Genomic DNA, 60,948 nt, shown 5'->3' with positions numbered 1-60,948 from the left:
TCTTTTTTGCGCCACCTGTAGTAACTGAGTCTTGAATCTTCAATCCTCTTAACATACTACAAGATATACTGTTAATGTAATATTTGCTATACACTATATCGACTTTAACTACTCTGACAACTAGACTATGCAATAAGCAGTAGGCTATAAATCAAACATACCTTATATCCTCCTCATCTTCTCATATCACGTGGAAGAACCTGTGTTAGCTAGAAAGTTCCATTTGTGGGGCTACCATGCAAATACAGTAGTTATTCATGTCCCAGGTGCTTTTCACCTGTGCGCTTTAACCTGTAGTGAGTTTAATATATTGTTAGTGGTCCCACGGATTTAAAATAAAATGTAGTTTTTAAAGTTTCGTCACTATTAAAAGTGCATTATACTAAGCGCCTCGAACAGGCGGAGGAAATGCAGGTGAACAGGTTAGCGCAATTACTTTTAGCTAGCGTAGTATTATTTGTGAGTTTGTATAATTCTTCTATGTCCTAAATTAATATTTCAGATTCATAAAATGTTGATAAATTTAACACATTAACCAAGAAATCCTCTTTGCAGGCAGTGCAAGGTTTATAGTAGGCAATTGAAAGAAACGGAAGTCTGAGATGGTATAAACCACATCTGGCAGCATGATGTCTGAAAATAAAATGTGTGAATGGTCGAAGTAGCTGCAAAAAACTAGTTCCTTTTCGTTTATGACTTGAACAAGTGTTTTCAATCAGAAATGTATGCCACTGGGTTTTTAAAAAAAAATAGGGTGGCACAGGAGGCTCCAGGAAATCCAGATATTTAATCAGAAATAAAGTTATAATAGAAAAAAATTACTTTCAGATTCATGCGCAGGGGTTCTGCACAAGACTTTAAATATAACTCTGTGGTGAACAGTTGTTTTGCAGTGGAAAAAAGCATTCAGACTTTTTACTTTAGTAAAAATTACAACCTTAGTTGGTAGCCTAACAGTACTCAATTTGTATAATCAAACATTAAAATACCTGAAGTACATATTTAGTATAGGTACTACCTCAAATAGTACCTGTACTAATTATGTAGAATGGCAATTTTATTATACATATTATCATAATTATTCATTCATGTATATGTCTCTTTAATAATTTTAAGTACTTATATGTTGCTGAGTAGCTTGCGCTAATAAAATGCAATTTATTTGCAACACAAGAAAAACCTAAAGCCTTCAAATAAATGGTGTTGAGTACATTGTATCCAAAATATAGTGGTGCAAAAGCACTACACATACATAACATAAAATACAAATACATTAAACCTGTGCTCAGAGATTTAATGTCAAAGTGTAAAATGAGTTTGATGTCCCTGTATTCATTACTGTTTTAAAAACAAATCGGGTACAGATCCACGTGTATCTGTGCCTGATGTTGCAACTGGTACAGAGTAAAACCTTAAAGCAACTAAACTTAATTGATATGCATTTGTGCAGACAGTTTACAGTAAGGGGATATGGGCGGCACTGCTCTACTGCACTGCAGTGTCCACTTATGCTCATTTTCTTGCTGCACGAGAAGAGGGAGTGAGGTCTTTACAGAAGACATGAAGGGTTGATATATGCTGGCCTTCGTAGCTCCACAACCTTGTTTTATTAATTTTTAGAGTATCTGTGGATTTTCAGATTCATGCAGCAAATAACTGGGATCTTATGTAATCCAGAAAAAGTAAAATTCATCACGTTGTCGAAAAAGTACTGTCGTGGTCAGGCTTACGGGGCGTCGGGGTCACAGAAAGTAAGCAGAAGGTTCAGTCAATAAAAAAACAACAACACAACAACATTCTGTATATGATCATATAAATTTTCTTGGTCATATTGACTTGGTTGTCTCCAGACAAATCCCATAGGCCATGGCTTACAGCAAGATTAAATGAGTCATGTGGGCAGATAAATGTTAACACAGAAGAAAATGATATGACATTTTACAGGAATCAAACCTATAACAAGCTACCCACCTGAGCACCAAAAAACGATGAAGATCAGTTCTCCCCTGTCTGATTGTCAACATTTCTTTTGTGCTTTTTGTTTGTTTTTTTCACCAGAGGGTCATAGCTACAAGTTAAATAGTTATTTTTGACCCACGGCAATATAGTTTTTCTGATACACAAGTCTTTCTCAACTAATTCTGGTCACAGTGTGTGAGAAGGCAGCAGAACACAAAGTCGTCACCCCCCTCCCCTCTCTGCCAAAGAGGGGCCCGCAGACACAGTTTAATGAGGCACCCTCTCGTGACATAAAACCTGATTCATCGGCAACCATCAACAAGTCAAACAGCCGTCTACATTCCTCGCAGCACCTCTACATTTTGGGTTAACAAGTATATCACTGAGGATAATGCAGCAAAGTCCCGCCCAAACTGTAACACATTTTTCTGTAATCTCCACACAAACTGTACATTCCCGTTCCTGAGCAGTGTGTTTGAATACATTTGCCTTCATTTATGCACTTCTTTTTTGTTTTGTTTTTTTTGTTTTTTTGCATGATGTCTTTTGATGGAAGCCACTTTTTGTTCAGCAGTTCAAGATAAGAGAGCCAAAGAGCATATCCTTCAATCTTGCATTAGCATTTCCCTCCAGTTGAAACTGTGATTGGGCCCGTGTGTCAGAGGCAGGATCGGTGGGTCGACCAGCTGCCACACCCCAGTCTCTCCCATTTCTTCGCAACTGCAAAATCCCAAGTAAGGAATCTGCACAAAGAAGACACAGATGTGCATGTTGTCAAAAAACACAAAGCATTGAGAAAGGGAGAGGTTACAAAGGAAATGAAAGGAGCGCTGAAACTAAAATGCTACACTGACCTTTCGGACAACTTGGACAAAGTCCTTGGAGTTTTGGGGGTTGAGGCCTTGTATCTGGCGAGTGCAGGCCTCCAGGGAGGAAGCATGGGCCACAAACAGGACCGTGTTTCCTGTGTGAAAGAGGTAGAGAACATAGAGTCACATTCCTCAGATACCATAAGCTTTCTGTCCCAAACTAAGCCATTGATGATGTTTGGTTTCTTGGATACGCGTGTTTTATGAGCTAAAAAGTCTAGCTAAAAAGTTTAAAAGTACAACATTGAAAACTACAGTTTTATCCACATAAAGTGGCTGTTTTAGCCTGTGAATGTTGGCAACATTTAATGCTTACTAAGCAATTACTTAAAAATCCTGGATACATGTTAATTATTATACTTTACCCAAGTTTTTGCACTCAGTCAGGATCTCTCGGGTCACCTGGAAGCTCCTGCTGATGTAGGTGTCATAGGACTCTGAAACTGTCAATTTACTTATGGGAATATGAGGTCTAGGAGAAAACGAAATAGATACAAGAGGTGAAGTAGATTGTAGGATCAGAGAAAATAGCACAACCTCCATAGTGTTAGTGTTGCTGTGTACCTATATGTTGTGTCCACACTCAGGTTAGCAGCAGCCAGCTCAGCTGGAGGGATCCAGGCAGGTAAACATGTACCTGAAACCCACTTGGTCCATTCAAACAGTCCTGGCTCCACACGGATTTTTGTCTTTCCGTCCTGCTGTAGACCTGGCAGAGAGTTGAACTGAGACTTACTCTTTTTGAAGTAAAATGTAAAGGAAATGTATAAATATGTGCAAACGAGGTAACCTTTAAAAAGGATTTGCCTTTTTAAAGCAGACATACTGATGTGTCTACATACTACGAAGGTCCTGTTACACTTTATAAACTAGACCTAGAAAAGTCTCACTGTGATAAGACCTGAACTAAAGATTTATGACTCAAAGCTAACATTGAAAATATCACATAGTAGAAAGAAGCTGAGTAGGTGCTGGTGTCAGTACACTGACGTCTGTGAAGATGAGTTCCTACCTTGAAGAATGTGCTGAGCAGTCTGAATGCATCGAAGAGAAGGAGAGCAGTAAACAAAGTCTATTGTTGTATTGCTTTCTAACAGGGCTTCCCCTGAGATAGGACAAAATACAGTGTGATTCCACAGGCGAGCATGTCATGTAGTATGGGAAATAAAAAAATTTCAGTCTTAAAAAGCTCAATTCTTCAGAATCTGGGCTAACTTTGCACTGGTAAATGAAATAAAAGTAAAATATACCAACCAACAAGACGGGCCTGTGTGGCGCCAAATACAGTAATTGGGCAATCCTTATCAAAGTCCCGGTGCCCTCCACTTCGAGCTGGGAGACTGGTTGGCATGTTGAGATTAGAGCGAATGTATCTGCCTGGACATCACAAATAAAATATAATAAATCAAGTCAAACGTGTTTAATGCCATACTAATGTGTAAAAAACATGGTCATCCCCCTAGTAAACCCTTACCTTTGGAGTCAAAGCACTGAGTGACCCAGTGTTTGCCAAACACCACATCCATCCTCTCCCCATGGCGACACACAAACAGCCTCATCTTGGACAGGGAGGGCTGACTAGCTGGTCTTGACACCTACGATTAGAATTGTTTGAAACTGTGAGTCATTAAAGACAACATGCACTAATCTGGAGCCTCTGCTAGGAGCCCACGCAGTAATTATTGTCATTAACAAACTCTTTACTGGGATTGTTACAGGACAACAGTGAGGTTCGTGATGTTTTTTTGTTTTGTTTTTTGTACTTTAACATGGGCTGTACCTGCATAGGAAGACAGAGGCCTGGAAGGCTGGGAGGATCCACAAGACTGTCAAGTAGACTGTCATTTTGCTGTCCATCAAATAATAGCCCACCAACAGTGCTGCCAGAGTTCGATGGAGAGGCACAGTTAAGAAAGGAGTAAGACCTAGAAAATGAAACAAAAAACAAAACACAAATGACTTAAATTGTTAATAGAGTTTTAAAAAGGGCACAGTTACCCACATTGCTGATGTGTATGTTGAATACCCTGCTTCCCCTACTTACCCATGGACGACCCATGTATCAGACTCATCGGCACGGTTGACGTAGTTCTCAGGGAGGAGGCCGGACAGCCCCGTACTCAGCGAACTGCCATACAGCCAGCCTTCGCTAGCGGTGCTCTGCTCCATCGGAGACATGAAAATAAAGTCTCCTTGCAACAGCTCCAGCTCATCATCGTTCTGAGGCATGTACGGGTACATGACTTGCAGTGTCTGCGGGGGGCCAGATGATTAAGAGCCATTAAGACGGCAGCAATTTCAAGTGCCAGAGCTACAAATGAGGAGCGGAAACATGCTTGTTACTTGGTACTAAATGAGAGTCTACCTCGTGATTAGCAAACCGAATATCCCTGGAGAAGAGCACGGCCAGCCAGTCACACCCTGCAGACACGTCGACATTTTTGGCTAACTTCTCCAAAGCCGGAAGGCTACTGGCTTGAAAGTGGTAAGCCAAAGTGACATGAAGCTGTTTCTTATGGGGCTCAACATGAACATCTGGATTAAGGATAACAAAGAACAACATATACACACCAGTCATCCACAACAATAAAAGCACTGGCAGGTAAAGTAATTAACACTACAGATCGTGTCACAGTGGTATATTTTTTTGGGAAAACCTGGATCTTGGCGTTCAGCATCTCTCCAAAGCCTATAAGTGCCCCCAATTCAGCCCAACCATATTAAGCCTAACTCTAATATGTGCCTTTTCCATGCAAAAGTTAAGGGTTTCTTGGGATGCACCAGCTGAAAATATAGAAAATACTAGTACCACTTCTGACCTTTAACCTTGACGATAGCATACAGCCTACCTTTCATGTTACTATAAGCTAGCCTGGCTCTGTACCATGGTACAGTTCCATGGTTATAGTTTTTCGTCAATGGCTACATGATGGACTCTCTTAGCCAGGCAAAGGAACTTCCAGGATATGGTATCAACTAGCGAACCAAGCCCCAAATAATAATACATTAAGCAGTGCTGCTCAAATAATTCTAATACATGGGATAAGCAAGAGAGAATTGTATTGATCCTTTCATAAAACTCAGAAAGCAATTAGGCATCCAAATGTCTGTCTACTCCTTTGAACTGAATCATTGCTGCAGAGAGCCTGGGAGCATTAGCATCCAACACTGCGTCTGCAAGACAGCGTTCATGTATAACCTCTTAACCACAGGGAAAAAGAGGACTTGAACCTGCTTTTGATGCGGCCTCACTGGCAAAGTCAGCAGCAAAACCCTTCAGAACTTCTGCCATCTGTTCCTCCACGAAGAGACCAATGAAGGTTGAGGAGACGTAGAGCTCCAGGGGGAGGGGCATAGGTATGCGACCTTTCCACTTGGCCATGGTGGTCTGGAGAGCATCGGACAGAGCCTCCACCTTCGCATCAGTACACTGAGCGTAAAGGAGATAACAACACAGGAAACTCAGTGATATACTGAACACTCTGTCATTGCTAGTGATATGTATACAAAAAACAATCTGCACATGGGCAAATATAGAGTTTAGTGCAAACATCTGTTTAGGTCCTTTTTCATTACACAGTACTATCAATAGAAAACTTTGGCAACTAGAAGAACAAAGAAGGCCTGTCAAAATAGCTCTCAAGTTTACGCAGACACGCCCTTAAACTAGTTTAAATCCCATCTCTTGGCTCTCAGTCACACTCATGTAAAATCCCACCCATTTCCAGTTATTGCCAGTGCTCCCCAGGGATCTGTTCTGGGTCCTCTCCTATTCATTACTTATTTACTTCCACTGAAAAGTTTAATCAACTTTTTAATATAAGCTTCTACTGTTATCCTGATGACATCCAGCTCTACCTGTCTACCAAACCTAACACCACTCTCCCACTTGTGATTGGCTCCAGGAAATCAACCCCTGCTTTGCTTGCAACTCTGAGTTTCTCCTGACTGGCCCCAGTGGTGTTCTTCTCACAGTCCCTTTGACTACCATGATGTTTACAGTAGAGTTTTCAGTTGCTCAGCTCCGCGCCTTGACATCTGTGGCACTCACCACTTTCAAATCCTGTCTCACAATGCATGTCTATGCATGCAAGGCTTTGAACTGGGAGAAATTGGGCTGAAATTCTACACATAGACGTAATGCTTTAACAAAGAGGAACTTGGGTCATAAGTTAGCTAACAACTGAGGGACAGATTTTAAATTTGAAGACCACAAAGAGGTTACATGAGGTTAACCAATCCAGCAAACACAAATCTAACATGTTGCATTTGCAAGCACTTCTTTCGCCTCTAAATTGTTCACTGCGTTCTCTGCAGCAGGCTTCACACGGAAATGTGACAGCATATATTAAATGTTTACTGTACATGTGCAGAAACTGAAAACAACTTCCTCTGGGTGAGCACGAATAATTTAAACACACAGACACACACACACACACACGGGAAGTTGAGACTGACCATGAAGAACTGGCAGAGGGTAATGTGGGGAAAGATGTTGTGTGCCTTGTTCTTGCCGCAAGACAGGCGGGACTGCTTCCAGAAGTGCGTGAGCTGCTGGAGCAGTGGCCCACTGGGTCGCAGATATAACACATACTCTCTGGGTAGAGGATCATCCAGGAAGGGGTCATCGACATGGGAGAAGAGCCTGGAGTGACCAAGAGGACGTCAAGTGGAAAGAGGGGGAAAAAAAAAAAACTGTGATAATGGAAGATAAAAAGGAAGGAGCAGCTAATGTCCAGCAGAGGGCAGCGATGGTTGTAAGTGCAATCTGACGTGACAATAAAATGTTATATTAAGTCAGTATATTTTTGCCATGTCAAGAATATCCATTTGATTTCCTGTTAAGCAATAACAAAAGGGAGAGTAAAGTTGAGTGTGCGCATGTGTTGCTCTCACCAGTCACAAGCCGCCTGGACGTTTTTCCCTCCTGTCGAAACCAGAGCTTTTAGGCTGCAAAACAGGAAGAGAAAGGGAGAGGGGGAGATCAAAGCACAGCCACACAAATCAATACTTTCTCTTCCGGACTGTATTTATTAGGAAGAGACTGCTGCGCCTCCGTGTGACCGTGAGCAAAGAACAAACATCCAGAGAGACCAGTAAAAAGACAGCAAGCACACAATAATTCTTTCATTATTCATACCAGAGGTTCATGAAACAGACTCTGACTTGAAGCAGCTAGCTTCTTTGCTAAGACCTAAGAATGCATTAGGACAGTCTGGTTCTACCATCAGTTAGGTGTGGCCACCTACTGGGAGATGCTTCTCCCTGTGTTAGTGTTAACTGAGGTCGAACATGAAGTCGAGCACACTCGATTACGGTAACAACACATTCAAATCACTCGTCTCATTGCTTAAAAATGTAGGCCAACCAAACCCCAGCTTCACGATACCAACATCTGCTATAAATGACAGATAAAATAACACCTTTTTTGTATTAATATGATATAAAATGAACGGTTCCTACCACAAGATTTATCTGTGTCATTTTATACTCTAATTTCTTTCTTTTTTTCCTGAAACAGAGAGCTGATTGAATGATTACTCTGGAGTGTTCAAAATCTAATTAGCATCTTTTTATAAAAGCTCTGTTATTGCAGGCTGCCTCTGAAGGGATGTGCTGATTCAAGGAGGTTTCTTCAGCTCTTAGAGGACTAACACAGATTATATCTGCAAGAGACGGTAATTTAGAAGGTTCAGAGCACACAGGCACTGCAAATCATTGGTGCACTGTAGCACAAACTTTGCTGTTTTGTCGAATATATCTTATGCTTGGTATTACATCCTGTAAGAGCTGGATTCCTGATAAACGAGTAAAGAAAGATAGTAGACAGTTTCATTTTTAAACAACAGGGAATTCATGTTAAGTAACTGCACTTTGCTTTGTAGCATTTAAGCTTTAAAGCTCAGCTACAAGCCACCCAACTCCATCTCCTTTGAGCTTTGTGGCGTGCTTGAAAATAAAGCAGAGCTCTGAGTCTGTTTAGCTCTCATTCATTGCATCAGATAACCCTAAAAGCAAAACCTTCATAATAATGTCACATTTTTCTAAATGATATGTCTATTCTCACATAAGAGAGCTTTGCTTGTTGGTACTCTTAATGGCAGTTCTAATGAGCCATAAAAGCGAACAAGGGGTTGTGTTCTGCACCATTGTATGGTCACCATTTGACTGAATTTATAGCGTGATACGGACAGAGTTCATTGTGCCGCCCTGATGTTCGAACTCAATGAGCTATTTTTAAATTTGTCCCAGTGAGAGGGTCCTAGATACGGCGAAATCCCCCCAACCCTGGGGCAGCGCGCACTGAAAGAGCACAGCGTGCGCGATGAGAGCGCCAAGCCTACAGGATCATAACAGATGGCTCACGCAGATCTACATAAAGACTTGAGTTATATATCAGCTACAGTGAGAGTCAAAAAATTTGGTTAGTCTATTATTTATACTATTTCAGCACTACACCACCACTGTAAGGAGGAGGTTTAAGAAAGAGAGTCAGTTGTCCTTTTCAAAAGATTCCACCTGGTTCTGTGTGGAGGAGGAAAAGAAGGGGATTTTCTCTCAGAAGGCATGATGGGATTACATGCAGATGTGACTGAGACGTCACAAAATCCAATCCAGGCTGGAACATTGGATTCTTGCTTCTTATCTCCTTGGTATTTTATGAGAGTGAACCCTTGCGATATTAAATAATAGTAATGCTCTTAGTGCGGAGTCAGAGAGCAAACTGATGCAACGGCACTTGAATTTAATCTGCCTTTTTTTTAAAGATTTTCATAGGAGAAGAACCCCTGATCCATGTATAAACAATAACACAACATCAAGCAGGATGGTGTTGCCATTTTTATTCATCTATGTGGCACAGATTTTTAGAAAGGGCAATGTTTTAAACAAAAGATTTTTTTGTATGTGTGTATTTTGAAAATGTAACGCACAAGATTGGAGTTTAAGCTTCAGCTTTTCGTGGATCAGTCCACGTGAAAAGGACATCATTACCGACTCCGGCAACACTTCAAAGTAAAAACATAAAAAGCAAACGATGCTGACACGTTTGATCAAATCATACGTTTCAGCTAACAGCCGATTCAGAAATATGTCTGTCTGAAACTTGTCGATTTTTCCTCCTTTATTAAATCCACAAATAAAATTCTTGAGATTTCCGAATGTCTTTTGTGAGAGTGTCCTTGACTGAAGTAGGTAACAGTAACCGAGCAGGTTTTTTCATGCCTGGAGAAACAGAGGAGCCTCTTCCTGTGAGGAAGCTGTGCTAAATACCACCAGGCTTGTTTCGTTGCAGCATGTTTCACTGTGGTTTGTGCTGTGTGTTTTTTGCTACCATTTTTCTTCATGATTGTACTTGATGGCTCACTTTGGAAATGTTATACAGGTGGCCAGAGTGTTCACACTCAAACCTCTAGTGTGACTCCTCTGAGGAAACTTGTTAAAACTTGTAAGTGTAATGTTCTCACGATGAGCTCTTCCATGCATAGTTCCCTTAGAAAAGAATATCTTTTTATTAAAATACTGATTAAGCAAGAAATCACATGCATGTGATCTATTCCTTTGCCAGAAGTTTAATAAAGAAGGTAATTTTTCCACAATTTTTAAAGCTCATATTGGAATATTATAATCAAGTGCTACACATTTTGAAAATGAAATATCCTTATACTAAATTATAAATGTAGCAATACTTTTTTCAAATCCCCACTTTCGAATTCGGTGCCTTCTTTATTAAACTTTCCCACATTTCTAATAGTTTTTGAAAAAGAAATGAGGTGATTTAAGTATGCGTTGTTCTTGGCATTTCTTGCAGTCATTTCCAAGATGCGTCGAGGCCGTTTTCAGAAATATCTTCAACTTTTTTAAAGCCGTACTTTCATGGTCTGATTTTGACTGACATGCGGGACCACAAGGAAGTCGTAGTCCACCAACAGACATGCTTAAAGGTGTCATGTATACTTTTGCCACCGCAAATTCCTACATGCACGCTTGCATTTCATAATCCAACCTCAGACGAGCCCTTGCCTACTTTACAGAGTGGTTATGACTGATAACAAGAACTAGCGTCACACAACCCATGTAGATCATATCAGTGTACATATTTGGATGCAGTCATGGTAAAAAGAAAGTACATTTCGAAGGTTTTCTAATAAGGACAAACACCTCATACTGGTTGTCAAGCACAGCGGTGGAGGTGTGATGATTTCGGCTTGTTTTGCAGTAAAAGGACCTGAGCACCTCGCAGCCATTGAGTTACCATGAAGTCGTCTGTATGGCAAAATGTTATAGAGTCAGCTGAACTAAAGTGACGCTGGAAAGAAGAGTGGGTCAAACATCCTCCACAACAATGTGAGAGACTGAGAAAGTCATACAGTTTTGGTGATGAAGGCGAATCTACAAGTTAAGTTAAGACCTAGTGAGGACGAGATGTAAAGTCTTGACACACAGAATATTGTCTATTTCTTTCCATCAAAAATATCGATGCACCTTCACCACTTCAGAGTAGAATGATAAATAAAGACAACACTGCCATAAATACAGAGAACAAAATAGTTCGACTAGTTATTCCAGCCTTCACTTACTAAAAATGTTAAATGCCAAAAAAGAGAAAGACTTTTTGGCTATAGCGGTCGATGCGTTTTCTTTTACCATGAATTAATTCCATGTTTCAAATGTTTTTTCCGTGTCGTGCCAGAGTATATATTTGTTAGTGAACTCACTCTGGATTAGGTTTCCGTCACGCAGAAGTATAACAGAAAGAGACCATTATTGAATGGAGCTTTAACTTAATTTGCACATGCACCACGGCTGCACGCAATACAGAAAACAGCTTTTCATGGCAGCCACACATGGCAACTGTGTTTAGTTCCTGTTTCCACATTTAAGCCCATTTCAGATAAAGCGTTGTGTTGCATGTTTTCGGTTTTTCACACGTAATATACAGCGGACTGTTTATTACAGTTGAACTGGATATTTTCCCATGCAGGTTAGTTACATAAATTTCCAAAGAAGTAGCAAACCACAAATGAAGAACAGAAGTTAAAAAAAGAAGCATATCAACACATCTTAGGACACACACAAATGTGTTAAATGCTCCCAGGGGCCCCTCCTGACTTCGCTCAATAGGCAAATCAACATTTCCTGTTTACTAGCCACACATTTTTTGCAACTTATTATAGCCACAGGGCTGATAGGACTGATGCTGCTGAAAAAAAACTGCAGCCCGAGGAAAGCCCCCATCAGGAGAGGAAAGGGGCTCCCCTTCGGCCAATCTAGCAGACTATGCAAATAGATGGTAAGCCCACGCCAGACATGAGGCCTGAACTTTGTGGTTTAGAGGTCTGAATGAAGCCAATAGCTGATTCATCATTATAGTTCACGATACATTGCCTCCAAGTATCCTTATATACAACAAGGCTAATGCGTTCATGCCAACAAAGCAATAACGCTTACAGACTTAACATTTCCATTATGTAGATTTAATGTATATGTTGAAAGAGATGCTTTATGGCATTTTGTTTCCTGAGAGTTAGATGAGAAAACTGATGCAACTCTGATGTCTGTGCATTAAAGCACTTATGTCTCGAATTCAGCTCACTCAGAAGACAAGTTTGGTCCACGAGTCAGGTAGCTGTTTATGCTTACTGACTTAGTGACACTAAGCCAGCTACCTGTGGTATGATTATAAAAGGGTCCTTGCAAAATGTTCTATCAAGAGACCCATCTCTGACCCTCAAAAGTTTGAAAATCCCACTATTAAACTAGCCACATCTTTGAGGTCAATTTGGTATGCGCAAAAAGTGGAAGCAGCGCAAAGTTGTAGCACACTAATGTTTAGACATTTGCCTGCTAACACCTCTATAGCTAATTTGTTTTATCTTGTCTGTTTAATCTACTAGTAGATGCCCGTGCGTCAGTGTTGTTTGGCCTATTTGTTCTGTTTAAAATGGCTTGAAATGAAAACAATATGATGCTTTTATAAGGTGCTGTAGGTGCATAATTGCAAAAACTAGATATTTTAACCCATTGCTAGCTGGTTGCTAGGCAACATGATGACATTATAACATGACATAATGATATATTGGTAGCTAATTGGTTCTCAGCATAATATATTGTGTAGAAGCCAGGTTATATATGATAAACGATATTTCAAGTTTTAACGTTGCTTTCTTTAGTTTTACGGCGTCTCAGCTTGTGAGTGTTTGTAGACAGCTTGGCATCTTCCTTGCAAACTAGAGGCGACTGCAGCAATCTGCTAGGAACCGCTAGTGTGAATGTATCTGCCCGGCACCGTGGAATCCAACTGGCATTTGTCATGAAATGCCAGGATTGGCAGGTCCACTGGCACCCTGTGCTTTTCAAAGATGAGAGCAGGTTCACCCTGAGCACATGTACAGGATCTGGAAAAGCCATGTAGAAAATTATACTGCCTCTAACATCACATGACTGGTTTGGTGGTGGGTCACAGACCTCTACAGGCTAGGCAACGGCACCGTGGCAGCCATTAGGTTTTGAATTGCAGCAATTAAATTTCAGCAAAAATAATAATAGATTGCATTTATACAGCGCTTTTCGAGACCCTCAAAGCGCTTTACAATTCCACTATTCATTCACTCTCACATTCACACACTGGTGGAGGCAAGCTACAGTTGTAGCCACAGCTGCCCTGGGGCAGACTGACAGAAGCAAGGCTGCCATATCGCGCCATCGGCCCCTCTGGCCCTCACCAGTAGGAAGTAGGTCAAGGACCAAGGACACAACGACCAAGCCAGACAGAACCGGCAACCTTCCGGTTACAAGATGAGCTTCCCAACCCCCTGAACCACGGTCGCCCCTAACCTGCCTAACCTCACTTTTTTTTTTCAGGGTGTCTTTGAATTCAGTCCAATGTAAGTTGATCATTTTCATTTCCATCAAACAATGTTTTCCTAAAACATTACCTAGTTCATATCAGTATAGATATCCAGCATGGTTACTTTCCCACTGAGATCTGATGTGTTTTCAAAGTTTTCCTTTAGTTTTTTTGAGCAGTTTATTAAAATACCAGCTCTGATTTTTACTAATCTTGCCCCTTACAAATACCCTCAATATTTAAGTAATTAAAAAGACAAAAACAAAAACTAAAAATATTGAAAACAAAACAAAAACTAGCTTTTTCAAATAATAAAAACTAAAGTGCAATAAGGAAACTAAGTGAAACTGAACTGAATTAAAACAAAAACTCAAAACTGAAAAAAAATTAACAAAAGAATTTAGAGAATATATAACTATATATACTTTGATCTCTTGGTGTTGTACATTCAGAGCTTTCTTTAGAGCTATCAAAGCAACATTTCAGTAGCACCCCTCTAACAAACAAGCAGTGTATGGCCCGTGTCACGGGCCACTACTCTTCATTATTTCCACACAATCGACACATCAAATCCACAAGATCAGATGGAGAAAGTCAGAGATTGACACCAGTTAATGAACTGTGAGCCGTTTGTGTTGCCAAAGTTAATGTTTAGTCGCTCACTGTGTTCGCCGAGCTTTGCTGTTTGAGCAATTGATTAGAAACGCTTCTGTCAAAAACTAAAACAAAGTGTGCTGTTTTAGCATGTTATTTTTAGTGCCCCATGACGTCAGTGAAATGAGGCAAAGTGCACAGGGCGAATGTTTCACTAAGAATATGTGAGGCTCGGTGCCAAAATTGTGACGCATAACACAGCATTCATCAAAAGTCCGCGGATGTGTCATGCAAAGCAAAGCAAAACAGCAAATGTTCAAGAGTTGCAGCTGACACGCACATGGATGCTTTCTGAAAACTAAAATCAGGATCTTTATTCTGGGGTTTTTTTGGTTTAATTACACCTGAAAATTTTGTTTCCAGGCCTCAAAGGTCAGATTAAAATTGGCCTGTCGACAGGTTAACGAATAAAAGCTTAATCTAAATAGAGTTTTTAATTGTTCACATTTTCTAAAGTTTTGCATTTGTCTACTGAGAAAAAAAATACAGCAACTCAAGAGGTATAAAAGGCTTTTACAATGCAGAAGAGACGTGCAAATCCCCTGCGTCAGCCACCCTTCAACCCTCAAACGAGCACACTCTAAAGGTCACAAGCCACTTCCGGAAACGGGCGACTTCCTCTTGGCCGTCTGCAATGCAAGCTCAGAGTTTGTTACTGCAAGCAGCCACTAACATGTCTGATGTACACGTGAGCTACATTAAGATTTCCTCAATTAAACTGAAAAGGTTCCTCACTGATGCCTTTGGTGCGTGTTACACGGGAGTAAAGTTCATGCATGTAGCTGCTATGGTTGGGAGTTATGAAACTGATGCAGGCAAGAGAACATTGTCCCACACCGACTTCCTCTTAAACAAACAAAAGCCTTTACAGACAGAAAGAACAGAAACAAAGACAGAAACGACAAATTTACCACATATTATGCTATCTGAGCATAGATACGTTAGAGCGCAGCAACCACAGTGCCAGCGCCCTCTTCACTTTAGACGCACTGTGGGAAACCAACAGACATGGCAATGCCTGAAGATAATTGCACGTGTTAAGGGATCCAAAACAGAGGCTTTTGGTCAGCATTTGTCAGGGTTTTATACTGGAGCTCAGAAGGGCTGCATCCTTTTCCACAATCAACACCAGATTTAGGGCAAATAAACAAATGAAGGGCACATTTATGGCATTTATTAAGCTAAACTGCCAGATATTAGATGGACCAGCCTTTCAAAAGCAGCAATTTTCTTAGAACTTGTGTTTAGTTATGATGTTATATTTTCTAATACGCTACAGACTGAGCACTTATTAAAACCCAACTGCCTGATCACCCGATAATAATATATATTTTTATTTCAGATTTTGGATTTTAGGTGCAAATATTTATTGGCTCCCGTGTTTTGGTTTAGAGTGCGACAATCCTGGATGCACGAGAGTTTTGGGATGAAGCACAGACCTTCTGACTGAGAAGTGGTCATTCTGCATAATGCATTACAAAAGCCCTTCACCACTTCTAGTTTGTCTACATCCTGTTAGCATGAAAGTAAAAGTGAGTAAAAGGGTGTCTAAATATTTTATTTACTCTTTTAATTCCCAGCTTTGCTCTTTGTTCCTGCGGTTCTTGTTCTGGTGCATTGTGGTCATCAGCTTCACGCTTCAGTTGCTCCAAACTGCCACAATAAACACTGAGGTAAGGCATTTTAATGAATTAGTATGCTGGCTCACATCCTAATTTGTTTCTATTTCAGTCACATTTTTTTTCTTACAGCTGCTTCAAGGCAGGTCTGTGCTTCATGCATGGCTGACATGAAGAAGCCGCAGACACGCCGTCTGTTTCTCGTAGTTTCTCTTAACATAGTTCATCATTTGTTTAAAGCAAGAGCTTAATTCCTCTCTTGACTTTCTCAAGAGCTGTAAAACTGCGCCTAAATCTGCCATCAGCACAGGTACCTACAGTCAGCCCACAAGCTGCCGTTACCGTAGTTATGTCAAACTTAGCCTCAGGTAATACACTGCTCTGACATTACACACTCATTGATAATTGGAGGTCAGAGAAAAGTCAGGATCCAAGTCAGGACAAAGGAAGAAAGACAGAGAAAGGGCCTTACTGATAAGGTAGAGCAGGCCGGAGAATACTGGGGGTATAAACTCATGGCGAAAGTTAATATTTAACTACAGTGGCAGTGATGCAAGCAAATGCTTTATCAAGGAATTTCACAGAACATATTGTTTACAAAATACCTGTCATTATACAGACCATGTCTGGAAGTGACTAGAAGCTTGGATATAACATCACAACAAAAGATCACCAAAAGTGCAGCAGATGGCTCGGTCTAGCTTCAAAAACAAAACGGTAGTTCTAGTCCGATACTCGCAGTTGCTTCATATTTTTGGACACAAATTTCTGTTTCATGTGCAGAATTTGTTTACCCTTAAGGTGTTGACGTAATAAACAAAGATATTGCACTGAAGCATAAAACATTTACAGCTATTTTTACACGCAGTTCCTCCCCCGGCCCTATAACGTAAAAAGACTCATTTTGAGATCTTGTTGAGGACCCTTTGCACGATGTCTGGAGTCTGTGGACCTCACCAAAGATTCTTTCTTTGTCATGCTTTGCAGGCCTTTACTGCAGCTGTGTGTAGCTGTTGTTTATTTGTACTTCTGCCTTCATTTTTGCATTCAGTATGTGGAATGCATACTCGACTGGCCAAGTCAGTCAAGTGATCGGCTTGGCCATTTTCGGCTCTGTAATGGCCTTTCTGTTCTTGAGGCTGATGAATGTTTTGCACCTTGAAATCTCTACGTTTTTCTCTCTTGAAGTCTTCTCTTTACGGTGGGATTATTGACAATGAGCCTACATAGTGGATAGTTTCAGCACTTTTCTTTACCATAGAAAAGATGCTGTGATCATCCACCAGCTGTCTTCAGTAGAGGTCGAGCCCCTTTACGTTGCTCACTATGGCATAGATTTTATTTAAAATAAAATTATATTTGCCATTATTATTTTCTAGAAAAGAAAAACTACCCATAGTCATATAACTCTACTTAACTATGATCTTAATCTAAAGCTAAAATACCAAATATTTGGTCAAGTATCCAAATAAAATGAGCTTAACTCTAAATCGTGTCCTCAGTTTTTTATTATGGCAAGTCTGTGTTGTCAGGAGCTCAGTTTCCAAACCGTCTTCCAACCATCTGACAGCATCATCGCACAGAGAGAGAGAGACCACTGTCCATCCCTGTCCTATCTGATTACACAAGTCAGTTCCTGGATGACTCAGCAGACCCCTCGCTGCCCAATTACAACAGAAAGCCCAATACTCCGTGTTCGTGTATGCGTGTGTGTACATGATTCATGCTCCCTACTCCCTGAAAAAAAAAAAAAAGAACTCTAGCACAATGAAGCCGTTGTTCGCTCGAGCCATGACTGATAACTGATTTTCCTATTAGTACCTCTCCCTCTCACAATACCAACTGGGAGAGAAGCTGACAACAAAACCTAATAACCAGATGTTTATTTTTGATATTTTACAGCGACGTGTCTGGCGTGGTCGTCAGAGTAGATTCTGACCGTTTGAAACACATCTGCAGAACAAAGATAACTTTTAAGTGAATCGAACTACAGCCCCCAAATGTCTTAATCGTGGATTTCTCAGTTTCCGACACGAATCGGAGTATTTCGTTTAGAGAGGGTTACTGCAAAGCTGTCTGTGGTACAAAGACAACACTGGGACGTATTGCATTATCGCTTGATAAAGCAGACGCGACAAGCGTGTCCGAAAGCAGTTGCCTGTTTACACATCGATCAGATACAGAGCGACATTATCGCCTCATCTTTTACGTCTTTAATGTTCCACTTAGAGAAAAAAAAAAAAAGCTTTGTGTGCAGTTATTTTAAGACTAGAAAATGGTTAGTAAAAACTGTGCATATTTGATTCCCTAAAAATAAGATGGGATATGGAACCGCAAGCAGTCACACATGTAATTAGGCTCCAAAAATATAACAATGTCATGTTATATTTAGGTATCACTAGTCATATAAGTAAAAAAGGAGCCTCACACAACATGAGGCTTTCTAGGGGGAGTGTGCACAAAACACCTTTTATGTTTGTTTTCTAATATCATAAATAGGCCAGAGAGGCCAGACAGCCTTGAAGGCAGTGACTCCTAATAATCCTGCTCCATTATGAATGTAATAGCCTCAATCAAATCAAAGTGTATCAGTCTGTCATCAATAATAGAAGCAAGGCCGGGCATACAGGTTGCTCTGTCTGCATCGGTTCATTGTGCAGAACTAGTGAGAGCTTCAGCCTGGAGCGATCAAAGCCGGGATGACCTTAGCCAGTTTTGCAAATGATAAAAAGGTTTAATTTTGGAGACGCTGCATCTTAAACAAAAGCGAAAGACTGTTCAACACTTTCGGCCTACTTGCAAAACTCTGACAACGGTCACTGCTAAATTCTGACTCCTCGTTCTAAATGGGCAGACAGTTTTATATCTGTACGATCCAGACGGCAAAACAAGCATCAGAGCTTGACGTTAATCGCAGCACTCTCAGGTAATTCACTTTTGTCTGCCGTGGCGGTAATTTAAGCTTTCTTTTGATACCTGGGGAGAGGCTGAACGTACAGAAAGGCTTTTGTGTGAGAAGATGAGGCTGCTGAAATATATGTAATGTGGGAGTCAACGGCAGAGCGCGCAATGAGAGACACTATGATTACAGATTAAGTGATTAGGTGGAGTTTGCGCAGCGAGAGGAGGCTGAGATGTAAAAACGGAGCTCTGTGCAGAACTTAAAATTTGACACCTCCTCAATATGTCGGGTTACACAAACCACATCATGTTTGATAAAACGCTTCTTTGCCCACAGGCTCACACGACAGGAGTGAAATAAAAGGCTCAGCAACAGAAATGTTCATAACTTTACACACTAACAAAGCTGTGCATCCATTTTTTTACTACTCTTCTTTCCTGGTTTCAATAAACGCATCCTTCTGTTGGTTGACCTCGTTTTTTATAAGAAATATTTGTTATTTATATGATTTTTTTTGGGAGTGGGGGGTGCAATAGTAGCAAGCAGACCACACATTGTCATTTTCCAGTATAATTACATAATCAACAGACTACAGTCACAAGCCAGTACTGCTTGTTTCCTGGCAACTTCTTTGCTCAGGGATGAATGAAAAGAAGTATTGAGAGGCACATCCAGGAGAGGCCCAGGGAGTCAGCTTCTCATTGAAAAAACAAACAAAAGCAAAAAAAGACTGCCTCAGACAACACTAAACATCTCCTGTCATTTTTTATTACCTTAGTAGTGGGAAGAAGACCAAACAACACATGGACAGGTGCGTGCACGGCAGCACTGAGGTACTTGGGTTTGCAACACTTGAGCTTAAGTCATTGTAGCTGTCTTTTTTTAGCTGAAATTGAGTAGCTTGCGTTCATATTGTTGGACTAAATACTTTCTGCAGCATTGCAGAAAGAAAAGAAAAAAAGTCACGCATGGCACAATAGATAAGCCGAAGTCCTACTGTATAAAGCTGCTGTAGCATTTTTCTTTACGGGGGTCATCTGAGAAGACCCCACGGGCGATATTATGTATCAACAAACACGCACAGCTGAGCAGACTCGCTGCCTCTCCTTCCAGCTGCAGAGATGCTGCTGATCAGCTGCTGATGTTGACGCCGAAAGGCAGATAAAGGAAAACTTTGACAGGCTGCTGATGGTCAGTTCTACAGTGTTTAATGGTGTGAGCAGTGTGTGAAGCTGTGTATACTCACGCCCTGGTCTTGGGGAAGCCCATGGACAGCAGTACGTCCAGAGTGGACCCATGTTTAATGGTGTTCGGCCGGTTCTGGCGCTGTCTCCGTGGGGTCACTTTGGCATACAGTTCCTCTTTAGCTGCCATAACTCACTGCTCCATCGGTACGTCAGGTCCACCCCTCCTCCGATGTACTGTCATTTGTTGGAAGTAATAGATGTGTATAGATATAGATAGACCGATGTGTGTAGAGAGTAAACCAGAAGAAGAAAGGAAGAGGCGAGCTATTTAAAGCAGGCTGCCCCGGCTGAAGAGGAAGCGCGTAGAAATCACGAAACAGTGCGGGGAAGCGAGCATGGTGAGACTTGGTCTAAACGCACGGAGCTTGTCAAGCTGCCTCCTGACGGGCTCGCACATGAACTCAACAGCAGGGGGCTCAGCCATGGAAAGTCACTTCTGCGCTGTCAGCCGTGCCCCCGATCCACAGTCGCCGAGCGCGGAGGCGAAAGTGTCTGACTCCCGCTCGCTGTTCGCATCCGGTCCCCTCGAGTGAGAAAGTCAGACTTTCCTCGCCGAAACGACGTCTTATTTATGAATGGATCCCGGAGTGAGGGGAAGGCTGAGCCTGTAAACGGTCGCAGGTCTGACTGCGCGGCCCCTCTCTCTCAGTTAAAGGGGTATACGCTTGTTTGTGAGAGGACAGGAAAGCTGTGCGGGTTATAAACGGAACCAGGGTGAAACTAAAAGTAAAGCACACTCCTCTGCTTACATACGTGTGCGATGAAAGTAATTAGATTACTTGAGGAAGGGTGATGTAAAGACCCGAGGTAGGGCTGGATGGTGGAAAAAGTTGGTCACACTTCCTGTCTGCGAAAGTCTGTGTCGACACTACCCGCATGCGCAGTGCACGGCAAAGGAGATCCGAGCACCATCAGTTGCCACAGTAACCCGCTCAATTTGCCCTAGATTACCATGTGAAATTTAGATATTTCTAACTCTTACGGGATCGCGGCGATCAGTGAATTCCTCCTGCAGTTAAGTGAATGATTTTTGTCATTTTAAAATGTATTTGTGTAGACAATAGCACTTTTTAAATGGTAGCTTTATTTTCCTTCATATTGACAGCTGTAGCATTTCAGCTGTGTGTGAGGTACACTGTTAAAGGAGAAAATAGAGCAAAGAACTGCAATAAAAATAGATAATCATGATAATAATTAGTACCCCATCGTGTTTGAAACGAAGATGCAGGCATTAATTTTTAAACTCGTCTGCATGACTATGATTACATATTTGTGCGCGTGTGGCCATGTATTAAAAATAAAGGGTGTCATGTCTCATACAGCTCAGTGGACAAAAACGTTTACTTCTTATTCAGTCCACTGCCCATCATGTCCGTCAGAAGTACTTAGCAGTAGGTACATTATTTCATACATCCCAATAGTTATGAATTGAAACGATAGTTAAAACCTCAAAATGATAAAAATGTTTTACGATTACCTGGATTCCTTACTTCGTACTCAAAGCTGACGGGCAGCATGTGCTTTGGATTGTTGCTTGGTGGATGTACACTCCTCAAAAACCAAAAGGAACACTTCTTAATCAGAGTGTTGGACTAAATCAATTAAACTTGCACTATATGGTCAGGGAAGTAGCAGAGAGGGTTCTTAATCAGTCCCATGTCCTCTAGGTGGCCCTGTGCTCACTGCTGTGCACCGTGGAGCCTGATTGGCGTTTGCCATAGAATACCAGAAAATGAAGGTACAACACTTACGCCTTGTGCTTTTCACACAAGAGAAACGGTGACAGACATGAAAGGGTCTATAGAAGCTGTGGAAAATGCTGTGTTGCCTGCACCATTGCTCAGCATGACCAGTTTTGTGGTAGGTCAGCGATGGTCTTGAGAGGCATGTCCATGGATGGAAGCAAAGGCCGCTACAGGTTAGGCAACGATTACCAGTAAGTATCAGGTTGAAATCTGTGGACCCACTGTCAGACCCTACGTTGGTTCAGCTGATCCTGGGTTCCTCCTGGTCCACAACAATGCTGGGGGTTACGGAGTACAATTTTAAGTTGCTACAGTGAAATTTCAGTAAAATGTACTAGCCTGCCACATAATATTACAACTTTTAATTTTAAGAGTATCTTTGAATTCAGCCCTCTGTAGGTTGATCCTTTCATTCTTAACACATTACCCAATCTATATTAAAATAGAAATCCAGCATGATTTTTCCCCACACATATGATATAAAGTGTTCCTTTATTTATTTTTTGAGAAGGGTATAATGAACTTTCCCCAGTTTCAAAAATAAAAGTGCTGTTCCACTGCCATTTTAGTCTATACATGGTAGACAAAAAATCTAACATGTGGCAATAGGCTTATAAGGAATGTGCTGATGTACATGTGCTTTAACTTTATTGGATCAGCATGTATTAGCAAATACAACTAACTTTTTAAAAAGAGCAGTATTTATAGGGTCAGTGAGAGTTGTTTAGTCAAGCAGTCAGGCTGTAGATGACACAAAAGCTAAATATTACCCTTCCGAGACAAATGTAGACCTATTTTAAAAGAGTTTATTATAAATAGGCACACAGAAAAAGTATACACTTATACAAAAAGGGAAAAACAACATCCACTTAAATATTGAACACCATCATGTGCTCGGATCTCATCACACCGCTATCTAAATGTTAGCGTCCAGAGGTATACAGCATTTCATTAAAATATCCTGTGTGAAAACTGAATGTGGTCGGAAGCAAGTAGATCCAAGGCACTGACTTCATACAAACCTTCTCCATGAATCCTATTCACAAAGTAAACTTTTACCCCTTTTCCACTAACAGGAAACCGGTTCAGTACTGGCTGTACACCTAATCTTGAAGCCTTCGGAGCATTCTGGCCAAAAATAAACTGCTTGGGACCTGACAGTCGGTCCCTTGTTGGAATAAAATGGATATTAAGTTTTTCCAGTGTGAATCATGATGAAATTGGTGGGTGTGCTAGCTTACTGCTAATACTGCTGCAGGGTTGCGCACTCTCAGTATTAAGTCTCACCCTTCCTAAACAGGCTCTATGCCAAATACGTGGAAGCCTTTTTACTAAGCAGGAAAGGCATTTTTTTTTTTTTAAACAAACACACACCAACAGCATTGCTTCATAAACATCACAAGGAATGTAGCAGTTCATGACTTTAGTTGCCAAATGCACACAGACGCAGACACATACCCTCTAAAATAAACTGAAGTGTGATCGTGTCCAACAGATCACACTAATATTGTTCTGTTTTGACATACACTACACAGAAGTTCTTCAGGCTGTGTGGCTTAACGCTGATCGAGTCTTTTCTTCAAATTCATTAAATACATGTAGATTCAGAGGAGTACGATTCATGTTAAGTCAAGTCAGAGAAGAGGTCTGTATGGTCTACAACACAGGAAGTTGGTTAGTATCTAGTAAATTATCCTCCAAGGATCTAATGGTAAACGATTGCTCTTTTCTTCACTTCAGATGAGCAAAACTAGAGGACATTTCATCTTTGGATAGAAAGATGTAAAGCCTGCAATAGTACTGCACCAAATCATCACAGTCATTCTGGCTTAAGCAGGCGAAAACGCTACAGACGGCAGCAAAGTTCCAAGATTTGGGAACAGTATTGAACCATTTTCCTGCAGTGAAAGGGGTATAAGAGTGACCATTTAATCCCAAGAAGCTATCCAAATTTTAAAATTAGTTTTATTTACAAAGAAAGAGACAGAAAAAAACTTATCATGTACATAACATCAGATCTGTGGTTGGAAAAAGAAGAAAAAAAAAAACTAAAGCAGGAAAAACAAAAAATAAAACCCCTTTAAAAACGTGGCCGTGATATTCAGGCTCATTTCAGCTAACCCACAAAGACCGATAAGAGAGTTGTGCTAGCGGAAATGAATGTGATGGGACAGCAAATGTAATAAATGCAGCAATATACGTCTGTCCTCAATGTAAAGATAATAAATATATTTATTTTCATTTACTGCTGCTGGTGGTGGGGGTGGTGTAAGGGTCTCTGTACTCTAATTAATCTTGTTTTCATAAGTAAGCGCATATCTTTAAAATCTTGTTCTAACAGAAGACAGAAGATAAAAAGCACACAGAAACGCACACATCAGTGATGAGCAGAAAATTGGTCTCTGCTGAAAATAGGTCACTAGTGGCCACAGTTCATTTCAGTAAAGATAGATACAGTACGGGGTTCATTAGTTTTCTATTTCTTTCCTGTGGTATTGCTGCATGAACCTCACATGTTGATGCGTTTGACAGACTACTGTAGCTGGCTCAGGTTAAAAAAAATATATATTGCAATGGTCTATAAAAACTGCATTGTACAAACTTTCAAACTCCTGGAAAACCACACACTTAAAAGACATCTCGCTCAGAGCGCTTGCTGTAGCCACTGCTGCTCGTACACTATACCACAAATGATGACTTCTGTGTGAAATCCGCCTGAGAAACAAGCATATCAAACGACACAATCAGAACAAAGCTCTGTCAGCTTCATCCGTTATTGCACAGATATCATGTTTTAGCCCTGTATGCAAAGTGTGTCACATGTGACACATGAGTTACTGTTTTTATGCCGACTAGTTGCACAAAAAAAAAAAAAAACAAGAAAAAAAAAAATACCAGATGTAAAATTTAACCTTCGATAAAGCAAACTGATATTTAGTTTCTCTCAGAAGGTTCAAGTAACACTCCAATTTCAAAAAAAAAATTAATTTTCTGGCAATTTCAAAGTTCAAACATACCAAGCACACTTCATTATAACGAGAGCTAAAAGGACTTATTATAACAATGAATCCGCTAGTGGAATAAAAGACAACGTTGTACTTACATCATCACCACTAGGAGGTGGGTGGTAAGACGCGTTCATCTTTGAACTGCTGCAAGATAAATGAGGGGAAAAAAACCCAGTATTGACATCACCAAATATACATCGCTATCATTTTTACATTATTAAACCAAAGGCAATAATGTTAAGTAACATTTAAATGCATAGAAATATCCACTTACCTTTCTTTCTTTGCTGTAATAGGAAGAAAGGAAACAACATCAGCACAGAGTACTTCTTACAGATACACTTTTTAGACCTTTGCCTGCCTGAATAGACAAACTAACTTTTCACTGATCATCGTCAGAACAATGAGGATGGTAAAAGTCTGATTTGAATATAATGTGGAAAACTAACCAGGCAGATATCCTTTCTTTTTGGCAAACCAAATGGCAAATATCAGTAGGGCCACCAGCAGCAGAGCTATAATTACACCAGCAGCAATTCCTCCTGCGTTTAGGTCGCCTTGAAGAAAACACAGGGAAACATGGTAGGGCAAACCAGTACACTTTCTTTGTGAGGTAAGCAAGAAACAGTTCAGCCAAAAGCAGGTTTTTGGAGTTGAAGTGTGAAGGACACTTACGAACTTCCATCTTCATAGCTCTACATCTCTGAGCAGGGCCAGCGCTATTGACAGACTCACAGTAGTAGTCAGCTGTATCCGTCTTAGCTGCAGCAGGAAACTCCTGCAGACACAGAGGGCATTGTTTTAACCTTTGACTGATATGGTGCATTGGCTGTTAAAGTAAAGATTACACAAGGTAACAAGCTGTAGCTTACCAGTACGCCAGTTTTTGGATTCAACCTGTAGGTGGCGTTTTTGAAGCCAGCAACGTTACTAGGGTTATCAGGCAGAAGAACGTTGTTTTTGTACCACTTGTATGTGGGAGGGGGTGAAGCGCTTTCATCAGAGCAATACATGGTGGCTGTCCTGCCCGTTGTTACCGATGAGGGGACAATACAATATGGCACAGATGGAGGCACTGTAGGGCAAAATGTTTTGTTTTTATCTGGACCACTAATAAATGGCAACATACTGTCTCCATTACAGCAAGTAAATGTGATACATAGTCTTACCCAGAACAGTCAGATTCACATTGGTTTCCCCAACTTGGGTTTTGTCGCCGCTGGTTATCTCACAGGTGTACACTCCAGTATCTTTACGAGTGACTGTGGTGAATCTCAGATTGCTACCACCATACACAGTCAAACGGTTAGCATACGGAGCTGTGGAAGAAACGCAGAATTAGGTAACCAGCATGGAAGTATTCAGACACCACATCCAGCAGATGGGTTTCAGGACAGGTTATCTGGTTGGTCACAGAAAAGGTTTTATTTATTTTTTTTAATCTAAATATGCATCTGTCAAATAAAACGGACAATGACAGGCACTAATGCGATCACCATGACTGATATTGATGATTTTTTTTTTTTTTTTTTTTTGTTACAGTCACTGAATTTTGTGAACAGTGACATCAAAATAGAATTTTTGGAAAATTGCGGTTTTATTTCATGTGCATCATGTGTTTGTTTTTAGTTAAAGAAAGATTTGTAAATTAAAACAAAAAACTCAAATGTCAGACTTACCTGTTGGTTTCCCATCGTGAACCACAAACACCTGAGAGCCTTTTCGGTCCTTAAATTTCCATCTAAGTAAAACATTTGAACCAAAGTCTCCTGAATGTGCGCATGTCAAATCCACACCTGGAAAGAAAGGGAAATGTGTATGGTGACACCATTAGCCTGCATATTTATGCAGTCTATTATTTAAATGCAGTTTTGTCTTATTATATCACTTCATGTTGAAAACTTCTGAACCTGTGATTTCAGCAGACACATCATAGACACTTTGCAATTTCCTGGGTAATCATTCACATGTTTTTTTGTTTTTTTTTAATTCTCCATTTTTAACATGTTTGATTGTATTTTCTGTTTATGCTATTTGTATAAGCGCTTTGTGAACCCTGGTTTATTTTAAAGTGCTTTATAAATAAAGGTGGTATGGTATTTAAAATTTTGTTTTAAGACTCACCTTTGTTCTCTTCCACTTGTACATTTGCGTTTGAAGTAGTGACCGTATATCCACTTACACCTAGACACACAGATTAAAATAAAACATGTAATTAAATAGAACACTCAGCATCAAGTGTCAAGTCCAAAATACTCACTTCCTTTAAGCAAACCGGCTTGTACCCAAAAGGAATATAGTCATTAAAGCGATGATTGGGAAATTATTATGGTTTCAAAATCTTGTTTGGTTTTCATATTTTTCAGTCTTATCAACTTTAACAGCAGGAAATTAACTACACATATTTTTATTTTCTTTCTCTTTTTTGCAATATTTTTCATGTAACCTATATTTGACCACAGCATAATAAAACTGGACATTCTGTTTTTGGTGTGCCACCTGAATATTTTTAGTGGCCCCCATATTGCCACACCGATGAAAAAATTTTGGAGGCGCCCCTGGTTCCATGATCAGCTAAGTGGTATTACTACAGCGTGGAAGCAGTTACTGAGTCACCAGCAATCCAAACCTCCTCTAGCATTAACATCAGCACAAAAAATGTGCACCAGGAGCTTCACAGCATGGGTTTCCATGGCTAAGCAGTTCCTGTATGTGTAATATGCAGGTGGCCCAATACCTTTATCTATATGCTGCATGTGTGTATGGCTGCATACGGGCCACGCACTCTTGCAATGCAAATGTCATTTAAACAAAACAAAAAACATATATACAATACATATTAAAATAAGCCAGTGTATAAAATACAATAAGCTTAATGACAACAAACCTATAATCAGTGTCCCCACCATTCACCTGGACACACACAGACCTCGTAACGGTTACATAAATAAATAAATAAATAAATATTTTTTAAAAACCAAGTGCTTCTTGATCACACACACACACAAACAATAGGACCTGCAGGATAGGAACGTTTTGGGTTAAAAATACTCTATGTTGCTGTGTAGTCTAACCTGTCTGAAAAGTCTGAAACATGAGTGAAGTGAGTAGAAAGTTTGTACCAACCGTTTGCTGAACACAAAAAGCAGATTAAAGAAGAAGAAAAAAACCCTACACACTTACACAGATTTTTTTTACAATAGTGCTCTACTTAAGCTGCTTTGAAAATTGTGTTTTAATAAACCCAGTTTTAACACTCCACGAACATGGCAGGAATAGGTGAAGAGAGGCCAGGTTCCTCATCTTCAAAAGGAAATATACTCCAAACCTAATTTGTTTTTTGACCGTTGTTTAATAGACCTGAGCGTGTCTAAAAATCAATTGAAGATTTTCACTCAGTTTTTTTAAATTAGACATTTTAAACACTAAAATATGGACCAAATGATGAATGAATTATTAAAATAATCATTCTAGGCTGACAACAACCATCAGAAAATCCAAGTCCTCCCTCTGTATTACCAGGAAAATTATAAGGTATTCCCAGTAGACCACAATCTTCCATTATGTAAATAATCAGGCATACAGCACTGAGGATTGAAAAACACACCCTTTGCCTAAACACTCAGAGCATGCTCAGAAGCTTTCAGGGAGTGGTCAAGCAAAACATCAAAACAAGAGTGGCTCATTCCTGTCTGCTGAGCCAGGAAGCTTCCGGTGAAACTATCGGCTCTCAGGGTGAAACTGGGTCTTTTCAGGCACGTCAGCTGAGCTTCGGGGACACTAAATCATTAATGCAGCCAGTAAAAAGCCTCTCTGTCACACCACATGTCCATCTGTTGCCCCACTCCACATTACATTGCACAGCTGCCATTACTTTAGAGTTACACGATTAACCACTGCCCTTTCTGCTAAGCTTAGGTGGCACAGAGAAGCTTCAACTACAGCAGAAGGCAGATAATTATTAACTCAGTGTGAACATTCATCACGCTTTTTTTTTTTTTTTTTTTTACAAGGTGCTGATAAAAATAAAGCTAAACTTCAGATTAACATTGATACAAATACATTGCTGGCATGTGTTTTCATGGCAGACCAACCTAAAACCTGTGGGCATTTCTTATAGGCAATCTCAACCGAGATAAGTTTGATGGAAAGATAAGGTAGGAGTGCAAACTGAAAGAACACACCATGACTTCCTTGTTTGCATACTTTCAGAGTTTCAGTGTACATACATACTGAGAAGTCCTAACAGCAAATGTACCTGAGAAGTGGAACAAGTTTTAAAGGAACTCGTCTGACAAGCCAGAGTTTGATTCATACAGCAGAATATACTTGTTGCATTGCTCACATTTTGCACAAACTGTAAACAGGCTAGAGAGGAATGGTAGGGCATGAAAATCCTCACTTCGTTACAAGTTTGTGAGGGGTTTTTTTTGTTTTGGTTTGGTTTTGTACATAACATACACACAATTTCACGTGATAACCTGAACAGACTTTGAGTTTACTCACTGTTAATACCAATCTAGAAAAATCATTGTAAAAATACTGGACACCGTGCAAGCAATTCGGAAAATCTGAGACAATACAAAGGATACAAAGCCGTTCACCATGTGTATAATGATAAATGTGAAACTGTATGCAAAACAATCACAACAACAAAAGCAGCAGCAGCAGCTCCATATTAACCTTTTAAACGCAAACTTGAAACTGATAACTAACTACACTATTACACAAATGACCATCAAGCAACAAAAGGAAACATGAAAGGAAAATACAGAATAACGAGGAGATGACATTTAAATTAAGGAGGAAGTACGAATTATCTTTTCCATAAAGAGCTTTTATAAAGATTCATAAAGATTCACCTTTTTTGTTTGTTTTTCTGTAGAGATGATTCTCAAAAAGCCGTGCACTGCACCACAGAGAATTACAACAGGACAAACGATACTGACCGATACCTACTGACCCCTTTAAATTGGCCATGTGACAGGAAAACGCTTAAGCTCTTTTGATGAATTACATTTGACTCAATATGGCCTCGCTAAACATCTTTACATTTGTGTAAAAGTAATGGCGGTGTGGAAACGGGAGGTTAAGATGCTTTGAGAGTAGCACAATTCCAGTTATGTAATCATTCAAAATGGCCTTTCACAGTTTTGCTCAAAACTAGGCGGTTGTAACTGAACCGGTTCAGGCCTGCCCATGTTTTTAAAGAACCGTTAAGCTTATAATTACGGTTTGGCAAAAACTACTGCAATCAGCAGACCACAAACAAGATTACTATCTATTACTATCTTCTTCAAAAATAAAAAAACAAAACAAAACAAAAAAAAACACGGAGCTTCAACTGTTGAATGCCTACAAAGAATAATAGAACAGCACATAAATAAACATAAAAAAAAATTAATAGATAAATAAAAAGAAATCCCAAGTTTGCTCACCTATTGCTGCGCCAGAGAACAAAAGCAGCCAAAGTACTCCTCTCACAGTCATGTCGGGTTTCTTGTTTATTATTCGACGGCGTTCTCCTTTAACAATTCTCGCGTAAAACAAGCCGAAAGTACGCAAAAATCTTCTTTATGTCGAATAAAGAACGAATGGTCTCCGTTTCACCGACTCCTGTTTCTCTTATTTCGACGTTTCCAGCTCGAGTAAACGCCTCTTGTTACCTGAAGAATCAGCGCAGGTGACTACAAACACCTAACTTCCGGTATTAAGATCCTCTCAGGTGCCGGTGCCGCCCCGGGGCTGATGGAGAAAAACAGGTTTGACTAGAACACACCCAATAGAAACTACATCTCCCCGATAGGAAAGCGTGTGTAATGGCTAGTTGTGTCAATACTCTAGAGACATTTCTAGTATTTTAACCCTCACACATTCTCAGCTGTGTGGGTTCTGCGTGAAACTGATGTGCGTGTTTGTAGGCCATGCAAGCGCTTGCAGTTTGGTCCTGGCGTGGTGTTTTCCTGCTGAGTCAGAAATGAGGAACAGTGTAGACTTTGGATAGCACTGTTTGAATGGATTCGTACCTTGTTTTAATGTTTGTGTGTGCTTCTTGGCCCCCTTTTTTTTCTTAATGTATTTGTGTGAAGTACGTTTTAACTTTGTTAAGAAAAGTCCTGCATAAATAAAGTTTATTATTAGCACCATTACATTTCATTTTAATCGGGATAAAGCTTAACATTAAAATCGCAAGCTTTGCTGTCATTATACTAAAGGTACAGTCGAGCTGTATGCAGTACAATTCAGTCCTAAGAGAGCAATCTGTCTTATTAAACATATGTACAGGGATTAAAAAGAGAATTGCTAATAAACACGCCAATATAAAAATACATATTTAAGCACGTGTGTATAAATGCATGTTTATTTTAGGTACATTAACTAATGAATCCTTATTGAAACAGAAACAGAAAAAAGTGGATAAATGTGAACCAAACAAACAACAAAACCAGCTCCAGTACACCTGGTTTTACTGCTTTTGCAATCTGGACAAACAATGAGTGTCAGACGGCTGCCTGAGTGTCAGACTGCCTTCTGTTTTCACCTTTCAAAATCTATGAATCAGATTGTATTTTTAGCTTGTGTGTCTCTTATTTCCTCTCATTTTAAAGGCAAGTTCCCCTGCATGAGTAATTGTATTGGAATTTATGTTTAATCAATTAGTAATATTTAATTCATGATTCATGCTGATATGTACTGTTTCTTGCATCATAATATTCAGAACTTTGTCATATTATGGCTTGTTATTTGTAAGATAAAGTTCATGAGAAGTGCTGGAAAGTGAAACTGTGCAAAGGACTCATCAGTGCATGATTCAGTACTTTGGACCCCGAGATGACACCGTGCTTTGTTACGCAACGCCAGCATGTTATTGAGTAATTGTTCAAATAATGCTCAAAGGCACACGGGATTGGGCAACACGATGACAAGAGTTACTCGGTTCGTTTGGCGCTTCATTGGAAATGTTGCTGTTTAACCACGTGCTGATCACATATTATCAGATCTTCTGCTCACTATTAAGAAGACACATTTTTAAAATTTCCTGTAGGTGTAAAATGACATCATGCAGCCAAAGATATGTGAGCATAGAGACACCGCATACTTGTGATCATGAAATGTATATGTGTATGTGCACTTTAACAATTGTACATTATTTTTATTTAAAAGAAGGTTTAATGATACAACTTAAAAAAATGTATTTTATAAAAGAAAATCCATATTATTTTTTTATTCTGTATACAGGGTACCAGTATTATAGATTAATCATCTTCCTGTTTTGGCAGAATGCAAACAATCAGTGAAAAAAAAAAAATGGTAGTTGGACTGTATTTCTTGTTTACAAGGACTACTTTCCAGAAGCTGAACTCAAGTGTGAATTTTATTCATTCATTTTATTATTCATTCATTTTCAGTTAAAGGATGCAATTTCAAAACAGATCCTGTCAGTCACAGATTTTTTATAGAAACAAGATATTCTTTTCCTTCTCTTTCACTGTTGCTTTTCAACACCTTCAAATACAATTTGACTCACTTGGCTCAGCCAAAGGATATGCCCCTTTAGTATAGTATGAAATACCAGACACTGTATACACTCACTGGCTACTTAATTAGATACACCTTTCTGCTACTTGACTGGACCCCCTTTTGTTTCCAGAATCGCTTCAGTTCTTAATGTCACAGATTCAACAAGGTGCTGGAAACGTTCCTCTGAGATTTTGGTCCATATTGGCACGAATTGCTGGCTGAACATCCATGATGCAAATCTCTTGCTCCACCACATCCCACAGCTGCCGATGACACTGAGATCTGATGACTGTGGAGGTCATTTGAATCCTGTGAACTCATTGTCATGTTCAAGGAGGCAGACTGAGATGATCTGAGCTTTGTGACATGGTGCGTTATCCTGCTGGAAACAGCCATCAGAAGAGGCCGACCTCAGGAGAAAACACTGCACCAGTGAAAGAATTTTTAATGTAAATTCATAAATTCATAAAGACTGAGTATCTGACTTAGCTTATAGTTTCAAACATGTACTAAATAAGCCTCAGCCAAGCATGGCTTATGTGTTTTAGGCACACGTGAAAGGCAAAATTTAAAAAAACTGTGTTTGGGTGTCTTTGCAACTGTAGTTGAAGTTGAGGGACTTGATACAGACTATTGATCCTCTCCTCAGAATAGAATAGAACACGATAGAATAGAGAAACTTGATTGCATGCAATAGTAAGTCAAAACATCATTTGAAGCCAACATTAAAACCCTGTCAGCTATCTTCATTGCTCCATCCAATTTTTATTGACAAATACACAGCACGGTCTCCCGCTAGTGGGCCTGTGCAGCACAAGGTCACTGCCATCTGCTGTCATTTTTTGACAGCCAGGAGGAGACACTAGGGACAGATTTCAGTCAGGCAAAATAGATTGCTCACCTTAACGAGCGACATGACTCAGCAATAATTCACATTGGAGAGTGCAGCGCTGCAAAACTTTAGAGCTGTGAAGATTTCACTCATTAGATGGAACAGCAAAACTAGTTTCCATCCCTTCTTAAAAACCCTCTAAATTAGACAGTTTTTGTCTTATTAAAGAAGCAATCTGTCAATATCTTTGACTACATCTGCTACGATGATAGAATCTAGATAGTGAACACTGCGGAATCTAGGATTTCAATTTTAAATCATGCTTTTTTTCTCATTAACCCTACTGAAAGTCTGCCAGATACAACAGGTAACTTATAGCTTAGAGCTGATATTAGTTTAGAGTATAGTGTATATGCAGCAGTATGTGTGCTTAGTATTGAGTGCATAATGCCAAGTGTGCAAGTGTGTGACATACCAAATATATACTGTGAGTACATTCAGTTTAACTTATTGCACTTTGTGCATACACGCAACTTCGGGGGAGTACAGCATCAGTGACCAGATGGTTATGGTTGCAGTGTTAAGATATGCAGCAGTTTGGCGCCTTCTTCACAGCCAGTGAATTTCCAGCAGCATGGGAAAGGTCATCAAGGTCAACAGTAGGCCACTGCAGCTTTGTAATAGGACACTCCATGCAGAACAGGGGAGGAGGAGCTCTGCGATGAGAAAAAAGCAACACAGGTTCACAAGGAGGTGCGTTTTGTTTGTCAAGCTCACATGTTCTATTCTTATTTGTAAAAATAAAAGGAAGTGCACATATGGGTCAAACGAGCGGGAGAATAAGCATCTTACTCTTCTCGACTACTGAAGTTTTGGTCACAGGGGCCGAGTCGCCCACTTTGATGTTGCAGGTGAAGGTTGACTTGCCGTTGGGCAGGTTCTTATACAGCAGGCGACAGATGTTGCCTGGGAAGATGCGGGCTTTGGCACGTTTCTTGAAGGGGGCGTGCTGCTCCTCCGATGGGTCAGTGGTGTCGAAGAGGCGTTCACCGTGCGTGTACTTGCAAAAGACTTCTGATGACTCAGAAGGAAGTGAGTATTTGCAGTCCATCCTGAGGTGGTCCTCATCGATAGAGCAGTAGGACAACTGAATCACCTTCTGAGCAGATGCAAAGCCTATAATGAAGCAGGAAGAGATGATCCGAATTAAGAACACAAACTTACACATTTGGGGTTGCTCACATGAGGAAGTGTGTCTTACCAAAGAGTAATATGGTGGTAAAGAAAGACATTCTCCCGAGATTCCTAAAAAACAAAACAAAACAAAAAGAGGAAGTTAGAGTTTTTTATTGTGCTTGTCTCGACATTATCTGGATTCCAAATAAATCTGAGTCAGCTGTAAAGAGTGGAGTGAAGTCACTTCGGAGACATGAACATCACAGTTCTGCTGCTCTGTGCTAAACCACAGGAAAGTCACTGTACCCTTAACACTACACAATCGATCACAATCCAGCCTCACTGTTCACACTGCAAAGAATCGAAGTACAAACTTTACTGACACATTTCCGTGCTTAACCTCTTTAGAGGATGCCGGCTAATTATTCACCTCCTCGATATGTAGAAAGAATAGACTAAGCGCTTCATTTTATTTGCTTGATGCAAGCCAACCCTTGCCTGCATTCAAACATTTGCTTTAGAGCAGCTGGACCAAATATTTCATCCGGAATAACCGAATGACAGAAATGCATTGTGCATGCCACGGTTTGATATTTTGCCATTCAGATTAAACAGCATGCACATACATAGCACATGAATCCCTCTCACCTTCTCTGATGCATTTTTGAGTCTTCCTCAGTGCTCTGCAGTGTGATGCTGGGGGTAGATACAGTAGAGGTCGGCTTATAGAAGAAGCAGGGGAGAGAGGGAGGAAGGGAGGGGAGGGGGGACACAGAGAGGGGAGGGGGAGAAAATGCTGCTCCGGTGGACTTTGGGGATATTTCTTAGGACTGTGTATGTTTTTCTATTGATTTTCAGGCTGTTTTAACAGAGGACGGAGGATCACGTGTCAGTACACAAACCTCTGGTTTCATTCTGAAAAGAATGAAGGAGGCAGATGAATGAGAAGGGATACGTGGTGACGAGGATTTGATTAGCTGGCACACCTCAGCAGCTGATCTGCTCAATATGTGCAAGCGCTATGTGTGTCAGCAGTTTCTCTGCTACTTTCACCAACGTGAATTTTAAACACAGAGATGTGGCGATTCGTTTAACGCAGAAAAAGGAGACAAAAATCACAGGATGACAGGATTATATAGTAGCTTTCTGCTGATACTTTATCAGCAGTCATTTAATTAACCTGATAGCGAACCACGTGGAAGGATAAATCTGCCAACATTATTGGAAGTGGAAAGAAGAAGCTTTTAAAAACCAAACAAGAGACCACAGCTTCCACTCCTACAACCGCACTGTGCACTAAATTAAATCTGGTAAAGACCCATATAATGTAAAGCTGAATTGCTGTCATAAATATGATAGTACACACCTACTTTTTCAAAACACTTTTAATAGTAACACTTTTATTGGGGGGGTGTTGTAAAAATGTATCTAACATCCAACATCATCTTATGCTGTCTAAAATCCTCAACACCTTCTAGATTTTGTTAAAATTCCCAGAGCCAAACCCACAGTGTGCCCTGCATCCTCATCACACTGCTTATCCACTTCATCAAGATCCTTCCTGAACAGCTGCCATGCTGAAGCAGTCTCCCTGACAGAAGTGTTGCAGAGGTCTCTGAAAGGCACAACCCTCAGCAGTCTCTGATAGCAGAGGACGCCTGCTACTCTCCTCCCTTTTAATATTCTAACACTACGTTTTCTTGCATTTTCTTATTGTCTTCTCCTTTTCGAATATAAATAGCTGAGAGTGCAGGCTGTGATGATCCCCACATGCCAAAAGTATTCATTAGAGACTGTAGCTGTGAACCCTGCTGGTCCTCTGCTGCTAATACACTGCAGATGAAACACGAGCCCTTGCCTGTTCTTTTCCAATGAGTATTTTCACTCCTTTACTGTTGCCATACCATATAACTAGTATTATATTATCATCAAGAAATGGTTACTAAATAACAGTTTTATGTTATGCAGAATACGATACATGCTTCTGGTATCTCTCTTCCGCTTTAGGAAACTTTGCATTATTGTGCTTGGTGTATAGAGGTATGCCTCCTGGGTCAAATGTGTATCGTGTGTTATCCTTTCAGACCAAGAAAGGAATAAACTAAAGTGGTAAATGAACTGGCTCTTATATAGACCTCAAAGCACTTTATACAACATGCCTCATTCACCCATTCACACTTATTCATACAAACACTTTCTATGCTTAAGTGCTTTCTATTCAACCTTACAAATAGTGGATAACCTGCTCTGCCTCCTGAGCTGCAGCCACCCCAAAGAAAACTTTGAATGCAGGTGTGTGACAGCGGATAGGCTACATACATCTGTCTCTGTTAAATGTCATATTTATATCCCAAAATTTAGTGTCCATATATGAAAAACTGCCTCGTTTTCCATTTTTATTTTTAAATGTTTTGTATATGCTCACCAGTCACTTCATTAGGTACACCTGTTCTAATTCTTCTTAACACAAACGTCTCATCAGCCAGTCAAATGGCACATACTCGGTGCATTTAATACACGCAGACATTGTCAGGATGACCCGCTGAAGTTTAGACTGAGCATCAGAATGGGGGAAAACAGCTGATTTCAGTGACTTTCAACATGCCATGCTTGTGGTGATAGACAGGTTGCTGATCTACCGGGATTTTCTCACAGAACCAGCTCACAGACTGGGAAAAAAAAGCCTCCGTGTGATTAATTCTTGTTGGTGTCAGAGGTCAGAATGGCTAGACTACTGATAGGAAGGCAACAAAAACTCCTTACAACCAAGGTATGCAGAATACCATCTCTGAAGCAGCAGAAGACCACACCAGATGCCACTGCTGTCAGCTACAAGGGACACTTTGGGCCCTTTGCTACCAACTGAGCACCGTTTAAACACTACAGCCCATCTTGTCAACATGGACCAAAATCTCTGAGGAATGTTTGTTGAATTTATGACTTTAAGATTTAAGTCAGCTCTGAGGGTATAAGAAGGTCCAGCCCAATATTTCAAGATGTACCTATAATAAAGGTTATTGTTTATATATATTTGTCGTATTTATGTCTTAAAGTTTAATAAAATATAGCTCTATATCAGCGTATTTAGTTGCTAGAATGTCTTTCTTTTTAGTTTAAGTGTTTTATATAGTTTTACCAACAAACACTGATCACACCAGACTAGAGCATGAATTGATTTTAATACTATAGGTACTCTATTTTACTGAAATGCCAAACTCATTACTTGTCCTAAGAATTTAAAGGCTTCTTCTGCCACTTATTAGTGGTTCACTGACTGATTTGACCTCTAGTCCTTAAAAATATAGAGAAGTCATTATTTAGGTGAAGCAAATATATACAGTACAGTGCAATAACAAAGACCACCTCTACACATTTACATGGGTAAAATGGTTTTTAAGAAACTGAAGAGAAATGATGTCAGCTATCAGTAGGCTTAAAGCCCCCCTGAGTTTGGATTCAGCATCCTAACCCGCGTGTTTACTTTGCAGAGCAGTGACTGCTGTATTTCTCGGTTGTGCTTCTACTGTTTGACCTGCAGGGGGAACTCTTGTTTTGCGGCAAGAATTCACTTTTACCCGCCTGAAACGTGGACCGCTCAGCAGTCTGCTGCAGTGCTCGGACACCGCAGGGGCGTAGTCCTATCGGCATTCAGGCTGCAGACACAGTCCAACATCCAGGCCTGTTAGAATTACGCTATTAGAGGCTACAGGAGGCTAATAGGTGCGATTTGAAGGTTACCTTACCTTTAGGTTGCATGCTCGTATATCTATTTGTCTGACATATCTCGTGGTGGCATTCTGCGGCAGCGTAACTTTAACGTTTTGTCCCATGTTGAACTTTGCCAGGCTCCGGCTGGTGTGAAGGTTGATCTGATCCGACAGATAGCCTGTCTATCGCCATGGAGCTGCACCTGTCCGTCGTAGGCTGTCTCCTCTTTGCCAACATAATGATAACGCATCAGACGACTCACAGTATGTCTCTTTAATTGCTCTTTTTTTGTTACCGTCCATTGGCATCCAGTCCCGTTTTAAGTGGAATGTATTACTATGCTGATAACATTAAAGATATATATATATATACATATATATATATATATATAGAAATAGATATCAAATATCTTATATATGTATATATATACACATATATAAAACCGTTAGTGAAATTTAAGCTCCACAGTCCTTGTGATCGAGTTAAAAATGTTTCTGTGATACTGCAGCAAAGATGTTGTTGCTCAGTTTCACCACAGAGATCAGTAAAGATTCATATAGATTATGTAATTACAAGGAAAGACTCTTTTATCACAAATTATTTGTTATAACTTTTGACCTGAGTGGATAGGAGAACACACAGGCACACATAAATAGATATAGTTAGATATATACAGAGAGAGAGAGAGAGTAAAACGTTCAAAATAAACATGGCACTTAATAAAATAATCATTTAAAAACTCTATTTTGTATTTATTTGTTGTCTTTGTCTAATATTATAATTAGTTAATGAATAGGCTGTACATAAACTATATTTTTCAAGCAAAGCTGTAATAAATTTGGCTTTATTTCCCAATGACACTTTTACTGTCCCTGCCATTTCTCTATTCAATTAGTCAATAAGCCTACAGCTCTCTTAAGTTAGTGTGACTAGCAAAGCTATATCTTCTAAATAAACTTATACAAAATAAAGAATGTAAATTATCAAACAAATACAATTACTTTGGCCCAACAACAATACACATGCTAGCTAGCTTGTTGAATAACTAGGCAAATGAGCACTTTGTTAGATAGCAGCTAACATTCATTTATTATTCTGAGTTACAGATATTTGAGGGTTTTCAGTTATTTTTAATCTCTTCATTTGAGAAAAGCACACAACACTGTTAAGAACCGAGCGTGAATGAACTGGAATGTGAATAAAAAATTTTGCGGGGTCCTATTTTACGGTCACATGCTAAATTAGCTTGTTAGCTAGCTCAGTGAGTAGGCTTGTGAATGATGTATCTTGAAGTGAAAAGCATTCTACTTCAATTGTAGTGTTATAACGCTAAGGATAATGAAATGATATTTCATAATAATTAGTTAAAAACAGCTTGAACTCATGTCAAATCAAGCAAATCAGTAAAAACTTTATTACCCACAATTCTTTTATGGAACATCTTCAAAGTTCACACAAATATATTAGACCTTGGAAGATGTGACTAGAATTTGACTGTGACCTTTATTGTTAGCACTCAAGATCAAAGTTGACCTTGAAAAAAAATTCAAAAAACCATAAGGTTAAACAAATTAAGAAAAAGCTTTTATTTCCGTTAGATTATCTCCAAATTTTAAAGTAATATATTAGCCATTGGGAGAGATAATAATTATAGCTCAGACAAAGAATGTGCTTATTTTTTTCAGTACAACATTATATAACTTCACAATGACACCAAAAGATTAATATACTACACTAGATCCATATTACCACAGCTGACCTTAGCATAAAATATCATTTTAGTATAGTCTTTGGCTTTCAGGGGAATTGCGCTCTCTGTGTGTTCTTGTCTTAAATTTGAAATCTTATCGTCTTATCTTAAAAATTTCCATCACAGAGCAAACATCGTGATTGCTTCTGTTTCAGTGAACCCAGTGACTACATTCCTGTTTGCTCCACGTGGGCCCCAGATGTTCCCATGTCTCACCTACCTGGAGCGAAATGTCAGGGTGGACTGTGAGTTCCCGGAGACCTACGAGGTCCCCGGCCCCTACTGCGAGTATCGGCAGGACAGCCGGCTGGTGGGGACCACCTTCCCCAACCAGGTCATCTACGTGTCCATAGACGACCGTAGAAGGAGCAACGTAAGCCTGGTCTACCCTAATCTCTGCCGCCTCACCTGGGCGCCGATGGCTGATGAGAAGCCGTACACCTACACCTGCAGGGTTTATCAGGGGAACACCTGGAAGGAGAACAGCATGGCCGTTCATCACAGTGAGTAGCGTTTACCCATTATCTGTTTCCCACAAACACCGGTGGAAACTAAACTTAAGCTTTTCTCCTTTACAGGGCTTCTTCCAATCTGCTCTGCAATCAGTGTTATGTTCAAATCAGCACCTTGGCTTTTATCGCTGGTGTTTTCACTTCCTGTGGCTGTGGGTCTTCTGAGTCCTTGATCTCTCTATTTCTTTCACAGAATAGCAACTCAGCGGGCCTTTCTTAGTACACGATTTACGGCTCTCTCTGGCATGATGGTTGTGCATTAACTCAAGTTATAGTCACAGAGTAGAAGCTCTATAAATGAAGGCTGAATAAAAATTTTAAAATAACCTCTCCCTTAGCATTGGACTACTCTTCAAAAATGTACCGCTGATGTGTAAGAGATTTTATGTATCAGACCTCACTGTCACCTCAGTACCTTGATCACCTTTGTTTCACAAGGGAAAAGAATTCATGACAAGTGGAAATGGCAAACACGGCAAATGAATGCAGCGCTAAAGGGTGTTCGTTCTCTTTTATGATAAAAGATTTCTTTGCTAACAAATCTTTTATGATTTGTTTTAAATCAGATTTTTTTTCCTCACCCCAAATGGAGGGAGTATAATCGGTTGCGTTTGTCTTTATTAGGTCTCTCTTGTAAATATGTTTCGGGATATACAAATATTTTGTTAATGAAATTTATTATAAATAAGTTATCATATTAGAGACGCTGACAGAAGAAGAAGTTTATATTTGCCTATATTAAGAGTGGAGGTCATCTCTGAGCGCTTATGTTCTTCTATCATAGAGACATATCTATAAAAGAATAGAGAGCCCTTTGTTGCCACCAGTTTGCGCAACAGTGCATACGGTCTGTAAACCTAAAGATGTATTCATTTGGCCGCAATGACATTTGAATGACTGTAATACATAACTGCACTAACACTGCCTTTCCTGCTAGCACTGGACCCCTTTGACCTTTAGCTCATTTAAATTACACCTGGACGCTGGATCTGCACGTACGGCCCACCTGATAATAAGAAAATCACTCAAATAAAACCTTTTTTTGGAGAGCAGTAATAGCTGGGATGATCGATCCTTCCCTCGAAGATCTCTGAGTCACTCCACCATGTTTCAGTCCTTACTTTAAAGGTCCAAAAGTTGATTCTGTTCATCTGGACGTAGCGTTTTGTGGGAGAAACGTTTCGTCACTCATCCAAGTGACTTCTTCAGTCTCAGCTGACTGCAGGTTTCCCCAAATCTTATAAACAGTACATTTGCATAATGACTGAAACCAGCCCACTGAAGGAACAATGGGCTGGGAGGTCAGTTCCTTAATCATAATTATGCAAATTCTCATGACACTTTGGCAAGGACTGCCTAAAGCTTGTACGTCAGTATGAGCAAACAGCACGCAAGATGGCGGACTACAGGAACCACCTGAGATTCAGCCTCAGACACCGACAAAACAGGATTACTCCTAAAAGTCTGCAAATGAGCTCTTCAGTTAAAGGCTCCCGGGCAACAAAAATCCTCCAGAAGGCACAGCATCAGTTGCTTAATGAACGGGTGAGGCAAACAAATTTTACCATCGACATGCTAAAATCTCAAGAGGAGCGGATCCGACAGAGACTGACAATGCTTTTAGATGAGAATACTCTTAAAAAGGTGTTTGACTTTACTGAGAAGGCTCGTCTAGCACAGCACAAGAAGTCTAAGACCAGGCAACAAAGGAAGTTTGACTTACTTGTTGTACGTCGGAAACCACCGCAAAATACGGAGAGTGTCCTCAGCGGCCAGAAGAGACAAGGATGCGACACGGAGGATGTGGACAAGTGGGTGAAGAATTTGTCTGACAGACAGCTCACCCAAACAGAGAAAAACATCCTTGCTAAAGGGTTGAATTTTGCTGTCACACCGAGACAAATCCCGCTAGTGGAGCTGATCACAGCCACAGAAACAGCAATTCGTAACAACAATATTGCAGAAGTGGAAGCAGAGCAACTACGGACGAAAGTTTCGGCCTGTCTCAGCAATGCAAAGCCCCCAGCATCCAACATCACCATGGAGGAGAGGAAGGCACTCACATCACTTAGTGATGACAACAACATTATCATCCTTCCGGCAGACAAGGGTAGGTGCACAGTATTGCTAAACCAGAAAGACTATCATGAGAAGATTTTGTCACTACTCAGTGAAGAAAATACTTATGAGCCCCTGAAACGAGACCCAGGAAGTGGCTACAGGAAGAGGGTGATAGACTGTCTGAAGCAGTTAGAACAAGACAAGGCTATTGACCGGACCTCATACCACAGGCTGTACCCAGGGGAGTCTACACCAAGTCTGTATGGTTTACCGAAAATACATAAACAGGGTGCACCTTTAAGACCAATTGTCTGCATGATCAACTCGGTCACCTATAACATCTCCAAGTTTCTGGCTTCGATCCTCAACCTGCTGGTGGGCAGCTCTGAACACCACATCCAGAACACCCTGGATTTTGTTGAGAAGGTGAGAGATGTCATTATGGAGGCAGATGAAACCATGGTCTCGTACGACATTACATCTCTCTTCACTTGCATCCCAGTCACGGAAGCGTTGGAGGTAGTAGGTAAGAGATTACAGGATGACACAAACCTCAGCAAAAGGACCACTCTCAGCATCGACCAAGTGTGTTTGCTTTTGGAACTGTGTCTTCATTCCACCTACTTCACATACAAGGGTCAGTTCTACAGGCAGAAACATGGGTGTGCCATGGGCTCCCCAGTTTCACCCATTGTGGCCAATTTGTACATGGAAGAAGTGGAAAAGAGGGCTTTGCTATCCTACCCTGGAACACCACCAAGCCATTGGTTCAGATATGTGGATGACACCTGGGTGAAAATCAAATCTCAGGACGTACTACATTTCACAGATCACATTAACTCGGTGGGCCGACACATCAAATTCACCAGGGAGGATATGAAAAGTGGCAGGTTAGCCTTCTTAGACTGTGAGATTTCCATCAGTAATGGGGGACATCTAAAAGCTGATGTGTACCGTAAACCTACGCATACGGATCAGTATCTAAGGTTTGACTCTCATCATCCACTGGAGCACAAACTGGGTGTCATCAGGACGCTACAACACAGAGCGAACACCATCCCCACTGACACAGCGGCCAGGGAGGCAGAAGAACAGCACATCAAGAAGGCCCTGAGTAAATGTGGTTATCCCAGCTGGACTTTTGTCAAAGCTGGAAAGGCACCTAAAGAAAGCTCCAGCCGATCCAGGAGAGAAGGACAACCGCTGCCCAGCGAAAACCTGTAGTGATCCCATATGTGTCAGGAGTATCGGAACAGTTGAGACGCATTTTTTCTAAACATCGGGTCTCTGTGGCTTTTAAACCCCAAAATACGCTGCGCCAAAAATTGGTCCACCCCAAGGATCGGGTCCCCCGACACAAACAGAGTAACATAGTGTACGCTGTTAAGTGCCAGGAGGATTGCCAGGATTTATACATCGGGGAAACCAAACAACCTCTGGCGAAGAGGATGGCACAACACAGAAGAGCTACCTCGTCAGGGCAGGACTCTGCAGTCTATTTACACCTACAGGCCAGGGGACACTCTTTCAATGATGAGGATGTACACATCCTGGACAGGGAAGAACGCTGGTTTGAGCGCGGAGTCAAGGAGGCCATTTACGTGAAAAGGGAAAGACCATCTCTGAATCGAGGAGGGGGCCTAAGGGTACATCTTTCGCCATCTTACAATGCTGTGATTGCAGCCATTCCCCAACTCTCTGTGAATGGTACTCATGGCCATTGATCAGTGGTCTTTGATCAGTGGGTTTTGGTCAGTGGTTGTTGACCAATGGTCATGAGAATTTGCATAATTATGATTAAGGAACTGACCTCCCAGCCCATTGTTCCTTCAGTGGGCTGGTTTTAGTCATTATACAAATGAACTGTTTATAAGATTTGGGGAAACCTGCAGTCAGCTGAGACTGAAGAAGTCACTTGGATGAGTGACGAAACGTTTCTCCCACAAAACGCTACGTCCAGATGAACAGAATCAACTTTTGGAGATTTACTTTCCTGGATGATTGAGAATGCATCAAGACTTACTTTAAAAGATTTCTCATGTTATCATCCACCCCAAAGCTCAAAAAGACACAGAGTTGTGTAGCTGTTTCGACTTTTGCAGCTTTGCATTGATTAAATAAAAACTTAAATAGCAGCACCCCAGCAGAAACACATCTCCAAGATATGAAACATAAGCAATAGATATTGGAAGTGTAACTTTTTGCATTTCAAGTAATCGCTGCAGCTCGCCTTCAGTGTTTAAAGGAGCTATTGCTTAAAACATTAATGTGCATAGTATTGGCAAAATATGAAAGTATTATTAAAGTGTTTCCATTTTATTATGTTATCTTTAAAATGTACTCACCTTCCGTACTATCCAGCACCAACATTTGGGGCCCTGCTAGGCTGTATGTTTGCATTTTTTAGTTTTAATGATCACAGTGTAAGAATTATTGTGTCTGCAGTTTTTCTCTGTTTAACATTGGCATTATTTTCAAGGCAGCTTTTTTCAGTATTATTTAGAAAATGATTCTTGGAAGACGGCCTAATATTTTTCTTCAAGTCATCATATTTTTGATTATTTTACTGTAACACTAAAGGTGTACTAAGGTTTGCTAAACTATATTGAAAAATAAAGATAATGAATTATGAATGTTACCTGCATTTTCTCCGCACAAGTCACTATTTTGAAAGAATGTGTTTTTTAATTTATTGTGTTATGGTTTGTTTTTATTGCTTGGACCTGTGCCGACTCATTTCACAGAAATAAAATGTAACAAACAAACAAATTAAAACATAGTTGGAGGAGAAGAGGTGGGTCTTATCTCGCACTCGTTTCAGGCTAGGATAGAAGAACACATGTACACATTTCTTTTGTGCTAAATACTACCAAAACATCAAGTTAGCCATATTGATTCTGATTCTTTTTGGTTTTGGTATCTTACTATTTTTGTCCAGCAGAGGGAGCACTTTTGCAATATTTTAGAAAGCCATTATATATGTAGCATAGTATCTATAAAGACCTATACATAAAATGCCTTTTATGACTTAATGTATGTAAAGCACATTCATTGTCTTGGTACTGAAAGGTGCTGTAAAAATAAACTTGTCTCATATTGTATTGCCTGTGGGTCTTTGTCACCAGCACTACACACGGCTATATTACGGGAAATCGCAGGTGTAATTATTAATATTATAAACATTAGTTTTTGTTTTTTAGGGGCCCAGAGCTTTTGTGTAGTGCATCCTGATATAATCAGTGTGATTACGAGTTACACCTTTGCAATGCTGGAACATAATAGATTTACATAGATTTATATAATAGATTATAATACAATAGTTATAGTTCTACAACTGTTTATAACTTGTATAGTTCATATTTCTGTATAGTTTTCATATTTATATCCTCTTCATAGCCTGTACATAGCTTGTACACTCACTACAGCCTGTACATACTTATAGTTATAGCATATTCATAACATACCTTCATACCGTGTACATTATAACATACGCATAATAGATCCATATTTTGTACCCTCATACCTATAATAGACCCATTTTTGTAATATAGCTATATATCTATATTATTGCTAATATATATTTTGTAATATATCTATATTATTGATAAGCACTTTCTGGATGGATGCAAACTGCATTTCGTTGCCTCTATTCTATTCTATTTAGTCAGAGTCATATGAATGACTTTTTTTCTTGGCTGCCACAGTGAGACCCCATTTTAAAGCGGTAATGTTATGATTCATCTAATATGTTCACATCTGCCATGTTATTTTTTGAGCCAGAAGTGCCCATAATTGGATGAGACAAATACTGCATCCACGGATTGTGCCTCACCCAGAAACAGATACCTGCTAATTAGTGATAACACACAAATAACACACACAAAAAGGAGAACTTTACTTGCCAAAACTGGAGCAGAGCATTCTTGGACGGTCTGTTCATTAACAGCACAGCGAGCCATGTTATTTCTTAGTGAGACACCAGCGGATAGTTAGTCGTTAGAGCTTTGACTGACAGCTGGCTAAAGGCCTCGATAGAGTTCAAAAGGGCCAGTTGGGTATTTTAGATATAAAGACCAAAGACGTTTTTTGTAACAGGCTATAAGTTGGTATATTCACATGTGAGCATACGGGGATCGACTCATTTTTGGAGCCACCCTAAAGTGGCCGCTCAGGAAACTGCAGGTTTGGGCACAGCTCTAGCTGTGCAAAAATGCAATTCAGCTGTGCAACACTGAGTCTTTTGTCATCTTTTCCATTAGACACCTCCAAATTAACTGAAAGTGTGGGTGACGATAGCTGGTTATCTGATGTTTCAGCATTCAGAAAGGTCATAATTGAGTAATCTTCGCATTGTGATTGTTCACACAGGCCTAAAGCTAAGGAAACTGAAGAACTCAAGGCCCTTTGCAAAGCCTCAAAACGTTGGTGCAGAAGCACTAATAGTAAAGAATGACGGTGAAGCTGATGTCACTTCCTGTAATAATAAACATAGATCAGAAACACCAGAGGAAATGTTTTCTGTCTAGAAAGGGCATGGGTTCTTAGTGTAGTGGAAGAAAGACTTCCTATTTACAGTGAGAACCAACATTGACAACACTTTTAAAGACCAACTATTAGCTCTTCTTTTAAGCTTTGCACAAAAAGTAAGAAGATTTGTGTTTATTTCTTTGTTGTAACAATGCTAGTTGGCAATAAATTGTTATACTGTTGGAAAGCCTGTTTATTTACCTTTAAATGGAGCCACATTTTAAGGAAAATGCATTTGTGGGTTGAGCAGCAGAGTTGAGTCTGTGGGTAACACCCATGAAAAACTTGCCAAATCTTCCTCGACAATGCCAAACAGCTGATTCTGCTATTGACTGTTTGGTGTAGTTTATTGGATAGGAAGACTGAAGTTTTAGGAAACTTCAGTGGATTCAATTCAATTTTGTTTATATTGTAAAGTAAAGACCCTACAATAATACAGAGGAGAAACAGGACCTATTGGCAATTTTGCAATTTATTCATTGACAAACAGGGGCCTGAGCAGCATGTGGAGGAGCCATACACAGCCACAACAGTCTAGCAGCTCCTCCTCATGCTAATCAACAGCCTGGTCACACTCTGCTGTGGGGTGGCTTCCCATTTCTTCAACCAGCATTTCAGCCAGTGTGGTTGTGTTTGTTATACAATAAGCGGTTTGGCATTGACACAGAAGATTTGTCAAGTTTTTCATTGGTATAACCCATAGACTCAACTCTGCTGCTCAACCCAAAAATGCCGTTTTTCTTACAAATGTGGTTCCATTTAAGAGGGAAAAAAAAGGCTTTGCAACGGTATAATATGTATTATCAAGAAGCATTTTTACAACAAATAATCAACCCAACACAAATCTGCTTACTTTTTCTGCTAAGTTTAGTTTGTAGATTTGTTGAACATAATGTTAAAACGTATGAAGCTACATATCGGTTTGCATATATTACACATACCAGTTCTGTTCTATGTAATAAGCTGGGCCATTTCAACAGACTATTATCCAAAGTGAGGAATATCCAAAGGACAATTTTAACTAGTAACTCCAGCATAGCTCCTAGGCCTTTTGTTGTATAATATCATGAGGTCATATAGTTATGTTGAAAATGAAGGACAGGTTTGTAGATCTTGCTGGCACTGAGTACTCATGGGTTAAATAAGATAAGAATACACATATTGAATTCCCAGCCACCACCCTCATCCTGCAGTACAGGACTCTTAGTCAGTGAGGAGCCTAAATACAAACCTTTGTAAAGGCTGTAGCACAACACATCACAAACCAGATTTATCTCATGACACAGATGTGTTCCACTACCCCCGACGTCTCCCGGTTGAGGTTGGTAATTGCCTCATTGAAAAAGCAGTACAACTTCTATTAATATGTGCACCGAGTGGAAGATGAATGTTTATATAATGTACCTCAGAGCTGATAGAGTTTATTCCTCCCTTGCCTGTATAAATAAGATGGACCTTTGGTGATAGTTTCCCTCAAAGGGGGGAGTGGGTGGCATGGAGGGGCGACACAGGGGGCTGGGGCTTGGCTAATTTATCTGTGCAGCGCAGGCACAAAGCCAGGAAATTAGGTGGTTTGGGATTTGGGACTTTGGCTAATTTAAAACACAATATGCACACGCACACCCAGCGTCAGAGACGCAGCGCATGTCGAGATCTCTCGGGAGGAGGCCAAAATAAATATTAATTCATGATGAGATTAACCTGGCAGCTGCCTGCTGATCAGTCCCATCACATAACGTTTAAAGAGGGAACAGTGGAAATCAGTTGGGTCACATAGGTGTAAAGCACGCCTGTGGTTACCTGTACCTCAGGGCTCAATCTTCAGCCAGGATGACATTCTTATGGGTGCCTGCAATGTTCCAATAAGATGTTCCTACACTAACAAGCTATAATATGTTTTGTCTGGGATTTCAGCCACAAACATAGAAGACTTGAAAGTTAAGTGGCATACATCTTCTTTGTCAAAGGTATACAAGCACACAGTAACTTTGTTGTAACAAATTGTCATTTGAGTTACTGTTGCCTTCCTATCAGCTCAAAGCTTACTGGCATTGTTACCTAGAGAATTCCCACTTACTGGATATGTTGTTTTTTCCAGACTATTCTCTTAACTAGAAATGGTTGTGTGGGAAAATCCCACCAGATGGCCAGTTTCTGAAATACTCAGACCAGTCTGTATGGCACATAAAAAAAAAAAAAACATGCCACATTCAGTCAACCAAATCACCTTTCTTCCTCATTTATTCTCCGTCTGTTTGAATTTCAGCAACTCATCATGACCATGTCTGCATGCCTAAGTGCACTGAGTTGCTGCAATGTGATTGGCTAATAAGCTGTTTGCATTAACAAGCGGTTGAACAGGCGTACCTAACAAAGTGGCCAATGAGTGTATGTGCATTTGTGAGAAATGAACAAAACAGCTTCATTACTGATTTTTATTGACTCTGCTAAATTTAAACAGATCATTCAAGCTGGAGACACCAGCAAACAGCAGTTCTCACAGGCCACTTTGCTTTAGAGAAAATGAAAAAGTCAATGTGAAAATATTTGTATATCAGTATTTGTCATACTCATATAAAACTATAGATATTTTTATAAGAAACTTTTAACTGGGCCTGGATATATATATGGTCTCTCTTATCAGTTTCCAGGCAAAAATGCCCTGTTAGGTGTATTCTATACATACACAAAGTAATGTATAACAATGTAAACACCTCTGGTGTCTACATACATCTCTTTTCAGAACTATTTAGCTTCTGTATTTATAGTTCCCTCTTGTTCTTAAAGCTGGCAAAATGTTTGCCATTCCGGTCACTCATCACACAGTGCGAGCTGTAAAACCAACCAAACACAGTTCCCACATAGAGTGAGAGGACTGTAAAAGCCTCGGTATGAGTCAGAGGAAGTACCTGCCTGGTCAGCACTGGCTATGGGGAGCTACAGTCAACAACTTTCTGAAACCGACAGTCTAGTAGTCATTACTACTATGTGTGTGGAAGTGAGAAAGAGTGCCAGTTTGAAACTTTATCATCACATAACAGCTTCTACAACACTGTGAGTCCTTTCACAGAAAGCTTTTCCACAGATCTTGGATATTATAAACTGTTGTATGAGACTCCATGTTGCACAGACTGCATTTGTAGCATACTGAGGCCTTGGGGGAGTTTCAGTTTGTACAAACTAATGGTATCTGGGAAATTTTTACTTACCTACTTATATTCCCTGATTGTGATCAAAAGTTTTGGAAAAACCAAAGATCTTTAAAGGGAAGCCATGCCCCGAGTTTGTCACCTTGACACTATTTGTAGGCAGTGGGCTAACTTGCACTATGCTTTTGTTAGCTAGTATAACAAGAGCAACAATACCATTTATTGCACTTTCCATGAGTAAATACTCAACATCTCTTCTGAGTACATGACTCAAAGGTTTGCTGGTGTTACAGGAAGATATGTGGACATACACACTTTTTAAAGTAATAAAAGTGAAATATTACTCACTAGTTCAAAGAATCAAAACAATCATCAGCTCCAAATTAGCTTTTCTTTGTCAGAAGTGACATATGGCTGTAAGTAAGTGTACTTAATTTCCTGAGAGACAAACTAGTTGTCACAGGCCACTGACTTTTTCCATTTTCTCAAAAGCAAAGTGAAAATATTTGTATATCACTATGCTTTCCATCTTATTCTATGTGGCATACTCATATAAAACCATAGCTATCTTTATCACCTCACAACATCTTTTCTGAGTACATGACTCAAAGGTTTGCTGGTATTACAGGAAGATATGTGGACACGCACACTTTAAGTAATAAAAGTCAAATATTACTCACTACTTCAAAGAATCAAAATAATTATCAGCCCCAAATTAGCTTTTCTTTGGCAGAAGTGAAGTATGGTTGAAAGTAAGTGTATTTAATTTCCTGAGAGACAAACTAATTGTATGACTCATAGATACCTCACTTCTTTTTAAAGGCTTTTTAAGGTCACAAAGTTACAGTTTGATTTTCTGAATAGCCTACAAAAGTTTCGGACCACAGTAAGAGCCGTCTATAGACAGCAGCATAAACTAAAATTAAAAATGAATGAGAAGAAAGCTATCACAGAAAATGAGAGCATTAAAGGTCTCATTTTGTACCATTTTAGCACATGTTCATATTGGTCTTACATGTCCCCCCGACAGTATATTTTGGGTTTCAGCCCCAAATACCACACAGTTCATTTTTTTGTTTCATGTCGGTATTCTCCTGGTTTGCAGCTCAGTATCGAATGAACTATTTCATTTTCTGTAGCTTTAAATTGAAATGGAAGAACAGTTGCCCATAATTTGAGGTTTACAAAACATGATTAAAAAGGACACAATATATTTTAACATTGCTCATTAATGTGACTATCTCATCAGTCAGTGAAGTGGCAGCATTTCAATACATTTAGGCATGTAGACATGGTCAAAACAACCTGCTGAAGTTCAAACTGAGCATCCAATGGAAATGAAAGTGTGACTTAAGTGATTTTGCTTTTAACGTGGCATGGTTGTTGGTTCCAGAAAGACTGGTCTGAATATTTCAGCACCCCTGAATGAACAACACATAGAACCTTGAAGCAGATGGGCTACAGCCGCGGAAGACCACACCAGGTGCCATTGCTTTAAGCTAAGAACAGTAAACTGAGGCTACAACTGTCACAGGCTCACAAAAACTAGACAACAGGAGATTGGAAAATGTTGCATGTTCTTATGAATCATGACGAAAACAACAGGAACCTCATCATCTGGCACCAATAAACATAGATCTACTAGATGTACACACGGCTCTGACTATGCATTATATGCCAATTCAACAAAAGGCTTACCTGCTTCAAACACAAAACAATAACCAATCAATGGTCTCAACCTGATCTTAATTTCCTGTAGATTTTGGTGCCACTGGTTTACTTTGAGCAGCTCCCAGCATCATATACTAACCAGAGAAACCTAAGTTTACCTACCTTGTCTTCGGTGACATACTAGGCTCAAGGCAACTTTAAACCCAAACTCGAGAGCAGGCAGCAGACAAGAGATGCAGGGCAGCACAACCACCCTGCTGAAATGCACTAAAGAGATTTTGCTCAATCACAGTGAACACCTTAACCATCACTAACCCACTAAAAAAACCTCTGATGTTTAGTCTCCACAAAAATATCCAAAATAGAGTCCAAAATATCCCGGACGAGCCCCCACTTATTTTATGAACCGGCTCAAAAGCCAAACAGTTGGTACCACAAAGATCACTCCTCCTTTTAAGGGGACACCTCAGCAGATCATCTGTCTCTCACTGTTATCATCTTGCCCTGTCTCTAACATCCTGGCCTGTCACACCAACACTCTGCATGTCCTCCTTCACATCCATGAATCTCCTCTATGATCTTCCTCTTTTCTGCCTTGCAGCTCCATATTCAACACTTTGCCAATGGTTTTGCCCTGTATATCCACCATCCCTCCTCTGCACATGTCCAATCTATCTCAGCCTTGCCTCTCAAAGTTTGTCTCAAAACTGCCCAACCTGAGCTGTCCCTCTGATTTACTCATTTCTAATTCTGTCCATTTTGGTCTGTCCCAGTGAAGATCTGTACTTGTGTGAACTCCAACTCGTCCTCTTGTCTTTTTGTCTTTTACTCTTGCTGCTGTCATTTTGTCACAAGCCACCTGGGCACTCATTTCCATCCACTGCACTTTCTTCTTCACCTCTTTTGCATGCTGCCCATTGCTTTGGATGGTTGACCCCACTAAATCTACTCATTGCATCTATAAAATAACAAACATTCACACTTAAGAATCAAGTGATGCACTAATGCAAAAAAAGACATCATTTCAGTTCTGCCTTTGGCGATTTATGCATTTAATGGATTACATAGAAAAACAGCATTCTTTGAAAAAATATCTGGACATGAATACCAAAGATATCCATATACGATGTTTATATTTCTATAAGATATTTGTATTTACATGTTTGAAATAACACAATGACTAAATCAATCAATGAAAAAATAATGCTGCATTTTATTTATCCTCAAAAAAACACATGTGCACAGAAATGTGCACATTAATTTGTGTTACACATAAAAAGAAATAATACCCTTTTCCTAATTAAATATAGCAGGCTCAAAACATTTCTACAAAAATTCTTCATAAGGTAATGTTAAACTAGTTAAACTATGTTAAACTAGTCCTGGGACATACTTATTTTGATATGACAGAAAAATTATAAGAGACCTCTTATAAAACAACATAAATTAATGTGATAGAATACTTTTCAATGAGTTTTCTCAATGATAAATCTTTCAAATGACTTAGGTTTAATTAATCCTGATGTTATACAGAGAGATCCGTAAAGAGGTCCAGATGTATACAACTTGTTGCAGAAATAATGAAATATGAAAAAATATGTACAAAATCAAAACTCTGAGATGAAGACAAATCAAATACACAATACTCAGTGAAGAAAATTGGAAGGAAATGTTCCTTCAACACTTCAGAGGTAAAATTTTGAGGTATGAGTGTTCATATAGCCACTGATATTGTTTGCACTGTGATATGTAAACAACCACGTCTAACACAATCATACATGCTGTATAAGGGTTCAGTACTACAACAAGTAAGAGGTCAAAATACAAAAAAAAAGTAATACTAGATAAAATATGTACAACAGAAGTTTGCAAGATGATGTTGACACAGTAAATTGGCACTTTTTTTTTTTTTTTTTTACAATGTGTCTTTGGTGACATATGAAGCTGCCCGGAAGTAAGCAGCAAACACTTGCCTATGTTGGTTAAGTTTCATAAACCATTACATATTTCCAGCTATTTTAGGATTTCACTACCGGCCTTTTAATCGATCTCACATTCCCAAAAATATCCTTTTGATCTGAGAAAGTTGTGAAAAACACATTTCATTCTTTAAATTATCCAGTACAATTTTGAAATTTTTTTACAGAAATGTTTAACGCATGGTAGAATTTACAGAGTCCATGTAATCCTGTAAAAAACTGAATATATGTTGCGATGATTGTTACACTGATAACTTTTCCCCCAAGAGGCCAAATAAACTTAAGAAGCATTAGTATTTAGAGGTATTCCCAAATACTAAAATTCTCTAGACTGCTGTTAAAAACTGCATTAAAACAGCATTAACATAAAATACAACATTTGCATTGGTGGAGATCTATATGAGCCTTCTTTTAGATTTAGATTAAGAAACTGCAGCCATCTCAATACAATACATACAGGATATTATACAAAACATATGATTTACAAACTCCAAAAGAATTAACAAACTACAATAAAAAACAAAACATGCAGTATATAAATGTCCTAATTATAGTTTCAAGTAGGGCTACAACGATTCGATGACATAATCGATGACATCGACTATAAAAATTAGTCGACGCGTCATATTCTAAAACCACGCAAATGTGTTTTTGCAACTGCAATACACTATAGGAAGCTATGGGGGCAGTGTCGCCTATAACGTCTGCCAATACGGCATTCAGTACTAACGAAGAAGAACGTAGCGCGAAAAGTGAAACAGCTGGGATGGGGAAGAAGGGAGAAAATGCAAAAAAATGTGAAAGTTAAATGCAGACTGTGCAAAGCGGAGCTTTCCTTTCACGACAGCACTCCTGCGCACGAGCATTTAAAACCTCGGCACCCTGGTGCGGTGACGTCAACTCTGAACGGGTCAGTTTTAGAGAGTACGTTAGTGCGTCGCGTTGATACCTCGTTTATGGTAATGTTTGTGTTAGCTTACCTGTCGGAAATTTCTCATGGAAGATGCTTGCTAAGCAAACACCATTTCACTTGTGTTAGCTAATGAGTGAAATGCGATAGTAAAAACATTACACTGGAGTAGCAACACTCTCCTTTTTTTTCTTTAACATTAATATTAGCGTTTATTTTGAATAGTAAACCTCTTCTAGATGTTATTTTGGACTGGAAAATCAAATCTTTTTGATTTAATTTAAAGCGGTATTTGAATTTACGGGGAGAAGTTTTTAGTTTGCACATTGCTTTTTTGTTTAAATACTACAAGCACTTTAATTTGTATTGCTTTGTTTTTATTTCATTTTTATTCTGACTGTCCTACTGAGTAATGTTAAAAATAAATTGGATTATTTTCATATTCATATGTTTTCTGTGTCATTACTTTAATTTTCTTTGGGTAGAGACAACAGGGTGATATTCACAGGTGGGCAGACTTGAAGTGAAGTTGAGTTATTGAAATAATTGCTGACTAATCCCCCCCCCCCAAAAAAAACCTGCAGATTGGTCAACTACCAAAATATAGGTTTGCAACAATTTAGGTGTAGCTCATGTTTCAAGGTCTGTAATCGCATCTGATAGTGAGAACATATAGCTGATACTCAACTGAAGTTCTGTTTTGACAGAAGTGTACCACAACATCATTTGATTCATAAACTTGTATGTGGTGATTATGCAGAGGTATATTTTTGTGCATATACACTTTTTTTCCAATACACAGCTTTTCCTCTTTAATGTATTCGGTATTACTAATCAGACGATACACTACTTTATCTATCGATTATCAGTTAACTGTAATGATTTTCTCCTGGTTCACACTGTAATTGATTTGCTGTCGATGGCTGCTTCCTAAAACACATTTCCAAATATAGTCCTTAAAAGCTGAAATACTTTACTAATTTGGGTAATAATCATATACTATACTGATTACATACTATCAAGTCCTCTTTTGAAGAATCTGGTGCTAATTTTCAAATTGTTCTTGTTAATTTCAAAAAATGGATCAAATCCCACGACTTGATAATGTAACTTATTTTCAGTGTGGAAAGATTCATCTTGCTGAAGATGCCTCTTTGTCTTACCCTCATAGTTACCCTACATGATGCTGTCTCCTTGCACCACAGGGTAGCAAGTGAAGAACTATTTTTAAATCATCTTTCAAGTTCTACAAAGTAATGTGTGTTGGAAAATAGAATTATTGTGTTCCCAGTGTACCTTTTAACAAAATCCCCCAAACAGCTTTTATACTAATCATGCTAGAGTAAAAATAAGACTGCAACCTCATTGCAACTAGAAAACAATGGTAATTACCTGGTGATCACACAGATTTTTTTTTTGCAAGTAGTTGTGGTAACTAAGTGGCTGCTCAGAGGTTCAGCACTCAACCTCTGTGCTTGCACAGTTTGCCTGGTGGGAGGAAATCTGTCACCAAACAACCATTGTCGGACGCTGACTAACTGCTATTACTCTCACAGATTGCAGAAGGTTTGCAAATAATTGTCATCTAATTTATAAATGCAGACAGACTGACAACGTATCATAATCAGTTTGAGTCAGTCTGCACTGATGAGCACAACTGACCTGCCATCAGTTTCTTTGCAAAAGAGGACTAAACCCAACTGGTTCTATTCTCGTTATGTTCCTATATAACAGCAAGGTTGACAAGCACCTATGTGATTTTGCAATTAAATTGCAGCAGCTACATCACAATTTCTGTTTCAAATCTATGAGCTTCTGGCTCGACTCTGAATGTAAGTAGTTTGTGTAAAAATCTGTTTAATGTAGACAGCAACAGAGTTATCACACTTAATTACCATATTCTCGCAGACAAATTGCATGTAATTGCCAGCTTGACCTCATCCAACCTGATAGCAAACTGACTCCATCTTATTGCCATTTACAGCTATTAGCTGCAAGTGGTTGCAGACCTGGTGCCTGTCTCTGAAGCAACAAATTCAAACTTGAACTTATTCACACGTTTGTTGTACACAGTTGCAGAAATCTTGGTCATTCTGCATTCTCCAGTCATTTTTTCCCGTGTGTGATTGTAGCACAAAGACAAATTCGTGTTCCGTTGGTTCCTTCTTATGTATTATAATATACATACAGTTTTGATAGGTGGCTGAGACCAACGCTAGTTCACTTATGCAGGCTTGTCTCTCTGTTTTATATTCACTGCAGTGATGGTTGCGTCTTATTTCTGCGTCAGGACATGATTGATAAACCTCTTCTGATCTGTGGATAATGATGGTGAAAGCTTCTTTGGATTCCACTCTCTGAATGAAGGTGAGCAGTAGAGTGATGTTGAGAAAAACCTGCGGGGGTGGATGAAATGGAAAATGTTCAGGGATGACAAACACTCTGAGGGTGTTTATGTTTGTTATCTGTAATATGTATAAGAAATTAAGGGCAGACTAATTATCAGTCTCACCTCTCTGCGATGCTACCCTGACACCCAGTTGTGTGTGGTCGTCTTCACCCTCTGGGAAAACCCATGAGGCCCAGCTGCTGGATCAAAATTAAAGTCCAGCCCCCCACCATCCATGAGTGTGTCGTGGAGGACAGACTCCAAGTCACATTCAAACCTTTCAGTAGGCACACTGTCGAGATCACTGGGTAGATGCTCTTGATGATGATGATGACTGTGTGGATGTACAGAGTTGAGTTCTCTGTAGCTGTTGCTGCTGCCGTAGGTCGCTGAGGCATCATTAGTGTGTGGAGGGAGTCCGAGGGGGAGCTGCATGCATGTCCTTGGACCAGCCATTCGAAGAGAGGTTCCTGAATGGCTAGTCAGGCTAGTCAGGGGTATCATGTTACAGCTATTCAAGTCTTGTGAGGCAGCTGGACCCTGTCTATGCAGAGTATGTGGATTTACACGAGGAAGTGGGTGACTCTGAGAGGGATTCATCATTTTTACTCCATTATGACCACCCACATGGCTTTGGCTGCTATAAGTAGGTAATGGACAACTTGCCCTCCCAACTTCAGAGTGCAGCATGTCCCTTCTAGTGTCTGGTTCTCCTGTCAGCAGCCCAGAAGGGAAGATATACTGGTTCTCATAAGCCCCAAAGCTGGGCTTAGCCTCTGGAAGTGTCTGCATAGGAGCAGGGGACAGGGAGTGCATTCTCACCTGACTATACAAGCACTTCTGGTAGTCCTGCTGCTGGTGTGGGGTCAGTCCAGTGGAGTTATAGGGGCTACTCTGAAGCATGCTGGCGTTTGAGGAGCGCGGGGAGTGTGAGGAGTCAGAGCTGAGCTGGGAGGGTTTAGGAGACAGCAAGTTAAGGTTATCCAGCAGATCCATGACCTTTTCTGAGCGATGCTGTCCCATGGATCCAGACACCTCAGACAGGCTGGGCAGGGTCGAGGTTATCTTAGCACCAGCAACTCCAGGATACATTATGTGGCCATCCGACTCCCCCACATCATCCTGTTCAGAAGGGAAAGGTGAACGGCGACCACTCAGAGTACTGGCATCAGAGCTGGTACGCGTCCTAAATGTTTTCCAGGGTTCAAAATCTTCGTTGCTGTGGGAGTTTGGGCTTCCAATCCAGGTAGAGTACTGGGAACTGGGGCTGCCTGCTCCTCCTTCAAGCCCTTCCTGTAGAGCCATCTAGAGATAGTAGAACACAAGAACACTGAGTACATGTCATTTAGATTCAACAGAATTTAAAAAAACAAACATTTGGCTGAAATATCTATGAAGGTTCATTTCCGGAGCAGAGACCTTTTTCTTTGCAGCTCTTCCTCTGCTCTTGACAAACTTATTGCTGTTGTCCATGGAGGTAGCTCTGCGTCGAGGTGACTTTCCGTTCTTTCCTCCCTCTGGGTTCAGCATCCACCAGGAGCTTTTTCCCGTTCCCTCGTTCTGTATGCGCACAAAGCGGCTGTGCAGGGACAGGTTGTGTCTGATGGAGTTCTGAATGGGAGAAAAGTGATTCATTTGTAAGTTTTCCCTCACACAAATATCATGCTCAATTTTATAAATCAGTGCCTGCCACTGAACTGATCAGTGATACTGAACAAAATAAAGTATTGTCAGCAACATAACTTAAGAGACTCTTTTCTCCAGAAATACAGGATCTATTCAATGAAAGAGGGAAGGTGACCAATGTTGGACACAAGTGTGACAAAGATAGACGACAATTCATATTATACTATAGTATAATAGTGCAAAATGTGACCAAAGAAACATTTCTCGTTAGTTTCTTCGCTTAGTCTGGATTTTTTTAAACATTTTTCTTGTTTCTGAATACATTCTGACTTTTACGTTATATTCATCAGTTTTTTCTCATGCTTTAACTGCTTGTATTGTTTTGAAGGCCCACGAGAGAGCTTACTAGGGTGTCCATCTCTCCTCACTGTGGACTATAATCATGTTTCCTGTGATTTCCACTGACTTTAATCAGTTCAGCCCAGCAGCAGCAACAACAACACTGTTCGCTTTGGATCCAAAGTGAAAAACAACAGTGAAAAAACAAGGGGAAAAAAACAACAACAAAAAACAGGGTAATTTGGAAGACACGTTACAGAGAAAAACCATCACTGCTTAATTTTGCCTGTGCCCATCATCGAAAATTACACCTCTGAAAGAGCTCATTGAGATCACTGAGCTGCTCTCTTTTTTTGTATGTGGTCAAATTTGTCCTCGTCCAAATATGCACACACCTAAAGCCTTATTCAGTAGATTTTTAATGCCATGTTATGTATCCCAAAAAGGATGCAGTAGGCGCCTCCTGTGGTAATCCTCTCAGGAAGAAAACCAGTGTCGGTCGGGAGGTCATGAAGACAGTTAGACATGGCACAGACACACTGTACAGACTGGTCTTTCTGTGACCCTAATATGCAACTTGCTGAGCTTGATGGGGGGGACAATGAAAGACTAAAGTGTAACACAATACGTACAAGTATGGAATTTCCCCCTAAACACCCATGTGAATGAGAAAGCAGCTCCCTGCAGTTAGTAAACCCAGATGTTCCCAACCGCAGGATTCAGCAGGGATATACAAAGCACTGAGATAAAGATGTTCTCATCCAAAACAATAGATGGATTGTCTCAGTGTGTCTCTGAAATTTTGGGGTCAAACTTAAGCTTCTGGCAACAATATGACTTCTAATCTATAAAACTACTCTCAGTGAAAGTATTATTTAAAAGTGGAAATTATCAAAGGGATAAACCCAGAAAAAACTGCAAAATTGGAACAAATTTGAAGCTTTTCAAGTATTATTTTTTGTGCCGTCGTCATAAGAAGGTGCTGAAAGAGGAGTTCAACCTCAAACTGTAAACCGACAGAGTGAAAACAGAGAGCGGTACACAAGTTTGATTTTTTTTTCTTTTGCTAAACAGAAAGTAAGGGGAGGTCACGGAGTTCGAAGCCAAGTTGGGGAGGGTGACACTGTAGGATGTTATTGCCGGCAGAGCCGGGGTCAATGAGTTCACTGTGTGCTAAACACGAGCTGCTCATACAAGCTGACGGGGACATGCAAACAGGTTGGATGGCAAAGGAAGAGCGAGGAGGAGAATCATCAGATGTGACACGCTGGGTGAGACCCGCTTCGTGAGACTCACCAAAACAGCTTCTTTGGACTCCACCCCACCACCAAAACCAGACTCCTCCCTTCTCTTCCAGTGACTTTTAAATGAGGCTTCCTGTGTCAGAGGACATCCTGCACATGTAGACTGAAGAGACCTGAGGTTGTATGGTTTCAAAATGCAATTCAATCATTGCATTTTATGCTCATTTGATGACCCTTTTCTCCCCATTTTCCTTTTTTAAAATGATCTCAGCCCTTAACTGAAGACAGTTAGCAGTGTGCTGCACAGACTCAAGCCTGCAATCCAACATGTATTTCACTAACCAAATGTGAAGTCTCGCTCACGCATGGCAGAGATCACTGCTGATATGCAAATCTCTACAGCCTTTGATTAGCACCTACTTCAGATCGTGCACTGCAAGGCAGTGCTGTGGAAAGGGAAATTTTCTTCTCCGCCTTATCTTTGACAAACTTAACTCAGCTCAAAGACAACAAAAATTCCCCTTCCTTTTTAGTTCAGGAGGTGCCCCACTCAATCATTATTTCTTTGAAAGAGCCGCCTAAGGTCCCGTCTTTTTTTTTTTTTCTGTTTTGTTACGGCATATTTTGTAGTAGTAAAATGTGGGCTTTTGTGGTTGCAAAACATTTCATGTGAATGTGAGAAATCTATTTTTTTCTCCGCTG

At 40.0% G+C, this 60,948-nt stretch overlaps 3 protein-coding genes across 5 annotated transcripts in view; all 3 read right to left on the bottom strand.

Annotated features, from left to right (window-relative positions):
* Nucleotides 1-870: 870 nt before the first annotated feature.
* ubash3ba (ubiquitin associated and SH3 domain containing Ba) lies at nucleotides 871-20,965 on the bottom strand. Its single transcript, XM_003446798.5, has 14 exons — nucleotides 20,099-20,965; nucleotides 7,725-7,778; nucleotides 7,287-7,473; nucleotides 6,060-6,258; nucleotides 5,194-5,363; nucleotides 4,873-5,081; nucleotides 4,609-4,753; nucleotides 4,303-4,423; nucleotides 4,083-4,205; nucleotides 3,841-3,933; nucleotides 3,393-3,537; nucleotides 3,194-3,300; nucleotides 2,814-2,923; nucleotides 871-2,702 (listed from the first exon to the last, which is right to left on the bottom strand). The coding sequence occupies exons 1-14, from the start codon at nucleotides 20,224-20,226 to the stop codon at nucleotides 2,565-2,567; spliced, it is 1,929 nt and encodes a 642-aa protein (XP_003446846.1). The 5' UTR covers nucleotides 20,227-20,965; the 3' UTR covers nucleotides 871-2,564.
* Nucleotides 20,966-23,016: 2,051 nt separating this feature from the next.
* Nucleotides 23,017-30,570, bottom strand: f11r.1 (F11 receptor, tandem duplicate 1). Of its 2 annotated transcripts, none has more exons than XM_025910906.1 (10): nucleotides 29,715-29,847; nucleotides 26,977-27,036; nucleotides 26,532-26,648; nucleotides 26,022-26,171; nucleotides 25,725-25,927; nucleotides 25,528-25,630; nucleotides 25,302-25,409; nucleotides 25,127-25,139; nucleotides 24,948-24,996; nucleotides 23,017-24,559 (listed from the first exon to the last, which is right to left on the bottom strand). In XM_025910906.1, the coding sequence occupies exons 1-10, from the start codon at nucleotides 29,830-29,832 to the stop codon at nucleotides 24,524-24,526; spliced, it is 957 nt and encodes a 318-aa protein (XP_025766691.1). In that variant the 5' UTR covers nucleotides 29,833-29,847; the 3' UTR covers nucleotides 23,017-24,523. The 2 variants fall into 2 exon arrangements, with proteins under 2 accessions (XP_025766691.1, XP_003446847.1); XM_003446799.5 differs by lacking the exon at nucleotides 29,715-29,847 and adding an exon at nucleotides 30,291-30,570 and having other exon boundaries at nucleotides 23,204-24,559.
* Nucleotides 30,571-53,233: 22,663 nt separating this feature from the next.
* The window catches only part of LOC100699299 (forkhead box protein O1-A), a 17,221-nt gene continuing 9,506 nt past the window's right edge, over nucleotides 53,234-60,948 (bottom strand). For both annotated transcript variants that reach the window (XM_025910765.1, XM_013272303.3), the window contains 3 exons: nucleotides 58,457-58,648; nucleotides 57,161-58,342; nucleotides 53,234-57,044 (listed from right to left, as the gene is read on the bottom strand). In XM_025910765.1, coding sequence (XP_025766550.1) covers nucleotides 57,173-58,342; nucleotides 58,457-58,648 — 1,362 coding nt within the window. In that variant the 3' untranslated portion in view covers nucleotides 53,234-57,044; nucleotides 57,161-57,172. The remainder of the gene's footprint in view (nucleotides 57,045-57,160; nucleotides 58,343-58,456; nucleotides 58,649-60,948) is intronic.

The sequence above is a fragment of the Oreochromis niloticus genome, linkage group LG10 (genome assembly GCF_001858045.2).
Source record: "Oreochromis niloticus isolate F11D_XX linkage group LG10, O_niloticus_UMD_NMBU, whole genome shotgun sequence".
NCBI lineage: Eukaryota > Metazoa > Chordata > Actinopteri > Cichliformes > Cichlidae > Oreochromis > Oreochromis niloticus.
This window is presented reverse-complemented; position numbering and strand designations above follow the sequence as displayed.

What these genes read in the sequence shown, in the direction of transcription:
- f11r.1 (XM_025910906.1), bottom strand. Translation starts at nt 29,832, where the DNA reads ATGGCCAATTTAAAGGGGTCAGTAGGTATCGGTCAGTATCGTTTGTCC. An exon ending in CAGAAAAACAAACAAAAAAG is followed by an intron (nt 27,037 to 29,714) that starts GTGAATCTTTAT and finishes CTGTGTGTCTAG; the next exon opens with GTGTAAGTGGATATACGGTC. An exon ending in ATCCAAAAACTGGCGTACTG is followed by an intron (nt 25,631 to 25,724) that starts GTAAGCTACAGC and finishes CTGTGTCTGCAG; the next exon opens with GAGTTTCCTGCTGCAGCTAA.
- ubash3ba (XM_003446798.5), bottom strand. Translation starts at nt 20,226, where the DNA reads ATGGCAGCTAAAGAGGAACTGTATGCCAAAGTGACCCCACGGAGACAG. An exon ending in GATACATGGGTCGTCCATGG is followed by an intron (nt 4,754 to 4,872) that starts GTAAGTAGGGGA and finishes TTCATTTTCTAG; the next exon opens with GTCTTACTCCTTTCTTAACT. An exon ending in TCAGTGCTTTGACTCCAAAG is followed by an intron (nt 4,206 to 4,302) that starts GTAAGGGTTTAC and finishes TGTGATGTCCAG; the next exon opens with GCAGATACATTCGCTCTAAT.